Source organism: Thermobia domestica, chromosome 8, assembly GCF_964235325.1.
Source record: "Thermobia domestica chromosome 8, izTheDome1.hap1.1, whole genome shotgun sequence".
In the NCBI taxonomy this organism is placed as follows: domain Eukaryota; kingdom Metazoa; phylum Arthropoda; class Insecta; order Zygentoma; family Lepismatidae; genus Thermobia; species Thermobia domestica.
The window spans coordinates 76,734,868-76,806,956 of record NC_137461.1 but is presented as its reverse complement, the minus strand read 5'-3'; the positions used below and the strand labels follow the sequence as shown (position 1 = coordinate 76,806,956).

At 34.4% G+C, this 72,089-nt stretch overlaps 1 pseudogene; it reads right to left on the bottom strand.

Moving 5' to 3' along the window:
• Window positions 1–41,492: 41,492 nt before the first annotated feature.
• Window positions 41,493–52,857, bottom strand: LOC145692179 (farnesoate epoxidase pseudogene; annotated as a pseudogene).
• Between the last annotated feature and the right edge of the window lie 19,232 nt (window positions 52,858–72,089).

Here is a 72,089-nt window from a genome sequence, read left to right as displayed (position 1 = left end):
TGAAAGGCCTATGCGGTAATTAGAATAGTACTGGAGTATTCTGTAGATGGTCGTAGAACAACCGCCCTTTTGTTCTTGGAGAAGATAATATCTTGTAAAGAGAGAGAGAGAGAGATTTATGTTAGTACCGAGAATCGAACCCGGACTCCATGGAATGTGTTCAGACCCTGGACACACTTTTTCACCACAGCAAAGTAAGAATAGGAATTGGCTTAAATTGAGCTTTGTTTTACTAATGACATGAACGAATGAATTACTATAGAAAACATATGCATGTTTTAGTTTATAATTTGAATAAATTTAAGTAGCTACGAAAACGAGATAAAACTCTTATTAAAAGGACTTACGAACATTATATAAGAAAATCAGAAAACGACTTAACGAGAAACCCTAAGTGCTTTTGGAATTACCTTAAAAGCAAGAAACTAATAATTTAGAAGTCAGTCATATGGTATATAAAAATCAAATATTTACTTCTGATTCTGCCATTGCCTATAATTTTGCTCAAATTTTCAAAAGCGTTTACTTTTCATGTCGTCCAAATTATAATGTTTCTTATTCTCCATTTTATATGTTTTTAACTGTCTAGTGATCAATTCCATTACTGAACAAGATATGTGTATGCCATTACAAACTTAAAATCGTCTATATCCTATGGTTCTGAATTAATTCCTTCGTTCATTGTTAAGGGATGTGAGGAAGAAGTGAAGATACCTCTATGTTATATCCATAATCTCATATTAAAAACTTCTCTCTATCCTGATGCTTGGAAAATTAGTAAAGTCCGCCCTATATTAAAGAAGGAAAATAAAACAACAATAGAAAATTATACAAAAATCTTATTAATTCCTACAATAGCAAAAGTTTTTGAACACATCCTTTATAACAAACTTTTTAACCATGTTAAACCATATATATCAATTTATCAACATGTTTTTATCCCAGGAGATGAACAGTTACAAATCGTGTTACTTTCGTTCAGTATATACCAGATTCCCTCAATAATAATTATTCAGTTGATACAATTAATACAGATTTGTCAAAAGCTTTCGCCGAATTAGATCACGATATATTAAATATGAAGTTGTCTAGTTTTGGATTTTCAGAAAAATTGCTTCTATTGATTTACTCTTACCTAAAGAGAAAACAATACGTTGTGCTCAGTAACCAAAGATCTACTTGATTTTATGTTTACTCAAGTGTGCCACAATGATATAACGTAGATCCTTTATTTCGTGTATTATTTATCAATGATTTACATCTGTTCTCAAAAATTCAAATTGTTTATTGCACACCGATGATATAAAATTGTATAGACAAATAAGATAACCTAATGGTGTTTGGAAGCTTCAAGATGATTTAAATAGCTGTTATAACTGGAGTCTTAAAAATAAAGTTCATTTCAATATCAATAAATGTATTGCAATAACCTTTTTCAAGAAAAAATAATCCCACTTATTTTCACTATAATATTAATAACTTAAATATCAAAAGATGCCAATAGGTAAATAATTTGAGAATTGTCACCAATAATAGGATGACTTTTAATGTGCATATTGAGAAAGTACGTAATGAGGTTTTTAAGCTATTAGGATTTGTAATGAGAAACACCAGAGAGTTCCACAATGTTCATGCTTTAATAACTGTATTTATTATCCTTTCTTAGAAGTAGACTTAATTATGTTTCCATAGACTGAGCTCCTTATTACACATCTATATTAACAAGGTTGAAGGTATACAAAATAATTTTTTGAGATATCTGTGTCATAAGGTTTTTAATATCAATTTTTATGAAGCAAAGCTATCGTACAAAACTCTTCTGAGTATATTTGGTTGTAGTTCATTGGAAACTAGACACGACCGCTCTCAGTTAATTTTCCTCTATAAATTAGTGAACAGAATTGTCGACAGTTCAGTAAATTTTAATATAAATTAAAAAAAATAAGAATTCGATTACCTTTTATCTACAACAGGTCACAAATTATGGCATATTTAAATTCACCTATTACGAGAGTTTGTCGATTATAAAACAAGCCGATACAGGAGAATGTCGACTTAGATTTTGCTATGCCTTAGTCAGTCTATGTAAAAACTCTTAAATATAATTTTTCATTTTAAGAGACTTTTAATTAGAACCTAATATTGATTATGGTATTTTTAAATTAAATGATTATTTCTATTAAATGAAAACATTTCTCCTTTTTGACAGAAATCTTATATCAACATTTATATTTTGGATATTTATATTCTTGTTATGTTCTATTTGTGCTTTTTTTTTACGAAAGACTGGGCTTATAGTTTTTACTAAATTCTATTTGTATATTTGCATTTCTTATTGGAGGAATTAATACAAATATATCTCCTACTTGTATTTTCTCATGTTTGTGATGTTAATTGCATGTTTATTTTATACTTCATTTTTGTTATGTGTTTCAATATTTATAAAGCTTGTAATTATGAAAGCCTATTGTGAGTGGGAACATTCGTTTCCTGTAAAATGTGTCCAATAAATAAATAAATAAATATCCTCCAAAGAAACTTCCATTATCATGCCCAACGTGATAAGAAAATACATTTTGTATAACGAGACAGCCTTAAATGTGTAGGGTCTCGGGCACAATCCCAGCTCTCATCAAGTGAATTTACTGGTGTACAAACACCGTGTATGCGTTAGTTTCCTTGGGATTTTTTCCGTTTCCACCCACTTTCTTCAGTCAACGATTTCATTCATTTATAATCATAACCGTCTCCTTTATCTTAGCCGGCATAACGTAGGACGTAAGACTGAAATATTTCATTTCGTTCCAAATGCTGTGAATACCGATATAAGCATATACTTTAGTTCTTTCCACCAAGGCTGTGATCTGCACGGCCAAATGTTTTAGCCAAAGCAGAAGCCTAACCCTGGTAGTGATGTTAATATGTTTTGCTTAACTTTTGGATCGAGCTCAAATACTGGCTCCTGGGAAAACTCAATCCCAGAATATCGTGAATGCTGTCCTTGCCTCCTGAAGACTTCTTGACGACCGAGATCCACAGCCAACTAGTTTTTAGTATTCAGATGCAAATAGCCTATCTTTCATGGTTATACACGGTGTTGTACGGATACGATATTGTTCACCACAAATTTACTCGCTCGGAGAGCGAACCGGGGACTCTAAACACCATAGATAAGCACACTTTATTCTTGAGACACAGTGCCCCCGTAAGAGAGAGAGAGAGAGAGAGAGAGAAAGGAAATCTTTCATTTTAAAATTCCACAAATGTGTCGTCCCTTACGCTAAGGGAACACATGTGTAAGGTAAGTGAATGATGATAGAATAAAATGTAGAACGGGAGTACATCCAGAAATCTCATGGGTATGATGATATCCACCAGAAATTTACCCGTTCGAAGATAGAACCAGGGACCATAAACACAAGAGATACGCACACTTTATCACTGAGGCACCGTGCAATCCCTAAGAGAAAAATGAAATTTTTAAGTATAACGTTCAATAAATATGTCGCCCTTACGGTAAGGGAACACATGATTACGACAAGTGAATGATGATGTAATAAATTGTGGGATGAAAGAGTACCCTTGAGAAAACTCATGGACACGATGTTGTCGACCACAAATGTACTCGCTAATAGATAGAACACGGGACACTAAAGACCAGAGTTAAGCACATTCTATCATTGAGACACCATACCTACGCCTGTAAGAGAAAAATGAAATCTTGCAGTATAACCTTTAACAAATATTCACCTGACGCTAAGGGGACACATGATTAAGACAAGTGAAAGATGATGCTATACAATGTGGGATGAGAGAGTACCCTCGAGAAAAGTCACGGATACGTTGTTGTCCATCACAAACTTACTCGCTTGGAGATCGAGAAAGGGACCCTAAGCACCATAGATAAGCACATTTTATCATTCTGATACAGTGCCCCGTAAGAGAGAGATGGAATCTTTCAGTTTAACGTCCCACAAATATACCCTTTACGCTAAGGGGACACATACAGTGACGGCTTTCATGGGAAAGCCAATAATGTTATAAAATGTGTAACATATACTTGCGAATAGAATCATTTCGTTGAGTTTCACAGAAGAAAGCAGGGAACCGATGTAGGTCAAGTTTATTTCTTAGCTGAATGGCACCATGAGTCAATGATAGATCAAAGGGCCTACATGTATTGCATGCTGTCTTTATTTCCATCTCTCGCAATTAAGTTTATGCTGATGTAACGTCTTATGAGTATGTTATTTAGCTAAAGAAGACAATGATTCTAGAGGATTTAAATGATACAAATTAGATACACCCAGTGAGAATTGTACCACTAACAAATATGCGCGTTTGACATGAGAAACTCAGATGAATATATGTTAGGATCCATTCTGGCATTTGTCTGCTTGAAATGAAGAAAATTCGTTCCGGATTATAGCCTTGGTATTGAAGTAAAATAATAATGCGTAAGAAATATTGTAAGAGAGAGAAACAGTTGTTTGCTTAGATTGAAAATTAGAGTTTCTTTTTGCGTACTGTAACGGCATTAAACACAAAATTGTTATATTGTTGTAGCCCAGTGTCTTAACGATAAAGCGTGCTAATCTCTGGTCCTTATGGTCCCTGGTTCAATCTCCGTACGAGTAAATTTGTGTTGCACAATATCATATCTGTGAGTTTTCTCGATGTACTCTCGTTCCACATTTAATTCCAGCATTATAAACTTGCCTTAATCATGCGTCCCTTTTGCGTAAGGAGAAGATATATTTTTGGTATTTTAAACTGAAAGATTTCATATCTCTCTCTCTCTCTCTCTGTCTCTGTCTTACGGGGTCACTGTTTCTCAATAATGAAGTGTACTTATCTATGGTGTTTAGGGTCCCTGGTTCGATCTCCGGGCGAGTAAATTTTTGGTGATAACATCTTATTGGTCGCCAAGTGAACTTTGTGATGGACAAACACCGTGTGCGTGGGTTTTCTCGTTGTTCTCCCGTTTCCTCCCTCTATCTTCATTCCACCATTTCATTCATTACTCATCATCACTGTCTCCTTTAGCCTAACCGGCATAACCGTGGGACGTAAATCTCAAAGATTTCATTTCATTTCAACATCTTATTGGTACAACACCATGTATAATCATGAAATATTTGAATCTGAGTACTAACCATGGTTGACAGGAGATCTCGGTTGTCAAGAAGTCTTCAGAAGGCAAGGACAGCATTCACGATATTCTGGGTTTGGGTTTTCGCAGGAGCAAGTATTTGAACTCGATCCAAAAGTTAAGCAATACCGATTGACATCACTACCAGGGTAAGGCTTCTGCTTTGGCTCAAACATTTGAACGTGCTATCTCAGCCTTGGTAGAAAGAACTACAGTATATACTCATATCGGTATTCACTACATTTGAAACGAAATTAAATAAATCAGTTTTACGTCCTACGATTAAATGAATGAAATCTCTCTCTTGCAACCATCTACAGTATACTCTGATACTATTCTAATTACCGCATATGCCTTTCATACTTACATGGGGGTCAGGGTTCAATTGTCGATAAGAAAGAGAGCATTAAACGCTTAAAAACAGTATATTAATTCGAAACGAGGAGCTTTGATTAATAAATATCGCAACCACATTTTCACCTACCATATACTATGGTACATGCGATCCAAGGCCAAACAATATATAAGTATATAATAGTAAGGGAAGCTTCGACGTCCAATTGTTACGAGAAAAAAAAGAAACATCATGTTTCACCTTGTTTATACAGGCACGTAAGAGCATGACACTATTGAATACACGTCCACTCAGACGACTAGTAACAGCACAATTTTCACATCAAAATTTTCCTATGCAGCGACCAGTCATCCAAGAGCATGAATGTGTCCTAATATTTACTAACATAATTTACGAACTTTCTCAGGCCGGGTCTAAGGGTCAATGGTCAAATCCAGCTATCTGGAATGCCATCTACTCCCACACAGTAAAGGTCGTTACCACCACAATATCTCTCTTCTAATAGACCTGGAATAAGATTACACGCCACTGATTCCAGTTATTAGTTGCTAGACTTTACAAGCCATATGGTCCACGTAGAATGAATATATACACTATTTAATTGAAAATGGGGAGGTTATTCTTATCGTATTAATAGAAGATAGGTGAGTCCAATTTTCCGTTCACTTTAAGGTGAGGTAATTACGTACATTCCTTCGACAAGGTTTCAATATTCAGTGTAAAATCCTGCATTTGACAAATATTAAGCTAGCACTAGGTAGCTCAATATTTCTTGTATCTACAGTATATTCTATATATATTGCATATGGAAAAATACTTGTTATATAGAGCAAGAACGTACGTGTTTCAAACACGAAGAAAAGAAAACTATACTAGCATGTGGCAAAGTTACCACACAGAATATAGGACATTTCGTAAATTTGCTAGAACATTGTCTATCCGTAACAAGTAATAAACATAATTAACAAAAGACAAGAGGCTTGTTGCATAATTATACTATAGTTCACGCATTATCTATATAAAGATTTGACAGTTTTCACCCAACGTAGCAAATGGAATGGTAGAACTAATTACTCCAACTAATGTTTTGGTCAACATTAACGCATTGATTGTTTTCTTCACGCATTAAAACAAACCATAAACCAAAAGTGGCTTCTGAATGTAAAGGTTAAGAAAAACGTGATATAATACTGAAATCCAATGAAGGAATCAAAAAGTTCAGGAGACGAAACAAAATGATTGAAGCGAAAAATACTTGCATCAAGTTTGTAAGCCATATCGAAACATACACAATATGATCATTTGTTATGTGATTACCTAGAAATCATCTTAGATCTTGCAATTAATTGTTATTGCATAACACTGATTTAACCAATGAAAGGAAACATAGCTGAAAATTCACCCGGATGAAAGTTATTTCTTTTGCTGCAGATTGGCAACACTACGTTGACATTTGTTCTCCATGCCAGGTTTCTCCCTTGATAGTAGCTTAATGATCGTGATTCAAACCTGTTCAGACTGCTTTCTGTTAACGTTATATACGTAGTTGTTGTTTGAATTTTCACCCAAATTTCCTCTCACTTGACATTTTCCAGTGAGTTATCTGTGGAAAACATTCGGGATGTGATTTGCAAAAAACGTACCCCTTAATCAAGACTTGTATATGTTTCCTCACCAGTTTCAAAATGAACCGTAAAGAAAGTTTTCTGTTTATAAGCATTAGCAGTTTTCTACAAACTACCCTTTTTAACTTACATGTACAGCTGTAAAATTTAATACCTCAGATATATAAGTATTATACATTTTTTTTGATTTTTGTATTTAATTTTTCACCATTTTTACTGGTTCTATAAAGTGAAAATATATTCTTAATTATTTCATATTCTCATTGAAATACACCGAAATATACAGCAATAATGTAACATTTATGAGTCACGGATGAAAATTGAACTATATTTCATTTGGTGAATGTAAAAAAATATGTTTCCTTTTAAACGTTAATACCCTTCCAAAATGCGCAATAATCCTGTTAACTCAATTGTGTTACACTTTTGAAATTTGTAATAATGTCAGATAATTACCTCTAGATATACTCTATAATTAAAAAAAACATTGTATTCCAAAATCAAATACAGCATGATAGAAATCACTGCTTAAGTAGTATTACTAACCGTTATTTCCATTATGATTAAATTGCATAGAATGAATTATGTTACTAGAATGGAAGGAAGATATTACAAACACTTACAGCAGTTTTGTGTGGAAGACGGTTTAGAGTTTGACGCTACATTAGTTGCCAAAACTTACAAACAAATACCAAAATTACGCTCATTTCAAATTGCTAGTATTGGATCAGCGTCACTCACACACAGAAGAATAAAGTATATAGCTTCCTTTCATTCTACCTTAACTCTTTTTAGTTGTAAAATTTACCCATGTATGAAATATGCTACCCTTTGTGTCAATAGTGATAAGTGAAAAAATTGTGACATTTGCAAAGATCCACCTTGCTTGGAAATGAAGAAACTCCCAATATTTTTTTTAGCAGACAGTGTTATCGTGTACTTCTTTATGGGTTAGTCGTTGTTAAGGAAGTAAATAAATTAGGAGTGAGAATATAATTCTGTGGGTTCTTTAACATTATTATAGTATTATTTAATTTAGTAATGAATATTATTTGAAATAAATACATCATTTTATCTATTCAATTTCAAAACTAGTTCTTCGCTCAGGTAGATATTATTGTGATTGAGTTGCACTCTCGTGAAGGCACTTTCTTTAAGAAATAGTGTTTTAATGCAGCTCACTAACACTTTGATTTTCCAAGGGGCATTATTTTCTTGAAAGAAAACTGAATGAATCGCGCACTCCGATTTAATAAATATAAGTTTCATGTAAAATTCAAAATTTTGTAGAATGTGAGAAATCAAAATGAATATTCCGGCTATTTTTTAGCATTGGCGTGTATATACTATTCTCAAATAATAATCACGCTTCTCGACACGCATGTAAACTATGGCTGTTTACACAATGAGTAAATTACTCTTTACAAAACATGATTGAAAACAACTTCCTGAATGTCGTGCATTACTTTCCCATATAATTGTATATATTTAGTTGGAGTAATCAACAATACAGACTCCACTGCTGGTACTGAGTCCCTGACATTTAGAACAACTAATCTGTTCTTCAGTGAAAGTACAAATGTAGTAAATGTAATGTAATGAATTTTCAAATTTTGCTTTGTTTCATTGAAGTAAATTATATTATAATCAGCAAATACTCATAGCTTATCTTTATATAAGCCAGTAAAGAATAACTTCAGTACTAGCTTCGAGCAATCTACGAAACGTAGACCACCGTGTATTTTAGTTTACTCTAAACGTGGAAACACTATTCGGTGTATGATATTAACGCCCTGACTCTTGTATGTCTTCTACGTATTCTTTTTTGCAAATCATCGGCAGGAAACTCGTTAATGAACGTTTCATTTTAACTTAATTGTCCCGAAATATTAATATAGTATTTGTTCATGATATTCAATATTCCAAACAGGATTCTATGAATTCCAGAACCACCATTTTACTCTTACTTTTTACAAATTTAAATTCTAAACATCATAACCTCGTTCGTTCTCAGCAACAATGCGTACATAATATTTAGAAAATATTCACGGAAGATATTGTGTTCAAAATAAAGGACAGTGAAGCATTCACTCTACATTCACGGAGTCACTCCAACATCCTCTAGATGCAATTGAAAATCCTTTAACGAACGTTGTCCGAAAACATATGTCTTTTAGTCCATGCGTAGTAGAGAAGCTTGAGTAAGACCATATTTGTTACAGTCGTTAACTACAAGCCATAGAAATTGTGAGAAAAAATGTATCAAATTGTATGAAAATAGGAAAACTTTAGAAAACGTATCGTGGAACCTACTTTTCTAAAACAACAAAAAAAAAGCACTATACGGTTTGAAAGTATTGTTTCAACGCACTATACTTTCATAAATCCTAAGTAGGGCTAAATTCACTGCTCATTGTTGGTGCGTTTTCAATCAAGGTCTAATGTATGTGAAAAAGTCTGTACAAGTTATAGTATATTTTATAAAAAAAACAAATAGATTTTATGAATGTTATTGTATATGATCTAATCGGGAGGGGTTAGTCCACCACTTCATTCTTCCATAAGATTGTTTCTACGGAGAGAACTTTTGGTAAGTTTAATCAAAATATACGAGATCCTGAATTAAGATAGATATTTGTTTATATGCATTTTATGGACTATATATTTTGTAAACCTGGGATTGTGATCAATTTCGTCTTTGAAATCATGCAGGATTCTAATTCCAAGCAGTGGGGATTTAAGTAAGTAATACAAACAATATACACTATTTTATTAAATTTATTTGAAAATGGTTTGTGTGAATGTATACTAATTTATAATATGAGTGGATTTGGCCTTAATCAATTTATTTCGTGTGGCTAAGGGAAAGAAAAAATTAATTTCAGTTAAAATCGGATAGTTGTAAAGTTATAGCGAGGCAAACGGAAGGACAGACACACAAACGCCAATCACCTTGAACGGTAAAAGCTCGCTACGCTCTCTTCAATAGTCACAAATATATTTAGTTGGTTATTTATAGCTTATTCTTTGAATCATTTTCAGCATATAAATTATACATGATAGGGTCAAGCATATAAAACTAAACACTATCCATCAAACTTTCAGCAAGCACTACGTTTATTTGTATCTGAGGGAAATAATCCAACCTGGTATTGAGTCCGTGACCATATATACAGGAGCTCATTGCAATTATGTGGAAGTTTCTATAAGAATAATCTTTATGAATATGAAATTTTTAAATCTCTAAAAATATTTTTTGTTGTATAAAAGCATCAGTGACTGCATTGATTACATCATACATAAGAGAGATAATATTATATCATTGTCAATCGGATCTTTTAATAAGCATGTTATTTTTAAACATATAAAAACTAATAATATAACTTCATATATTCTGTTCTTGACATTTACGAGAACAGTCTCGTATAAAGTTGCTGTGATTTTTCCTGGTGGATTTAATAACTGGGAATATTCTCACCTTCGTTTCAATTTTTCTTTTGAAAAGTATATTTAAGTCTCCCTCAACATATGAACACGTTATAGAATAAACGGGAGGACTCACTTACGTTCAGGTATGATAAGATACCATATTGAAATTATTATATTATATATATAATTCTTGCTTGCTGTAAAATAGGTGCAGTGTTTTATAATTTTCAATCTTCTCTAAAAGTACATTATTATTTTGCACTATCTATTGTTTATGTAAATTTATTGAAATCTAGCAAATCTTCATAGAACAGTGGGTTATCAATTTGATGTTTTTTTTTTTTGTAAAAAAGGAAAGAAGTACGTACAAATTATAGCCAAACGAAAGCTTCTTTTGGAAATTTCAATTTTAGGGATTATTTACTACACTAGCATGACCTACTGTTTCCTTAAAATATATTAATATTGAAACAATTAACCGTTAACATTAAACAAAAGTACTTGCTCAATTCTCTTAGTTCTACGACATTATGAATATTGACCATTTCAATTACGTGAACAACTGTGTAGATCAGCATTGAAAGGCATATCACATTCCTTCAGATGACGGAAAATATTTCAATGAACACCACAGCAGATTTGTGATGGGGCACTTTACCTCTGGTGTGTGAGCTTCCTTGCTCGATCATTGTCCAAGTAACGTTGTGGTGGAAAACATTGTTTCCATGGGTTTTGTACAGTAATCAAGTTTTCCCACATATTCACATTTCAAATTTGTTTATCATCATTCACTTGCCTTAATGGTAAATCCCCCTCAGCATAAAGGGAATATTCGTTTGACGTTAAACGAAATATTTAATTACATTTTATCTCCCCACATACTTCAAGCAAATATCAACCATCCAAAGTTCCACACTAGCGAAGAGATTAAAATTTAAGAATAAGGCCAAAAGGGAAACAAAATATTTCGAAAAGGTCAACTGATTTTCCACAGCATAGTAGCTCGAAACAAAAGGGTTTCATGACGCATAGCTAGCAAAATCAATCTTCATAGACATAAAAGTAGCGATAGACAAGTGGGTCATGAACATAGTAAATTATTCCTTCGCGTATGCAAATTTTAGAATTAGTGTCCCGCCACCGCGAATGTGTAAAAAGGGGAAAATTCGACTGTGCAAGTAGTCGGAAGGCGAAACAGCTGATCGCTCTTGGTGACCATAATATTCGTCGACCTAATCTTAGAATGTACGAGCAATGCAAGCGAACAAACGCCAAACATATGTTAGACAGTGAGTTGAGAGTAAATGAAAAGTGCTCTAGTAAGTGTAAACCGAAACAAACGCAATCGCAGACAGACTAGATATCAATCAAAATCAAGCCGTAGGCGAGCTTATTTCGGACCAAACACGCAAATCGTGAGAACATTGACCCAGAGGAATTTTAAGAAACGCAAACGCGAAGAGCAATTTGTGCTAGAAATCATGATGTATCGTAAATCTAACAGTCGTAAACAAAGACGCGTCATTGTGTGGAAATTAAGTAAATGCGCTGTAAAAAGGAAAAAGGTTCCGCAAATAAGAAAAACTAACTGGAAAAGTACTCGTAAACGCCTCAAACTGCAGGCGTACAAGTGTAATCGGCATTGGCGAAAAATTAAAATTTTAGCGCAAACAAAACGTGAACTTTGCCCGAGCTTGGACTAAATTCCGGAAGAGACGAAAAACTAAAAATATCGAACATGACTTTTGGGTTTTTACAGTGAATTAAAATAAACATTATTGGTCATTTACTTCAACTATCGCCCCCGAATTTCGAAAGTTGGGAATTTGCTTTTCAGCTTCGAGTTTGTGTCAACTGCCACCGACGCGCCAGTCCAAGGAACCATCAATATTGATCTACAATCCGGTACATTCATTTAAATGCTATGTTTATTGTTTCTTTACTGTATTCTGGGATGAAGGATGAATGTGGAAAGCAGAGGAAGGACAGCATTGGAAATATTGAATAGGTAATTAACTTAGAACGCGAATTCGGACTTTGAAATGTTAATAATGTCCCACCATTTTTGAATAGTATGGTTATTCCGTTTTGGATACGGAACTTCTGTATCGAATTCGTGTTAGGATATTCATGTTTTGTATAATTTATTTCTTTTCAGGTGTCTCCAGTTTTGGAACTAGACTTCATTAATAAAACTCCATTATCCAATCTTCTTTGAGTTTCTATTCATTCACCTTTACGTTTATATCAATATTTATCTGTCCCCATACCATCATACATTTAAAGAAATGTTACAAAATTAGAGATATTTGAAAATCTAATTAGAGAAGTACTAATAATTATTACAATTAATTATAAAATTTGAACTTGGGGTAATTTAAAAACAGTGTACTTTTACACTTAATGAATCTTTTCATCTGTCTTTGTTAACGAGTAAGTGTTAAAGCATATTGAATTTGTAATATAAGATTGATTAGGCGTAGGAATATTGAAAATTAATTATTAAGAAGTATGGTTTTTAAAATAATTGTTAATAGTGTTGATTTTAGCAAATCTGTTTGCGAACTTGCTCACGTATGGTGTTTGTCTTCCAAAGTGAACATGTATTCGTCACGATGTTAATGAGATTTGGAACTTAGTTAAGTTGAGAGTCAGCTACATTATGAGATAAGAAGAGTTAAAAGTGAAAATATAATTTATCCCCTAGGAACATCACTACTTTCGTTACAAAATTAAATGATAACATACTTAGCTTTGATTTGGAGCTGGACATACTAAAATAAATGTTATTCGTTTGATTTTGAAAGTAACTCTTCTTTTCTTGTGCCGGAGATTATAAACTGTCCTTGAGAAAAGAAAAAAGAAGACAGCAATTTATTATTGCCCGGTACCCCCTATCACGATAAACACCGTATACAATAACGTATCGATAGTATTAAATGTTTATGTCAATTAGGCAGTATATTGTAAAGTTAAGGATTGTGTTATGAGAACATATTAAGATCGTTGTTTATAAGTAGGCCCTGAATACCATTAATGCTTAATGAACAAGTAAATGTCATTGTTAGTTTATAATTCACGAGTATGACAAATATTCCTGGATGTGACGTTATTCTCGATAATGATATGTGCATCTGCCAGTTGGTGGCACATTTGTATTGGCTAGCGTTCTTTAAAAGGTTATGTTTGTAAACCTAGTGATTTTGTAGGTATGAGTGGCTCTTTAATAATATTAATAGTTTAATGATTGTTGAAGTTGAGATGTAGGGCTGTAGCATTAAATCTCCTTCCTGGGTACACCCCTTTATCGTCCTCTTCATTGTACTCTATTTTCTTAAGATTTTCTTCCTCTTAAAAGCCTGAATGTTGACAGCCCAACTGGGGTTGGGAACATAACCGGGTTGTGTCTAGTGATGGACAGTGGGAATATTCCCGGAGGGAAGGAATTTAAAAATGGGAATATTCCCGGGTTTTTCCCTGGCCTATAAATTCCCGGGAAGGAATTTATTCCATTTCTTTATTTTATCTTCCAAATTATAAGAACCATATGACTAGTTACTTTATTTTAATATATTATGATTTACTTCTATGTTTTAAAGAATTTGGAGGTTAAAAATTTAAAATTATTTGACGGCACTTTATATAACTAATAATATGATTTTTTAAGTTCCATTTCCATTTGCACTAAAAAGTAAGGTATTTGTTTAGAATTGGGGAGCCAAAACTAGCAAAAAGTAGGATAATTTACGGAAGAAATGAGTTGATAGTGATGTTCAAGTAGTCAAGAAAGTATCGAACACTTTCTTTTTTAGGGCAGTAGGGGATTTATACAAAACGGAAAGGTAAGTGGAAGTGATTTATGTGAGAAAAGAAAGTGAATTGTTGGTAACGAAGACAGAAAACAACGTGCCATGCGGGGCTCTAACCCGCCTTCATTCGCTAACGCTCACTTCACGAACTTCACAATACGTAACCATTTGCTACACAGGAAGGTAGACGAAAAGATCCACTTGTAGTAGTGAGACTGTGGAAAATATAATGATATGAAAAGTTGCAGCAGTCTGAGAGACGGTCCATAGTACTTACGGGTTAAGTATTTTTATGTTAATGTTTGTTTGTATATCGATTTGGATTAATGTATTTCCTATGTTTCCAAATATGTTATAGTATATGTTTAGTGGAAAGTAAATTCAAACGCACGTAATCATGGTGAGAAACCAATAATTGAAAAATAATTAAATGAATAAAAGAAAGGAAAGGAACTATGAACTGCAAATATAAATAAATGAAATCATAATAAACATTTTATTAATGGTGGCATAAAAGTGGCTTATTCTGAACATAATCGTGGCTTGATGAACATAATCGGTGGTTTTAACAAAGGGTGGCTTATCATCATACAGTTTGAACAAACATATTTGACAAATGAAGTATGATATATATATATACAGTTCCAATATACCGATTCCCGTAGTGAAAGCCCAGTGACATTTGATTTATATACAGGGTGTTTCACATTATAGTGACTTATCCAGTGACACTTCAACACAGACCATTAACCGTTTGAGGGCCAGAAGCCTCTTCACAAACTGAATAAATTTGCTCGGTCGCTGTTTGGGTTCCATACGATATCACCGACTCGAAGCTCATTTCTCCGAATTTAAAAAGATATTGGGAAAGACAATTAATTTCGAACATTATTAACCATCCCTCGTATATAAAAGGAACAATCTTGAAGCTTCGTTGATCAGTTCGGTATTACGTGCAGTTGTGTTGGTGGGCTTTACTTCGATTTTTACGGCCATATATGGTCGAGAAGAGCACTTTTGTTCACGTGATAATAACATGTTTGAAGACGTCTTTGCTCCCTAACTTTCGGGATATTCGCATTACCACCTACGCACTGTGGCAAATGAGCGCTGATTGGACAATAACATTGCTCCTGAAGAAGAGCTAACAACATGTAAACCATGTTTCGGCTAGGGGAACTCCAGTCGTGTCAACGACGAGTGAGGTGTACGACCTTCTGAGCTTGCCACCCTTAAAGTCAACATTAGGTGTGCTATTTGAATTGCGCGCTTGCATTTCCGAAAGTTGGCTCCCCTCTCTCTTTTGGGGTGAGCTTAAAAAACGATTTCATAACCATATAACGGTGGATTATATTGAAACGTCTTATCACTAGTGAAGTGAAGTTCTTAGTTCTCTTATACAAGTGAGCATCATATTATCAAAATCATAAAATATTTATACCAGTGTGAATAATTATTGAGCATCGCCAAGAAGAAAATTAAGGCGAACCCTTTGGGCTTAATTGACGCTTCCCCAAGCTTATTCCGGCTCCAGTTCAAAAACGTTTGCGGATTTGCTGTTCAGTGGATTCAAACCCATGACCTGAGTGGTAGCAGGTGATCGGTCGAAGATAAACTGTGAGTAAGTGAAACCTTAATTAGTTAACAAGGCCACATAGCCACCTCTTCGCCGAAAGAAAACAAATAGGATAAAAATGAAAGGTTGAAACAACCAAAGAAAGTCAAACAGAAGTTACTTGTTTGCTTGTAGTCTTTAATGTTCTTTCAGTTTGTGTACATAATATTCAGTAAAATTATATTTTTACACAATTTAACTAATTTGTTTCTGATTTATATCCTAAGGTGATTCTTATTCGTTAATATTTGTGCTGAAATTAATCATTTACAACACGACTGTATCAACATCCCTCTTTGTCTGATGCACATATGACACACTCGACACACATTGAAAGAAACATCTTAATCCAAATTCTGATAGAACGTGAAGGTAACACATTTATATCATGTCACATGTCTTCTGGGAAACGACGTACTCGAAATGTAGGAAAATACTTCCAGAAATGTTTATCTCGCACAATGCACATGCCAAGACAAGGAGGAAAATGTAAAAATGAAACAATTTGACACTTGTAACGCTACAGCTAGAATACAATACAAATGGAGAATAAAACAATGTGAGAAACAGGAAAAAGCATCTTAACGCTCTGATTGTCTACCACCGTGCAGTAGGAATATGAACAAAATGAAACACACAAGCATGTCTGGAGGCTGTACAAGACTGCTTTCCAAAGAAAGTACGTACTCCTCAAAGAAACGAATATAAAGAAAGTGAGGCTCCCTCGTAGCCTCAGGGCTATAGCGCTCGATTTGGAGCGCTTAGGCGCAATTTCAAAACCTGCTGTGAGTCAACGGCCTCAGATTCAAGACCCGAGTAATGCTTTGGATCTCACTTTAAAGTGTAGTTTCCGTCTTTGCCTAGCACTGTCGCTGAAAGAGACGCTCAACGCCGTAACAAAAGCAAACAAAGAAAGTAAAGTAAACAAACACGCACGATGGCGGGGATATTTCTTGCTTGTAATCAAATGGTCTGGGGTAGGACACAAGTGGTTCGGATCGTATGTTAAGCTGCAGAAGGTCATGATCATTCCATGGAAAGGAATGGCAAACAATCAGCTTCACCTTGCCCAGAAATCTTCGAGTGAAACACTTACTTTCGTTAAGAACTCCATATCAGGTTCAGCACCATCTGTTGTGATTGCCAAGGATGTCATCCCACAAACAAGTGAAGGAATAAATGCTATTTTTTGATGGGCCCGTATGATTCAATGACAACTTGGTGTGAAATTGCTATTATGAAAAGAATCATCACAAGGGCAAATAATAATAATAATAATAATAATAATAATAATAATAATAATAATAATAATAATAATAATAAACATACTCATAATAATCATAATAGGATATTTAAAGAACTGTATCTGAAAATGACGCTATGTAGTCAGAGTACGTTTATAACGATTTCAGCTATGTAATACAGAAAGCGTAAGTAGAGGCGTGAGAAGTGTACCTATGTTTGCTGTGACTTATTAACGTTGGTAAATACACCTAGCAACTGTTTTTAGTTGACAGTTGATCGTCTTGTACGTCTTTCGTGCTGCTGTTCTGAATTTACTCTGTCTTGTGTGTGTGTCGTTGAATTGCGCTAGGGAGTATTCTACCTTCAGTGTGTATTCCAGAGTTCATTTTGGGCATGTGTGAACACCTATCTGACTTTATGTGGGTGAGAATCAAAATAGTCGACATCTGCCACTGGGATGTAAATCCTTCCACCTGTGTTCATGAACTCTGGGATAGGATAATTACGCAATACTCTACCCACGACCTTGCTGATGTGGATCTCGTCTACGGGAAGGCATAACAAAACAGAAGTCAAGAATGGCTTATGTATCACGAACGAATTTCCAAATAGGCAGCTACAAGCACATACACTCTTTTAACGATTTGATGCTCGACTGCGTGAAACTGGCCCGCTACAACCTCCTAAGTGGGATTGTGAAAGACCTCGCACTGTTCGCACTGTGAAGTTTGAAGACGAAGTGTTGGATGCGGTATAGGACGATCCTGGCACTAGCACACGTGCTATTGCTCAGCCGAGACAAACCAATCACACTAATGTGTTACGCCTTCTTCAGGAAGAGGGTTTGTGTTCATACAAATGTCAGAAGGTGCAGCGTATACTACCTACGGACTTTCACCGAACCCACTAACATGGATTTTTTTCAATGGTATGTGCTACAAACACATGCCATTACAGATTTTACAACAATAGTCATGTGGACGGATGTCATGTTTACTAGAGATGGCATCTTCAAGGGCCTCAACAATCATAAATGGATAATGGAGAATCCCCATGCAATACTTTGCGCCACCATCAACACGGATTCGCAGTGATTGTGTGATGTGGCATCGTAGGTGACAGTTTGATACACAGGTACATTTTGCCTTCTACCTTGAATGGTCGAAATTATCGTGTGTTTCTTCAGGATGTATTACCAGAACTTTTATTAAACGTCCTGCTCGCAGATAGATAAAATGTTTGGTTGTAGCACTTGGTGCCTCCGTGCATTTTGATCGGGAAACCAGGGTCGTACTCAACATAACTTTCGGCGATCACTGGATTAGCAGGGGTGGTCCTCGTTCGTGGCTACTTCGGTCACCCGACCTCACACCGGTGGATTTCTGTTTGTGGGGAGAAATGAAACGGCTTGTGTATGACACCCTCATGCAAGCGCTGAGGACCTCGTTGCTCACATCAGTGTCGCTACTGGGACCATTAGTGATCAACCAAATAGATTGCTGCCTACCAGACAAGCTGTGCTTCGCCGGTGTAATTTTTATATTGACGTCAATGGCGAACACTTCCAACAATATCTCTTAATATAACAGTGTTTGTGAGGCTTCCTCCTCACTGCATAGAGTCTTTATGTGCGCAGTACAAGGTACAAATAGTGCTGATCCTGAAGCTTATTGTTAATAGCTCCCTAATTGTTAAACATTATGTGTGTCCCCTTTCTTCAGATAATTTCCTTTTCTTTCGGATGCTGTTCGAGGTCTAGTGGGACATTTGCCGATTTGTTATATTTATTCTTCTTTGGGATGTGCACTGTACCAATTTCCGGCTTTATTTTCTAATTTTTGAGTGCGAAATATTGTCCCAGAAGAAGTGGAACGTGCTAATATGTCATTACGTTAAATCTGTATCAGAATTTGAGCCATGTCTACTAGAAGAAGTCAGAGAGTTATTTCTCATGTTTCGAGTATGTGACAATGTTCCAGACGAAGGAAGTCGTGGACCTAATTGTGTTACATTTACGTTGTACAAAGTGTGATCCATGTGTACTGAAACATATTACAGTTATTCTCCTATGTTTCGAGTGTGGGACAGTGTACCAGTAGAGGTGAAGCATGGATATAATTGTTCCTTTCACGTAGCACTACAATACGAAACAAGCGTAATAGCAGAATGTATACACGACCCCAAAAGTGCATTACCACATGCAATTTTCCCTTTCCTGCAATAGCAGGCAACGCAAAAAGCTCGACGGTTGGGTTGGTTGCGAATTCGAAAAACGTTGGACTAAACCTCAATTTTGTTACAAATATATCAGTGTGCAAACTGCAAATAAGAGAATAAAATAAATTGTTAAGTCTTACCATTTTATTATCGTGAGGGCAATGGATGACATAAAAGTTACAAAATCACCTTACTTAAGCAGTTCAAACAAGGTGAATGCTAACAGACATAACAGGAAAGGAATTTTTTCCTTTTTCCAAAAGAAAATCTCGTAAAAAACAAAGTTTACATAATGAAAAGGTTTAATATGAAAGCCTAACAGCCCAAAAACAAACATCCACACTACACAGAAAGAGAAACAAACACAGAATATGAAACACCAGTGGCTTAACTTACTAGCGGGCCTCACATGCAAGATGAAGAGATAGGACACTAGTTGCAAACCTAACTGTAATAAGAATAATCATATTATTATTAATAATATTGACAATTATTATTATTATTCATATTATTATTTTTAATATTATTTATTATTATTATTATTATTATTATTATTATTATTATTATTATTATTATTATTATTATTATTATTATTATTATTATTATTACATCGTTTCCTTTCCATATCTCTGACCTAAGAGCTTGTCCGCATATAGCGGTCATGTGTGCAAGTTTTGTCAATGAGTGGCCCTAAAGGTCAAAAAGAAAATTTTATCGGCTAAGAAGTTACAGTATATAATATTGCAAATTTGCAAATGCATTTACCGACAATTCACTTGAGGTAATAAAGAAATTGAAGACTTTGGGTAATAAACCTGTCAAATCCAAAATGTGAAAGTATAAAGGAGATAGCTTCACAAGGGTTTCTCTTCATCCGATTCTCTTCAAACTTGGCACATATATACTAGACCGAAAACAAATGTACACGTGTTTTCTTGTTTCTTTTAGAGAAAAGGTAGAGGGGGCAAAGGGTCGCTTTTCTAAAAAGGGTGCCTTGATTTAAAAGGATCACATAAAAGAAACGAAACTCTGCCGATGCAAAGTTGACTTCAAATTGCAAAATACGGGTTTTGTCGTTTTTGAGAGAAAGTTTTGCAGAGGCAATGCTCCTCCGAAATGGCAAAGGAGCACGCACAGTATTTAGGGAAATTAGATTTCGTTGGAATTGCTTGAAACCGTGATATGTTGTAGATATAATGATTCTGAGAAAAGGTCTTAATGGGCACAACCACTAATCACTAATCGTTTAGACACTACGAGGTCACAGTTTTGAAAGTAACCGAAAATGTTGATCGCCTGGATTTCGGTTAAAATGGCTGAAACTGTTATATGTTTTAGATATTGTGATTCTGAGAAAATATCATATTCGTCACAACTAATCATTGACCGTTTGGCCACTGCGGGGCCACATTTTTGAAAGAAAGCGAAAATTATGATATTCTGGATTTCGGTAAAAATAAAAGAAACTATGATATGTTGTAGATATTGTGACTGTCAGAAAAGATATCTATCAGCACAAGCAATAATCGTTGTCCGCGTGGCCACAACCCGGCCGCATTGTTGAAATTAACCGAAGATGGAGATGTTCTGAATTTCGCTAAAAATGACTGAAACGGTGATACGTTACAGATATTGTGATTCTGAGAAATGATGTTAATGGGCACAACTAGTGATGGGCAGTGGGAATATTCCCGGTGGGAAGGAATTTAAAAATGGGAATATTCCCGGGTTTTTTCCCTGGCCTATAAATTCCCGGGAAGGAATTTATTTCCATTTCTTTACTTTATCTTCCAAATTATAAGAACTATATAACTAATTATTTTATTTTAATATATTATGATTTACTTCTAGGTTTTAAAGAATTTGGAGGTTAAAATATTTAAAATTATTTGACGGTAATTTATATAACTAATAATATGACTTTTTAAGTTCAATTTCCATTTGCACTAAAAAGTAAGGTAATTGTTTAGTATTGGAGGGCCAAAACTAGCAAAAAGTAGGATAATTTACGGAAGAAATGAGTTGATAGTGATGTTCAAGTAGTCAAGAAAGTATTGAACACAATTTTTTTTAGAGCGGTAGGGGATTTATACAAAACGGAAAGGTAAGTGGAAGTGATTTATGTGAGAAAAGAAAGTGAATTGTTGGTAACGAATATAGAAAACAACATGCCATGTGAGGCTCTAACCCGCCTTCATTCGCTAACGCTCGCTCGGCAATGCTGTCTGAATATAATGTTGGTAACATAATTTAACGTATGAAACCATAAAACAACCGCATCAGAATAGAATGTCGCAAAAAAGTAGGTGCAAAAGCTGGCCCCCAATGCTAAAGAACAGCCAAAATTAGCAAAGTAATAATTTACAAATGATGAGAAGGACCCATTTTCTATTAAGTAATTTACAATTATGTATAAATAGAGATAAAGTACTATTAATAAACCCTGAATCACCACTAGTAATAGACGTCGGTCTGTCTCGCTGACTCGAATTTCTGAACAGGTACTCGGACTTCTTTTACATGTGAATTAACGTATGGAATTTCAAGAAATAGGTAGAATGAAAGGTCGTGTATGGCAATGTTACGTGCTAAAACATAAAGATAAGTAAGTGTCTTAAAAATTTTGTGAACATAAATATGTATGCGCTAATGTTGATAAATTGGTGAGAAATGTATCTTCTAGCATTTACCCAATCTAATTGGTTTATAACATTTAAAAATTTAATGTGTTCATAATATCAGTAATAGAGTCAAGTTGAGCAAATCCACTTACATATAAATTTAAACTGTTACTATATAATTTTTTCACACATATTTTATTGATAGAACACATTGTAAATAAATATAGGCCTACATTTATGCGTACTCTCTAAATATATTAAAGTGTTAATAAAGTAACATAGTACCGTTCAGAATATACATTTTATAGAATACTCTGTGGACAACAGTAATAATATGCTGTGATATAAGAATTAATTCAACTTTGAAATCATAATATAGTAATAGAATGCAATTATCTTTCTGATTGAACATAAATTCCCGGATAAATTCCCATTTTGGGAATCTTCCCGGGAATATTCCCAGGGAATATTCCCGAAAAATATCTTCCCGGGAATTTACCCCTCACTAGGCACAACCATAAATCACTGAACGCTTGGCCACTACAAGACCACTTTCTTTAAAATAACCGAAAATGTTGATGGCCTGTATTTTGGTAAAAATGACTGAAAATGCAATATGTTGTAGATATTGTGATTCTGAGAAAAGTTCTTTATGGACACAATCACTAATCACTGACTGTTTGGCCACTACCTGGCCACTTCTTTGAGAGTAACCGTATGTATTGATGGCTTGGATTTCGGTAAATATGACTGAAACTATGACATGTTGTAGATGGTCTGGTTCTAAGAAAAAGTCTCAACAGGCGAAATCACTAATATTTGACCGTTTGGCCACTACGAGGCCACATTTTTAAAATTAACCAAAAATGGTCATGTTCTGGATTTAGATAAAAATCACTGAAACTTTGATATGTTGTAGATATTGTGATTCTGAGAAAATGTCTTAATGGGCACAGTTAATAATTACTAACCGTTTGGCCACTACAGGGCCCCTTTTTTGAAAGTAACGGAAGATGGTGATGTTCTGGATTTCGGTGAAATTGACTGAAACTGTGACATGTTGTAGATCTTGAGATTCCGAGAAAAGCTCTTATTGGGCACAACCAATAATCACTGAACGTTTGGTCACAACGACATCACTTCCTTGTAAGTAACCGAAAATATTAATGGCCTGGATTTCGGTAAAAATGACTGAAACTGTGATATGTTGTACATACTGTGGCTCCGAGAAACGGTCTAAAATGGGCACAACAACTAATCACTGACCGCTTGACCACAACGAGACAACTTTCTTGAAAGTAACCGAAGATGGTGATGTTCTGGATTTCGGTAGAAGTGACTCAAACTGTGATACGTTGTACATATTGTGGTTCTGAGAAAATGTTTTAATGGTCACAACCATTAATTACTGTCCATTTGGCCACTACGAGCCCACTTTCTTGAAAGTACTCGAAAATGGTGATGTCCTGGTTTTCGGTAAAGATGACAGAAAATGTGATATGTTGTAGAACTTGTGATTCTGAGACAAGGACTTTATGCGCACAGCCACTAATCACAAACCGTTCTGCCACTACTGTGGCACTTGCTTGAAAGTAATAGAAAATGTTGATAGCTTTTATTTCAGTAAGAATAACTGAAAGTGTGATATGTTGTAGACATTGTGATTCTGAGGAAATGTCTTAATGGGCATAGCCAATAATCACTGGAAGTTTGGCCACTATGAGGACACTTTGTTGAAAGTAAGCGAAAATTGTGATATTCTGGATTTGGTAAAAAATGACTGAAATTGTGAAATGTTGTAGATCTTGTGATATTGAGAAAAGGTCTTTATGGTCACAATCACTAATCACTGACTGTTGGGCCACTATCTTGGCACTTGCTTGAAAGTAACCGAAAATGGTGGTGTGGGTTTCGGTAAAGATGACTGAAACTGTTATATGTTGTAGATATTGTGTTTCTGAGAAAAGCTCTTAACGGGCGCAACCACTAATTGCTGAGCTTTTGCCACTGCGAGGCAAACATTTTAAAAAGATACCGAAAATGATGATGTTCTGGATTTAGATAAAAATGACTGAAACTGTGATATGTTGGAGATATTGCGATTCTGAGAAAATGTCTTAATGTTCATAACCACTAATCACTGACCCTTTGGAAACTACGGGGCCACTTTTTTTGAAAGTAACCGACGATGGTGATGCTCTGTATTTCGGTAAAAAAATACTGAAAATGTGATATGTTGTAGATCTAGTGATTCCGAGAAAAGGTCTTAATGGGCATAAGCAGTAATCACTGATCGTTTGGCCACTACGATTCCTCTTTTGGAAAATAATAAAAAATAGTGATATTCTGGTTTTCGTTAAAAATGACTGAAACTGTGATATGTTGTACATATTGTGATTCTCAGAACAGGGTCCTAATGGGCACAACCAATAATCACATACCGTTTGGCCACTAGGAGGCCAGTTTTTGATACTAACTGAAAATGGTGATTTACTGGACTTCGGTAAAAATGATTGAAAGTGATATGTTGTGGATCTGGTGATTCTGAGAAAACTTCTTAATGGGCACATCCACTGACCGTTTGGTCACTACCAAACATCTTTTTCGAAGCAGCAGAGTCGAATATTCTAGTTTCGGTCAAAATGACAGAAACCGTGATGTATTGTAGATATTCTCATCCTGATCATAAGTATCAATGGGTACATCCACAAATGAGGGGCTTAGTGGAAAAGGGGCGTATCACACATTTTAATGTTTTCGAGAAACGGAAGGTTTTGCGTTGCAACTGACAAAAGTTTTATTATGAAAGAAAAGTATATAATTACGACCACATATATTAGAGGAAGGTCTGGTATGTTACAGAAAAAATCATCATGCATCTTTAAGAAGAAATAAACTTAAGATATACACATGATCATGGCTGCCAAAACAATACGATCTTTCTATAGTAACGGATCAAAATGAAAGTTCCAATACGCGAATATGTATGTATCGTACAGAATAACACAACAGAGTAGACCATGTTCGCCTCTGCAAGTAACGTTTACGTACTCAACTCAGTGAGAAAGAAATTCACACATGTTCGTGTAGCCACAAAAGTAACATGTTTTAGAGAAAAAAGTATTCCCTTTGTACGGCAGAATCCTAATATGCTAGAACCGTACGCACTATAAACACAACAGTGCAGACGAGTATCATACACATTATACTGCACAATAAACCATTATCCAGGGCACAGTACTCACGTCCCTGAAGAGACACTTCACACTAACACTCGAGATCGCTACTGTGAATATCCTCTACCCGTACATAGTTCCAGTCGCACCTATTGCATTTGAGAGATCTGTAACATTCGTGGTGGATTGGTGGAATGTAGTTTAACGTGCTCATTAGATTATCATACTTAGGGTTCTGAATAGGTCTTCCTTCAGGAAAACCATATCTTGCAGAGAGCGCGGTTTTCCTCTCCCTCACTGCAATGGTAGAGTACTCAAACGCTCACATGTGGAGTATGTATATTTCACCAGGACTAGTTGGCTGCCTTCATAAATTTCATACCAGTCGCTGCTCTCACATTTGAAGACTTTCCCATCTTCTGTTTTCTTGGTAAATATCAGAACATATCGCGACGCTGATACAACCTTCATGACTCCTGTTCACTTCTGGATGACTTGAAATGGCTACTTTTTAAACGCTGTCTTTATCAGAGTGACTTCTGAGGGGGTGTACACAGATTGTTTTCCTCTTAGATCTCTCAATGATACCGAAATCGGCATCGCAGGGGAGGAATATATATCCAAGATTCAAAACTATGTTCTATTGTCTGGAGGTCGGTGACATTTAACAAATACAGTCAGAGTCCCATAATGAGCGAATATTTATATTGTCCAACGCACGAATCACTGTACACTAGTACGTCTGTCGCAAATATCTCTGATAGGTGCATCATCACTCGAAGAATACAGCTTGCAATTTCATCACTATCACGAGAAGCAACAGCTTCTGACCAGACACACATAACAGCAGAATCATCATGACAGAAATGGAATCCGAAACAATATGTCCACAACTGCCTCAAATAGAAAACAGATCCCGTGCTTATCATCGGTGTTGGAAGTGCTTGATTCAGATCCATAGCAGCAACTATGATGCTGCTGTTAATGTATTTGCATTCCTACTTTGCATTTCTCAAAGATTGGTAGGCTGCTTCGCCTTTATGAATATGTATATGATATTCAGGTCGTCTAGGTGCTATGCGTAGCATGGAATCACAAGTTTTACAAGTGTCGGTGCTTGACATTTTAAATGTGATGTTAAATTCATTATTGAACACATATCGATATGTACGTAATTTCACTGGACCGACTTTCCTTTGTTCACATTGTTCTCCAAATAAATCGTACATTTGTTTTAAAGAATGCACCATGTATATATGAGCGTTCAGGGTTTGCAGCTCTGCTGTAGTGAGAACAGTACCTTGGAAACTACCTAAAGTGATTCCTGACAATATCTAGTTTTTATTCCAAAATAGCATGGCGGCGGTGTTGATGTTTACCTGTACGGTCCTCTTTGGGAGAAAGCAACGGTTTCCCAGGTATAATTTCCCTATACGTTCTCTGATCACCACGGGCGGTAAGCAATCTACGTTTAGTGATACAATGGGTATTGCAGAATGCTTGTTTGGCATACATTAACTTTCATTCCAGATGCCAGACGAAGAACATAATAAAAAGTATTGGCGCACCCGAAGACATTCACATTTTTCCTGTCTTTATTGTACACACGTTCACATTATGACCTCCTCATCAGTTCAAATAGGCATTTTGCATGCTGAAATCTTGCATGTTTTAAAACAAAATTAAAATATTATCTTTGGTTTCAGAATCGATATCCTTCAAACAGCCTATATACACCACTCAGTTTTACAATCCCTATCATCACTTCGTATTTTATCCGGTACTTCCTTACCTATGGGACCAATGTAAATCTTCCCTTTGTTGCTATTAAGTTTACATTCATTATCCTTCCATTTGTCTTCGTTTCGTTTTTAACAGGCAAATTTCCCAGACTGATATTACTTTCAACGTCCTGCTTAGCGGCCATTATTACTTTTAACAGCAATGTGTATCAGCGATCACGCTTGGCCGATTTCTAGACTGATAGCAAATGATAGATAATGTTATATCACCACAAACTCACAATATTATAGATGGAAGCGGGATACGTTATTTTTCCACTCAAGAGTTGCAGCTGAAAGGGGATACGTCATTTCACCACTAACATCTTTGATAAATAATTTTCTTACTTTTCGTCCTACGCTTATTGAATCAATACTATACGGAGTTGAATCGTAACATTTCTGCTCAATATACCGGAAAGTTACCTGTATCCAAATTTGTAGATATCTCGATTTTCCAAATTATGTGGGATACGACCTTTTTCTACTAAGCACCTCAAATCATTAATCGTTTGGTCACAACAAGGCTACTTTCCTGAAAACAGCCGAGTATAACGATTTCTGAATTTCGGTAAGGTTGAGTAGAACTAAGATATGTTGATGATTTCATCATGAGAAAAACTCTTAATGAGCACAATCATTGAATTATGAGCCTTTGGTCACTACAGATCCAGTTTTTTTTTAAAAAAAAACAGCTTGGTATAACGATATTTTGATTAAAGTGTAAATGAATGAAACTGTGATATGTTGTAGATGTCGTTATCCTAAGAAAAATTGTCTAGGGCTTTCCAGGGTTTCCTTTCTCCGCAAGAAAATATCTGAATGTTGTCCATTCTTAAATGATTTTGGTCGCAACTCTCCCCATTTCTTTCCGGGTTGTGGGATACTACTTTTCATTGTTTGATACAATTCCACCAAAATAACAGTGTCCTTACCTTCTCCTGCTTTAGAAAATGTGGCCCCGTAGGTGCCTAGTGATTGGTTGTTGTATCCATCGAGTTTCTCTCGGGATCACAATATCTACAACGTACCACAGTTTCAAACAATTGCACCGAAATCCAGAATACCGTTACCTTCAGCTCTTTTAAACAAGTGATCCTATAGTGGCCAAACGGTCAGTGATTAAAAGTTGTGCTAATTGAAGGGGAAGATGATGAACCTGAATAAGCATTTTAAGGCAAAAAAATTTGTTAAAATAAAACTAATTATACTTCCCACTTAATAGAAAGCTATTAATAGAAAACCATTACTGTTTGTCATCCCAAATCAGCGACAGTACAGGTACTTTACATAGTATAGCAGTATACTTTATATTTTTTGAGAACTAAGCAAACCGGAAAATGAAAATCCTGTGATATTAGAGTGGAATGTTCTACAAAATATTCATAATTCGTTGTCCTTATTTCTAAAAGTACTTTTGCCCCAGACTTAGAGCTACATTTCGTTCCTTCTTTTCTCTCAGACTAAAAGAATTCCGCATTTTTCTGAGAATTTCATTGTTTTAAATATAAGCTCACTATCTCGCTATAATTGTGACTACCTAATGTTTCAAGCTAATCGGTACCCGAGAGTGTAAAGTTTGTCGACTCTCAAATCAGAACAGTTTGTTATAAGAGTTTTCACATTTCATGTTTTGATTTCTTCATTACAAAAACACTTCTGGTTCTTTCTACTCATGGTGAATTATTGCACCAAAAAATAGTGTGACAGCTAACACACTGCAGCTAGACCATCCAATAAACCCGTTCTTATTCCATAATCGTGTCTGGTAAAAATACCACCCTTCTCTCTTCTCGTTTCCTTTCTCCAGTATTAAAATCAACAACAACATGAGCACAATTCTAATCTCAAAATATGCATGTATTACAATCAATAAAGTAAAAGAATAAAAATGAGACGAAAAGAGATTCATCAGTAATGTAGAAAGAAACTTAAACACTTCTCAATGAAAAATTAAAACGAATAGATATCTGTTAGAGGTACAGACGTGAGACACAGAGAGAGATGAAGACAGAAGAAGAGAAATAAAAGGGACCACAGATAAGAATATTCGACGTAGTAAAAGAACATAACAATATAAAGTTCCGTTTTCAGAAGTCCATCAGTAATATGGAAATAGCTTTTTTAAATATTTTTGAGAAATATTGCAATATATAGAGTATGCTTAATAGGTTCATTAAGTCACTTTCAAAATGAATAGTAAACTTGGTGATCGAATGAAATAATTTCCAGTGACAATGCAGAGTTCCGAGACACATCTAGGATCATGCCAAAACTTTAACACACTCCCTTTTATATGCGTGGTTCGGTTGCAAATTCGGTAGTGTTCATTAAACGTACTGATCCGAAATACATTATAATTAACCTTGTAGGACTGTTCCTTGGACAATCACTCTAGAGGAAACCAGTTCAAATCTTTAATAGGGGTGCAAAATGCCTTGATACCTTCTTCGCTTCACAGTCCACCAAGTTCTACCGCGAAGGAACCCATGGCCTTGTAGAACGTTGGCAGAGTTTTGTCGATGCTGATCGGGACTATTTCAGATCTTCCAGCTACAACTGTGTTATAAAGGAAAATTGCTCTTATACTGTAAAATATTTTTTTCCGCAATAACTTCGTTTCGTTACGTATATTTTTTCTTTGACTTTTTTTGGGAGAAAGAAGTTAGTATCTAATACTTCTTTAAAATTTTATGCAAAACTGATGGGAAATGGAGATGAAATAAGGAACAATAGAAATCAATAGCAATTATCATATCCTACCAACATAGTACTGCAAAGTCCTTATATGCTAATTAACTCAGGATTTTACATCCAAATTAAATGAAATGAAATCTTTAAGTTTTACGTACTACGTTATGCCGGCTAGACTAAAGGAGACAGTGATGATAAGAAATGAAGAAAATGGTAGAATTGGTGGAATGAAGAATGTGGAGGAAACGGGAGTACCCCCGAGAAAACCCATATACATGGTGTTTATCCACCACAAAGTTCACTTGGCCCGAGTTGTGATCGAACCAAGGACCCCATGCACCAGAAGTAAACGGTCTGCCACTGAGCTACCATGTCCCTCTTCATCCAAATTAAGTTGCAATATAACAATTCTTCTTAAAAAAAGCAAATCGGCAATGTGAATTGAAGATTAGTCTATACTTTAGATAGCATGAAAGTGTGTAAAGAGCATAACCTAACTATGTAGCCGAGTGGGTGTCCTCCTCGCTGGTCTTGTGGCTAGCTCGTGAGCCTTTAGTATACGGGGTGCCGGGTTTGATTCCGTGTGGAAGAGCTTTCGAAATTTTAACTGTCCTCGATGCTTTTGTGTGCGTGTCTCAGTCGTTCTAGGTTACTGGAAAATCAAGTTAACAAGTAAAATGCAAGTAAATTAAGTGGAATCGTACTAATAAGTATATAAGCAAGTTAATGAGGCACTTTCGGTGCAACAGTTAACTTATGAAAAAAGTGGATTGCGAGACATGTTAATAAATTACATGTCTTCCACGCGGCAGTTCGAGACAACCGTAATCCTTTCAATCTTTTTCTTTTTAAAGAAATCCATCTTTCTAAACATTATTACACACTACATGGGTAACAATTTATATTATGATAGCCTATACCATGAGCTTTAACTATTTAGTAATATTAACATATTTAATTTATATTAACATATTAGTGTATTTCTAATATATTAATTAATAATAAGTAACCTTAAATTCAGAACCTTCATAAAAAGTTTCATTCATTAAGAAGTAATTACCGTAATTTCAAACATACGCAAGAGCCAAGCAATATTTTGGATTTTAATTACAAACATTTCACATATTGTTCATCTTTACTGATCAATTCACAAAGAAGGTTCCTTCTGAGTTTCCGTTACCTTTAACAAAATATTTGTTATCGTAAAAGAATCGAAATAAAAATATTTCTTTGGTCCATACACACAATAAAATTACAGAAGTTTACAATTATTTTTGAAAATTAATGGTGTACCCATTTCGAACATTTTAAAAGACCATAGTTTCAAATATATTGAAATTTCATTTTTTATCGATAGTATGAAATCTTGTATATTGTTAAACAGCATGGAGAAAATTCCATTAAAATCCTCCTGCAGCAAATCACTGAAGAATTGACAACTACAAGAAATGAAAATGAAATCGATGAATTTTACGTCCCACAGTAATGCCGGTTAGGCTAAAGGAGACGGTGATGATGAGTAATGAATGTAAATGTTGGAATGAAGAAAGTGGTAGCAAACGGGAGAACCCCGAGAAAAGCCACGCACACGGTGTTTGACCACCATAAAGTTCACTTGTAGGAGGTTGGGATGGAACCCGGGATCCCAAGCACCAGAGGGAAACGCTCTACCATTGATTGGCAACTACAGGGTCACATTTTTGCAAACAGCAGAAGGTCACGTATTTTGAATTTCGGTGGAATTGCTTGGAACCTTATATGTTGTTGATATTGGGATCGTGAGAGAGATACACAATTTCCATAACCATTAATCATTGACCGTTTGGACACTACAGGATCATTTTTTTAAAAGAGCTGAAGGTAACGATATTCTGGATTTCGGTGGAATTGCTTGAAACCGTGATATGTTGTAGATATTGTAATCGTGGGAGGGAGACTCAATTTGCACAACCATTAATCACTGACCGTTTAGCTACTACAGGATCGCTTTTATAAAGAGCTAAAGGTAGCTCTATTCTGGAGTTCGGTGGAATTGCTTGAAACCGTGATATGTTTTAGATACTGTCATCCTGAAGAAAGTCTCAACAAACGCAGCCGCCAATGAATGACTGTTATGCCACTGTAGTCCCACTTGTTTATTTATTTTTAATTAGAACAGAAGGTAACGATACTCTGGATTTCGGTGCAATTGCTAGAAACTGTGATATGTTGTAGATATTGTGATCCTGAGAAAAAATATCAATGGATACAACCACAAATCAATTAGCACCTACGGGGCCACATTTTCTAAAACAGCAGAAGCTAACGACACTGTAATTTTGGTAGAATTGTATCAAACCCAGAAAAGTGGTATCCCAAAACCCGGAAAAGAGATGGGGAGAGTAGCGACCAACATCATTTAAGCATAGACAACATTCAGATATTTATCTTGCGGAGAAAGGAAACCCTGGAAAGCCCTAGACAGTCTTTCTCAGGATAACGACATTTACAACATATCACAGTTTCATTCATTTACACCGAAATCAAAATATCGTTATACCAAGCTGTTTTTATAATAAACAAAAGTGGATCTCTAGTGGCCAAACGCACATAAATCGATGATTTAGACTTTTTCTCAGATGAAATCATCAACATATCTTAGTTTTAATTAACCTTACCGAAATTCAGAAATCGTTATACTCGGCTGTTTTCAGGAACGTAGCCTTGTAGTAACAAACGATTAATTATTTGGGGATGTGTCCATTGATACTTTTTCTCAGAGTAACAATATCTAAAACACATCACGGTTTCTGTCATTTTGACCGAAAATAGAATATTGCTATCTTCTACTCTGCTGCTTTCAAAAAAGATGTTTCATAGTGACCAAACGGTCAGTGATTAGTGGATGTGCCCATTAAGACCTTTTCTCAGAATCACAATATCTACAACATATCATAGTTTTGAGCCATTTATACCGTAATCCAGAGCATCACTTTTCCGGTTACATTCAAAAAAGTTGCTTTGTATTGGCCAAACGGTCAGTGATTAGTGGTTATGCCCATTAAGATCTTTTCTCAGAATCACAATGGCTACAACTTATAACAGTTTCAGTCATTTTTAAAGAAATCCAAGCCATCACCATATTCGGTTACTTTCAAAAAGTGGCCTCGTAGTGGCCAAACGGTCAGTGATTAGTGGTTATACCAATTAAGAACTTTTCTCAGAATCACAATATCTACAATATATCACAATTTCAGTCATTTTTACCGAAATCCAGAACATCAACATTTTTGATTACTTTCCAAAAAGTGATTTCGTAGTGGCCAAACAGTCAGTGATTAGTGGTTGTGACCATAAAGGCTTTTTCTCGGAATCACAAGATCTACAACATATAACAGTTTCAGTCATTTTTACCGAAATCCAGAACTTCACAAACTTCCGTTACTTTCAGAAAAGTTGACCTGTAGTGGCCAAACGGTCAGTAATTATTTGCTGTGCACATTAAGACATTTTCTCAGAATCACAATATCTACAACATATCATAGTTTCAGTAATTTTTACCTAAATTCAGAACATGACCATTTTCGCTTACTTTAAAACGTGTGACCTCCTAGTGGCCAAACGGTCAGCGGTTAGTGGTTTTGTCTTTTGAGACTTTTCTCTGAATCAGAATATCTACAACATATCACATTTGCAGTCATTTTACGGAGATCCAGGCAATCAATATTTATTGTTATTTTCTAGAAAATGGGCTCGTAGTGGCCAAATGGATAGTGATTAGTGGTCGTGCCTATTAAGACCTTTTCTCAGAAACACAATATCTACAACATATCACAGTTTGTCATTATTGCTATTAGAGTGTCAACTTTCAAAATTTTGTGTTGGTCTTTGACCCTGAAAGTGTTTATCCGGAGAAAAAATCATCTATTCAATTATTTTTTGTGTATTATCTACTTGCCAAATTTCATGAAAATCGGAGTGTTACATTTCGAATGTGTTACTTGTAAGTTCATTCTCTTATAAACACTCCGAAAAAATACATAAAAAAATAAAGTTATTACGGTAAAATGTAAGTTACAGTTACTTACTCTACTTGAATTGGAGAATCTTTTTTGAGTCGAGTCAAGTTTCAAATAAAACTTGTTCCACTTTGCATCTGCCCATTACTAGAAAGCAGGATCAGCATCATCAGGAGCAGACACGAACTAAATGTCTTCAAAGTCAGCTACACAAGAGCAGGAGCGGAGCCAGGGGGCAATCGTGACGATTGCCCCCCAGAAGGAGAATCTTTCTTATTTTATATATAAATAAAATCCATTCCAGAGTTTGGAGCTAGTAAAAGTAGCTCTAAGTAGTAGTATTACAATTCACCGAGGCCCCAGAAGTTCATCGTAGAACCGCCTCTGGACAGGACTATGGTTGAATAAACACTCAGTTTGCACATTCTAACAAATAAACAATATTGTCATTCACTTCCATCTACTACTGAATTCTACAGCACTGTAACTACTTTTTATGTTTAAAGATAATTATTTATTTTTCAATAATTGTAAATGATTAAGGTCAGTAATTCACCATGAAGAGACTCAACTAGAAGTGTTTTTGTAACGAAGAAATAACAACATGATCTGTGAAATATCTTTTCACAAACTGTCGGATGTTGAGAGTCGACAAACTCTACTCTTTCGTTTACCAATTATCTCGAAACCGCGGTAGCCAGAATTAGCCCAGAATAAGAGACTTATATTAAGAAAAGGAAAATCTCAGGAAAATTCAGAAGTCTTTCAGTCTGAGAGAAAAAAGAAATGAAGTCTCTTATTTCTAGTTATGTTAGTATTGTAGCTCTTGTTCCGTTCCAAAATACTGATAGAAATATGGAAAATGAATTATGAATATTTTGTAGAACATTCCACTTTAATATCACAGGAAATTCGTCTTCTGCCTTGCTTGGTTGTGAAAAGTTATAGAGTGTATTGGTATACCATGTAATGTATGTGTACTCTCGCTGATTTGTGATGACAATCAGAAACAGAAGTGAAAGGTAAGTTACAGTAATAGTTTTTTGTTAATAGTTTTGTATTCAAGGGAAACGGAAGACCTACTTCTATCTTAACATTTTCTTCTTAAAATTTCTATTCGGATTCACACCCTTCCACCTCAACATTGGATACGGAAATTTAGAAGTTATTTACAATTTGATTGTTGATTCCAGTATATTTCAAGCATCAGTTCTCGGACCTGGGCCTGTGATTTGTCGATATATCGCTATCGTCGATATCTATAGTATCATATATATATACTCATTCGATTTCGCAAATATATGGACATGAATATATCATTCTAAATTTTCGATATCGATATTCGGTGAGGCGGCGAGGTACAAGTTTCCTCTAAGTACTGCGATGGATGAGCAATTAAACTTTCTTTTTACAATATTGTTTTCTAATCATAATATCTTTATTACCACAAATTGCAATGTAAATACATCCACTTGAGAATTTGCAATATTATATGATGTAACTTCTTAGGCGCCAAAACTTTACTGTTCCCTGAAAAAAGAAATAAAAAATAACGTGCAAAAGCAAGTGCCTCGAACTTTGAACTAGAATTTACCATAAGAAAGTTTTTGTTTCTCTCTCTTGGAGATTTCCACCCCTTTTACCTTTGGGACCGCTCATTGACAAAACGTGCACATATGATCGCTATATGCATGCATGTTCTTAGGCAGAGTGAGAGATTTTGAAAAGGAAATGATTTTTTAATAATAATAATACTTATTATTATTATTATTATTATTATTATTATTATTATTATTATTATTATTATTATTATTATTATTATTATTATTATTATTATTATTATAACAACGGGGTTTACATCTAGGGTCCCATCTCTTTATTTTGCATGGGAGGGCTGCAAGACTGATACTTGTGTCCCCTATTCTGTTTTTGTGTCTTTTTCGTTCCTTGTAGATATTTGTTTTTGTGCTGTTAGGCTTTTATATGAAATCTTTATATTATATAACTTTTCTTTTTATGAGTTCCTTTTTTCGGATGGGGTGGGATGAAACAGAGAAATGCTTTCTTCTTATATCTGTTTCTTGCCATTCACCTTTTCTGAAGTACTAAGTAAGTCATTTTGTAACTTTTGATGTCATCCAACTCCGTTACAATAATAAAAGCCACTCTTAACAATTTGTATTATGCTCTTATTTGCAGTTTGCCACACTGATATATTTGTGACAAAATTGAGGTTTAGTCAAACGCCTTTCGAATTTGCAACCAAACAATTGTTGGGCTTTTTGGGTTGCCTGCTATTACAGGAAAAGGAGAATTGAAGGTGGCAATGCACTTTTGGAGTCGTGCACACGTTATTTTTCTATTCTTCCCACGTGGGACGGTGTCCCAGCGGTAGATGTACATGTTGACAGTTGTCCATTATCTGGATGTATATATCAATACACACATTAACCACATTTCAATATCGATCATACGGTCCACTAGTGACATTCCTTTAGTTTCCCTAGTTTCTTTGTTAGTCCCCTTGCACAATTTCAACTTGGACTCAGTTGTTGCATCATTATTCGTATGCAACCGTGCACATCATATTGCATCGGTTTGACGGAATATTATTGGTGAATTGGCAATAGCTTTCATGTTTTTGATGCTATTCTATTATATTTCCCGCACTTTGAACTCACGTTTACTTAGTATGAGTGTATTTTTTGGCATTTTCATGACTTGTTTACACATTAGTGAATCACCCTGCTTCATCTGTTATGCTCTACCGACACTTCAGATGTCTTTTTCGAGTATTTGACTACAAATTCCCTACAGTTCGAATACATCCCCACCTGATGATTATGCAACCACACACAACGGAAATGAGGTTGTCCGTAATATCCTTTTTGTTCGAGATATCAAGTTAACACAAACGAATTGTTGTTACCTGGTAGAAACCATATCAATTCATATCCATTTAGACGAATTGTCATTTGGCACATTATGCGGGACTCCCTACTTTCCTTTGGGGAATTCCTTGCACGTGCATTGTAGGATAGTGAAACATGCATAATTCAATACAGCAGGTACAGATATCGACTTATTCAGTTATTTTTCACCCACCCTCTTTATGTTGGATAGTTTTCGAGATATTGGCATCTAATAGACATTTTCCCACCATTTTGACACCTTGTAGGTCCGAAACTATGACCGATACTAGAAAGTTCAAAAGGACTTATTTTCTAGTCTCAGTGGCAGAAGTCAGCTCCGAAGAGTTGTAACACTTATGTTAAAAGCACCCGATTTATATATATGTAGGGAATTCTGTACCACAGTTCTTCCTAAATATGCTACAGTTCCTTAAGGGATGCTGGTGGAAGATAATGTGATCGAACAGACCTTTCTAACTCAGACCACAATGGCTCAATTATGTTCAGATCTGGTGACTGTGGGACAAAGAGGAGGTGTGATAGCTCCCGATCATGCTCCTCAAACCATGATTTCACCGTTTTTGCAGGGTACCAAATCATCTTGATAGATATCATCACCATAAGGGAACAATATTTGGGCCATGGGCAGAACCTGGTCCCCCAAAATGGCCTCATACGCATTAGCATTCAACATTTCATGCAGGGATATGATTTGACCTGCAGTAAACCATGACATCACTGCCCATACTGTAACAGAACCATTAACATGCTTTGCAGTTGGTACAGACGGTATGTATCATAGGCATGCGACGGTGTTGTCCATACGTAAACACAACCGGTTGTTCGAAACAAAGTGAAGGTTGATTCATCGGACCACAGTACGTGTTTCCACTGCTCAAGAGTCCACACCCTGTGGTACTTGCACTACTGGATACGCCTCTTCGCATTTACTGCTGTGACCAGGGGTTTGGCGACAGCGCTCCTGCCATGAATTTTCATTTTATGAAGTTCTCGTCGTACCGTTCTCGAGGAGACTGAATTCTATTGGCCGGCATTGAGTTCCGACGTAATTTCCATTGTAGTCTTCTTCTTCTTTTTAGCTGCTACAACCCGGTTTATTGCCCTCCGGTGCCTATCTGACAGATCTGTCTTTCAACCACTGTTATGCTTTGCAGACGTCGTTTGCCGATGAATTGTGTATGCCCTCGTGACATTGGACAGAGTGACTTTCGATACCCTAACAATGTTTGCCACTGTTGCAACTGAAGTTCCAACCAGACGGGCACCAACGATCACGCCTCTTTGGAAGTCTGTCAGGTCACCCATTTTAATGCACCACTTTCGCACCACGACACTCACAGGTGAACGGGTTACTGCTGACGAAAGAGGTATGTCCACAAGACACATTGAATACAAACAATGATCGGCAACCGCAGCATGTGTTGTACAGTTGAGGTCCAAACTTAGATGTCCTTTATGAAGTGTTTTTAGATTTTTTGCAACCCATATATATATATATATATATATATATATATATATATATATATATATATATATATATATATATATATATATATGTGTGTGTGTGTGTGTGTGTGAGTGTGTGTGTGTGTATGTGTGACGCTGGGTCCAAAATATGGTTACCCTGCTCTTTATTAGAATTAATTGAAAAGTTTATTTGTATTAATAGACATTTTTCTTCTCTTGGCTGTTAGCAACAAGGAAAGGAAATACGCAAAACTTCTGAATGCAACTGACGTTGCTTTTAATGTGCAATTTTCGTTGGAAGTTTACTTCATAAAGGTTATACATAATCACCATACAGGATACACAATGTTTAATCACGATTTTGACAACGCATTAATGTGCGGAAATTGGGCAAATAGTTAAGGATCTTTGGAACATTCTAGAATTCATTACATTGAATTCATCCGGCTATGACTGTATACGCTGTCCACGTATGTACATGTGTGTCATGCTATGTATCCTGGGCGTGGAAGGTGGACCAATCAGAAGGCAAAAGATCAATAGGTTTGCATATTTAGGGATTTCAACGAAAAGGATGAGGTTACAGGCTTGGGTGTGTCCCTCTAAAAATATTTAAAAAAGGACGTCAAGGTCTCAAGAATTGATTCGAGACTCGGCTTTCATCAACGGAACGTCGGCTGCGAGTAATCAGAGAGTCGTTGAAGTTTCTCAGAGTTACGAGACTACAGCAAGGTATGTATGAGCAATTATTGCATCATTAATTTAATGATTACAGATGTAATGCAGTTCCTTAAAATGTTCTGTCTACCCACAGTAAAACTTTCAAGATTAAGATTTGTGGTGGCATACGGTCACTCTATCATTCATCTCCAGTAAAGTAGTTACCTGAATTATCTGTCATAACATTTACCTGAAGTATCTGTCAAACTATAAACTAAATTAAGAAGTAATTTGCATTACTTCTTATGTTGTTGTATGCTACCAGACTAACCATGTAATAAAACTTAAATATTTTAAGAAGTTTATTTTGTTATTCCCCTAGAGTAATCCACTTTTCCCATGAAAATCATGGTTAATTTAGTTAAAATTCTTTTGTGACAACCGCTAAGATTTAGCGTGAGCAGTTCTCTGAATGATGTGGAATTTAACGAGCAAAGTAATGAGAGAGAGACCTGTACTATCGTCATGTGTGTGTGTGTGTGTGTGTGTGTGTGTGTGTGTGTGAAATTCAATCTATGGTGTATGCATTTGGAATTAACAGTAACCTTATGTTGTTGAAACAATACTTTTAAAAAGCCAACTTTACGTTAGGGTGGTAATGCTGTTAATTTGGTGGTATGACATAGTATGTGGAACAATGACTCATGTTGATTGTTAAAATGATACAAGATTTTTAACGTTCTTTCATTTTTAGTTTAGAAATAACTAAATCATTTCAAGATACATGATCCAATTTATATATGTATCGGAATAAGATACATTTGCTTTAATGTTTGACTGTATATAGTGGAAGATTGTGAAGCCTTGAAATCACATGCAGTATTATGCATGATCACCGACTATTTTCTTTTATTAAAGTTATCGTGAGACATAATTTTCAATACTCATTACTACTTAGGGATCTATATTTACCTCTTATTTTCGACTAATTTTCATCCGTATGCCTGCGAATAGGTTAAGTTTGAAATAAGGATAAGTAGCGTTATATCGTAACTACAAACAATGATATTGTGAACTGCTTGTTACAGTCAAATGCTCATGAATTTCGGACGGTTCTGTTGAATCAATGCATCATGGGAATATTAGTACCGTGTTATATTTATGCACAATAATGCTCTCTCGAATACGCCCTATGAGGCAACCGAATCTCTGCAGCCATTCCCATTAGATAGTGTTTCCACAACCCTCAGTATAGCTCTCATGCTCACATTTACTTACCGAATAGTATTCTACTAATTCTCTTTACAAAAAGGAAATATATATAATGCCCATCTAAATAACATTTATTCATTTATGTATGCCTTCTTTTGCGTGGCGGAGTTAAGGATGTACTTAACCACGTCTGGACGTTAAGGAGTCCGGAACAAGGCTTCACGTTAAGGTGTTTCCGAGCACTTAACCACGTGCACACATTATTAACGAAAAATATCAATACATAGAAAATATTAAGATTTACAAAAGAAAACCGTTCAACCATTTGGGAAAGAATACGCTAGTCAAGTAAAGAAAAGTTAAATATTTTAAAACAGAAAATGAAAGTAATATACAAGAGAGGAAAAATCTAAGAGAGAATACAACCAGAAATAAAGAATAGCATGGAGAAACATAAATTAGATATTGTATATAGCGGTACTAGGAAAATGTATATATCTATATATAAGATGCACAAATTAAGATGGATTACTAATTGACTGTGTTCATACATGGGTAATTAATAACCTGGTAAGACGAAGATCCCATATGTTCTATTCGTATCTTTATCTTTGCTCAAGAGAAGGAAATTATCTTTGCTTGAGAGAAGGAATTAAAAATAAATTTCGCAACTGTTGAAACATTGTGTATTAATTGAGGTAACCTGTTCCAGGGACGTGTAGCACTTACTGTAAAGGATCTTGAGTATGAATCAGAATTGTGACTCGGCATGAAAAGCAAGAAATTATCTTTTGCATCTATTATGAAAATCAGATAAATAGACAAATGTACGTGCTAGGTATGATGGTTCTGACCTAATAAGTATTTTGTGCAATAGAGTAAGATTACGTAAAATTATTCTTTCTACTAACGTCACCCATGACATTTGTTAAGAGTTGTGTGAAATGTTCATTGTAAGTTAAATTTAAAATAATGCAAACATTTTGCACATTGTGCTTGGGGAACAAGTTAAACAACCTCACATATCCTCGCTGCTGAAAGGGAATCTAAACTAAAAAAATAGGTTAAAAAATAAATATAAACCCCGATTTACCGAAGGGTTTAGTGCGAAAATTGAAATTCCCTGAATGCACAATAAGTTACCGAGTTTAGCATGCCCAACAACTCAATCAATTGTTAAAAGTACCACCAATGAAGTATTTATAGTTTGGGATCCAATGTATAAACTTTCACAGAGAAAGTCTATGAGTAGTTGATCTTCATGTTATTATTATGTATTGTTCAGTATTTACCAATATATGTTTCTTAGGAAACCAGACAGAAATAAACAGAAAGTTTGACTTATAATGTAAATGTCGTAGATACCATATAATTTTTATTATTATTTCAAATGTGAAGTCATACAACATTGGAACCTTCCAGTCATCTATAGATCTAACACTAATGGTTAGTTTCACAGTATTCAATCAAATTTGTAGTATTTTCACAGTTTAGCTTTATGTTTCATTTATTTTTTTCAATAATTACGAGGAATGGCTTTGGTTTAAAAGTAGCTCCTTCTAAAGGCTCTGTTGATGGTGAAGGTTGGTTCGACGGAATAGAGAAGGTAAATTTCTGAAGCATCATTGTTGTAAATAAGAACAGAATTATTTTCGCTACGTTTTCCCCCAAGCACCGCCTTCGTCCTGAAAAGGAAATAGAAAAAGTTAATGAGAAACTTTTATTTTTGCCACAATACGTTAAATGCGATATAGTTATAAATAGAATACTTTTACAGCGGAAAGAAATAATGGTTATTTGTGCTTGAATAAAATATTATCTGCAATATATTATAATTCGTTCTGAGTCAAAATGGACAAAGTCTAATAGAAAGACAAAGCTATAGAACAAAGCTATAGAAAAAATGACATAAAGTTGGTACGGCACCCTTAATTACATCGAAAACATAATATTGTATTGAAATCATTCTTTTCAGTATGAGTTATTAGCAATAACAGGATGTTACTTTTCATGCTCTGAAATGTGCGTCACATAAAGATCTTAATGAAAAAATAAGTAAAAAATGACCAAAATTGGACTCAATTATCTTTAGTATTGGATAACGAGTGGAATTCAAACTTTTGTGAATGGCGAATGGTTAAGCATTTAAATCATAAATATACTTATAATTACACTGTTCTACATGTATTTTATTGCATAATTGAAAATACCCATTTTTAACTAATTTGGAAATACTGAATCCTAGAATGACATTAAAAAGTTCGATTGACTCTCCTTTCAGCGTATCAAAAAGTGATATCCAAGCACCCATGCACATTCCTAGTTATGTGTCAATGCTGTCGAAGGTCTGGCAACGTCACATTCGAATGTACTACGTCAGCATTGGTGGGTTACGCAATTTAGGCCCATAATTATAATGGTCTCGGAGGGGCTTGTTGTCTGACGTAGCCAGACATTTCTTTTCGATAATTACAAGTGTTTGAATACAATAATTTTGAATATTTTGGAAGCTACACCCAACCAGATTACTAAGATGTTTCGGCAAATAATAGCAATTTTATGTAGGACCATCAATAATTTAGGGAAACTAGCCTCCTGACAATTCTAGTTATGGAGCTGTGTTGTGGGTATAGCTATTTTGACATTAATCCTCACGTAATAGATTGCGTGTGACATTGCCAGACCTTCAAGAGTGTTGCCACATACATAAAAAGTGGATATACCCCCTCAGTTACGACGAAACGACAGCCAGTCGAAATATTTTAATTCATGTTCATATTCAGCACCTCCATATTAGTCAAAAGCGGTGTTTTCACTTAGAAAAAAATAAACAATGGTATAGGTAAAGACTCATTTTGAATACTCTGCTGTCAAAAATATATTAAACTGTAAAATAAGTATACTGAGCGAGGCCATTTTCGAATAACTTTTGAACTTTTATTACTAGTTTCACTTATTGTGTTGATTCTTGCTTCAACTATACACTTTAATGAGCAATGTTTTCTTAATTGATCTTGTGCTTGATTAATTATGTAACACTTGTCTATTAGTTCTTTCCTTATGCTTAGCCTGCTCTTTATTCAATGATACTATATGTTTTAATATTATCCGCTTAATTTTACCTCCTTATCAGAATAATAGAGAACCAAATTGTTTGAAACTGCGTATATTAATCGTGATCAAACATTTCAGAAAAGTTTTGTACAGAAGAGGAGTTGAGAATTAGATTAGAGAAACGTAATCGAAAACGGAAATAGTTATTATAAGGTATTGCTATTGTTTTCTCAAGACATACCTCAGGAATAATTCTGATAGATAAAAACACCAAGCACATGGCATTATTTTGATAAGCTTTAAATTAGATATTGTTTCATTTACATAGACAATATACTTTAATTTAGTATTGTATAGATTTAGAACATTATTGCTACAATGGTAAAAAGAATGTGCATTTTGATTTGTAAGTGTATTATTGAAATAATTATTAAGGAGCAAAGAAAACATTTCAATACAGATGGACTGAAATGTCGAGATATAGTCAAAAAAGATATTACCAGAATAAAGCATCCATAGTAAATATCACTAGGTACGTTCTTGTTTAAAATCCTCGTTATTATTATTCACTATCATTTCTAAATGTTTTAGAATTATTTCAGTTTTAGATTCTGTAGTTAAAAGAAGTGAGGAAAATGGAAAACATTATGTATATAGCGTTATGCTTAACTATGCCCAAGTATATACTAAATTTTTAACCTGACTTTTGATACATTTTACGTTTTCTAATCCATGTCTGTCAATCAATGTAAAATATTTGATATTAGAAGTTAAATTGTCACACAAGATTATAAATTCCTTCAGAATAGCAATCGCGGAATCATCAGGTTGTTAGCAAATTTTCAAACGTTTTAATTGAATACATAAATTACTCACTTACCTCCACCATATGGAAGAACTTCCTCGGAATTAATAACTTCACCATCACGAAGAAAACGTTCTGGCTTAAATTCATCTGCACCTGTCCATGTTTCTTCGTCTCTATTTACTACAAGCATATTCAGCCAGATAGTTGTTCCCTAAAACGTATAACGATCGTTCCATTTTTTTTTTTTGAAAAAAATAACAATTTATTAAGTCCTTGTGGTATTTGTAAGTGTGCTAGCAGTGTTGTTATATTTTATCGTAGTTAAATTCTTGCAATAGGTGCACTATAAACGTATACTTTTAGGTTACCGTGAGACGTTAAAGATATGAGATACTAACTGAAGTAAAATTCTGGTCTTCTTTACAACGCACAGAGGCCCAGACACCCTCCAAACCTAGCCAAAATCTCAAAATTCGAAATTATCTGAAATATGATCTTACTGATTTTATAAGGAAAGACGTAAGGAAATAGATAGGCTTTCGTGCAACTTGTAAGTGTTGAACCTACAGTAAGTACCAATGTGAAATATTAATGTCGTGGAAGAAGGCCATGCATTCACCCCTGTAGTGGACGCAAAGTTCATTATGTGAAAACGAAATAATTTTTAGTTGTTAGGCGTCAATAGTAATTGTGCAGAACATTGTTATACATTTGTCGTTCGTGACAAATATGTAGAACTCTAATCTGCGTTCATATACCAGTCAATATGTGGAAGTTAGACCGAAAAAACAATTGGTGGACTTGATATTGAATATCATGTAGAGTTTTTTTTCTTTTTATTCCAACCGAGTCCAATTCTATTATGTGGTGAATGTGATAGTATGGGATGTTATCTGTTAGAAAAAAACGATCAAGTTACCAGTTTGTGCCCGATCTGGTTTGAAGAGCATATTTGTAAGTGAGTAGGGTGATATTATTGCGAGTAGTATTTACGCTAATGACTGTTTTTCCTTTTCATTCCTGAAATAATATTCGAAAAACATTACTACGAATCCTGGAGGATGGAGAAGGAAACAAAGAGATCAAAAGGTAACACCTGATTATTATCCTTAAGAGAGAAACGTTCACCGAATTGGCTAGTACAATACAATACGTAATGTTGTCAATAAGGTCTTTCATATTTCTGATAATTTCTAATTTTGAGATTTTGGCCAGGTTTGGAGGCTGTGCGGACTAGTGTTGTGAAGACATGATAAAAAACGGAAATTTTGGGTAAGAAAAACAGTTTTTTATCATTTCCTCCCGAGCTTGGAGAGAACGGAAAATTCGGGAAAATTTGAAATTTTCGAATATTTAATTATATTATGAATTTAAAATGAAAACTATTTTATATTTACTAGTTTACAGTTAAGATTATTGAGTACTTATGTTTTCTGTATTAAAATAGGGAAAAGTTAGCGGCCACAAATATATGAGCACCTCTGCTTTAAAGTTATCAGCGTAAAAGAATGGAGTTATGCCTACAATAAGTACTAAATACTATAGACACATTTAAATTATCTTAAGCAATTTTATGAAGTTCTCGCTTTAGGGCAGGGAAGTGTTATGGTAACGGAGCCAAAATCACTTTAGTTAATATCGCCATATTAAAATCACACACACACACACACACACACACACATATATATATATATATATATATATATATATATATATATATATATATATATATATATATATATATATATTATGGAGTTACGTATCTTCCTTGTACTGTGTAAAAATTCCGGAAATTTTGAACCTATTAGAAAAAATCTTTTCTTCGGAAATATTGGCAAAAACCGGAAAATATAGTTTAGAAACTATTTCTTGTCCTGATATTAATCTTATTTGCTGTAACATACCTGCATCATATACGTATACAATGTATTTCGCTAGCAGGAAAAAATAGTTAAAGCAACAAGTTTTAATTTTAATTCTTAGTTTTCTGATTTCTGGTAAAAATCCCTCGTAATTATTTGCATATTTTTCTAACAACTCAAAAAGAGAGATTTCTTATTTACACATACACACACACACACACACACACCACATACACCCCACAAGTGCTTAAATTTCAGTAGCAAGAAATATATTAAAGAATTAACTTGTGAAACTTCCGTTCGTTATTATTAAAGACTAACAAATTACCCGTTCCTAGCACGGAGAGAATAGGACATACAGGACACCGAAACTGTCACCAATGAACTTAGGGACCACAAAAAATATGAATTCGACACTAGTGTCTACCATTTTTAGTTACTTTTACATATCACCCTTTCTCTTTCAGAGTACTAATGAGGGTTGAATTTTTGTTTAAACGGCATCAGAAGTGTTACTCTTCATATCAGCAATCCCCAAAATTATGTTTCAACATTAATATCGGTATTTTCAATATTTTTATATATCTCCCTTTCTCCCCGCCTTCGAGATGCAGAATGAATTTGGATTTAAACGATATTGAAAATGCCACTGTTCATCTCAGTGATCTCGAAAACTATGGATTTGATACTAATATTGGCTATTTTCAATCATTTTTTTATATATCTCCCCTTCATCGTTTCATAAATTGCGGGCCTGAAATTTTATTTACACGACATCCGAAGTGTCATTGTTCATCTCAGCCGGGATGTACTTGAACCTGAACCCATAAAGTGAGGGTGATGTAAATATTTCCTGAAAGCTTGGGTCAAGGTAAGACCAAAACCGGTTACCAAAAATGGGGAGATCTCATGCATTCCGCTTGGGGGCAGAACTTTACTCATTGTTATTAAAATCTTTAAGCGTGTCCATAAAGTCCGTTGCAACCCCGAAAAGTCTGAAACGGTCAGACAGATATGAAAACAGAAACACACGTCTTTCATCATTTGAAAAGTACAACGTATCAAAGTACAATGAACTGTCCCAGGATCCCCGCAGGGTCTCAGACGGGGACCAACTCAAAATGTTTAAATGGAAAGGGAGGTCAACTTGCTTATCGTATGAGAGTTGGTGTTAAATGAATGAAGATAAATCAAGTCTCGACTCTCCATGATAAACGTGTGCAAAACAGTGGTGGGTCAAAATCTCAACACAACCTTCATTACAATGTCTTTGGCCACTCGTATGAAACTGAAAGAGTAGGATAGGTGTAAAAACAAAAACACGAATATGTCATTATTTCAAAAGTATAACGATTCAAAAATGTTTCAGAGTCGCTCACAGGGTTTCAGACGGGGTCCAACTCAAAATGTTGAAATGGGAAAAGGATTCAAGTTGAGCTTTCACATGATGTGCTTGTTTGCCTCCTTTTCATTTGAACTTTTGAGTTGCACCACGTCTCGGATCATACGGTGACCCTGGGACATTTCTTTCTTACTTTGATATGTTCTTTCTTCAACACCTGTCTCAACGTTTCAGATTAATAGGACTGGCCATAGACTTTTCAATGACTCCTGTGTTGACATTTCGACCCACCGTCATTTTGCACAGACTTATCACCAAGAGTCGAGTTTTGTTTCATCTTTTTAAACTTAAAATCAACTCTCATACGATACTCAACTTGAACTCATTTCCGAATTCAACATTTCCAGTTGGACCAGGTCTGGGACAATACAAGGGACCCTGTAACATTTTTTGTAACACTTTGAATCATACTTTTTGTGACCCTGTAACTCTTTGAATCATACTTTTGAAATAATGACATATCAGTGTTTTGTTTTTACACCTATCCCACTGTTTCAGATTCATACGAGCAGTGACAAACGGTCCTAAGAGGCTCTGAGGCCCGGCCTACCCATTTACTTTCAGAAATTATCATTAATAATTAATTAATTTTCCTTGCACTGAATGTATGGTAGTTCTATGAGTTGAAAAAAGAAATATTGTTCTATAAAGAAGTCGTAGTCAGCACCACTGCTGGCAGGCTCACCGAGCAGTGTCTCAGGTGGTAGTAGAACTGCCGCCAAGCTACTCAGAAAATCCCGCGAGAGAACGTGTTTGTAATAATATGCGAAAGAGAGAGGCCTCAGTGCTTGTCGACTTTTGTTTCTAAATAAAGCGTTTCTCTCGAGACATTGGATTTCGATTTGATATGTCAAACAAATAAAGAACAAAACAACGTGGAGCGCCATTCCATATCAACTTTGTTTAATATTGCGGACACTAACGCAGTGCCAAAGATGGAACAAGCAATTCTAAAGGTGCTACGACTATTATCTCAAACCGAACTAATGCCCCTTTATTCCGTTACGCAAACCTGTACGAAATCAGACTCATTTGAGTTCATTAGAATTGAGTAGAGACTGAGTGCCTTAAGCAGAGACGTTCTGACGCGTTATTAGTGCCATACTAAAGAGTTCGACTAACATAAATTTCGTGCAGTTGTCATTCCTTTAATATGACGTTAATCATACGTCAAAACGACTCTGCATAAGGCCCTGGGTGTTTTTGAGATATTGGTTGTGACTTCGTTCTTACATTTGCAAATGAATGAGAGAAAGTGCCAGAAATTGGGGATTATGAACATAATACAATTCCTATTAAAGAATCCTCTATGTCAGTGGTATTTCGAAAATTAATGTGTTATTAAGGAACGAAGACCAACTCCTGTGTTCTAAATAGAACAAACAGAGGTGTTGACATAAAGAGCAGCACATGAAAAAATATTTTAGTATGATTCTATTTTTAAAGGGAAATCAAGTGACTTGATTGTGTTTTGATCAATATAATTAAAGACGAGTTTAAAACCAGAGTTTGTTTCAGAACAAGTAGTCGAAACAGGATATGTTTCTTCTGAAGCGCAGATAATGTGATCTCCATCTTTCCTACCCGAGCAAGCCTAATTAAAACAAATTGCATTACGGCGAATTAGATCAGCTAAGAGTCACATACGTGAATTTCATTATGAAAATTGAGATGCGGATTAAATAAGTGCTGTCGATGGTCTACAATCACGTTAAATGCCTGTGAATTTGTCTTCTTGCGTTTCTGTAATAAAATATTTATGTCTGTTGATAAATTGTTTCATATTATTATTATTATTATTATTACATTGGGCCTACCCTCTTAAAACTATCACCCTTCGCCACTTCATGCGAGTGGCCAAAGACTTTGCAATGAAGATTGTGTTGGCATTTTGACCCACCACTATTTTGCACAGGTTTATCGTGGAGAGTCGAGACTTGAATTATCTTCTTTGATTTAACATCAACTTTCATATGATATGAAAGTTGAAACCCCCTATTCCATTTAAAATTTTGAGTTGGATCCCGTCTGAGACCCTGGGACAATTCATTGTACTTTGGTACGTAGTGCCTTTGAAATGATGAAATACATGTTTTTCTGTTTTCATATCTGTCTACCCGTTTCAGATTTTTCGGGGTTGCAACGGACTTTATGGACACGCTTAAAGATTTTAATAAGAATGAGTAAAGTGCTGCCCCCAAGCGGAATGCATGAAACCTCCCCAATTTTGGTAACCGGTTTTTGTCTTACCTGGACCCAAGCTTTCAAGAAATAAGTACATCACCCTCACTTTGTGGGTTCAGGTTCAAGTACATCCCTAGTTAGAGACCCCGAAAACTATGGATTCGTCACTAATGTCGGTCATTTTCAATATATGTCCCCTTACTCCCTCCAATTTGCACCTTCAAAGAAGTGATGGGCAGTGGGAATATTCCCGGTGGGAAGGAATTTAAAAACGGGAATTTCCCGGTTTTTTTTCTGGCCTATAAATTCCCGGGAAGGAATTTATTTCCATTTCTTTACTTTACCTTCCAAATTATAAGAACTATATGACTAATTACTTTATTTTTATATATTATGACTTACTTCTAGGTTTCAAAGAATTTGGAGGTTAAAAACTTAAAAGCTTTATATAACTAATAATATGATTTTCTAAGTTCCATTTCCATTTGCACTAAAAAGTAGAGTAATTGTTTAGTATTGGGGTCCAAAACTAGCAAAAAGTAGGATGATGTACATCCACATCCGGGAGAAATGAGTTCAAGTAGTCAAGAAAGTTTCGAACACATTCTGTTTTGGGTTGTAGGAAATTTGTACACGCCGTAAAGGTAAGTCGAAGTGATTTTTGTGAGAAAAGAAAGTGACTTGTTGGTAACGAAGATAGAAAACAACTTGCCCTGCGAGGCTCTAACCCGCCTTCACTCGCTGACACTCGCTCGGCAATGCTGCTTAAATTTAATGTTGGTAACGTAATTTAACGTAATGAAACCATACAACAACCGCATCGGAATAGATTATCGCAATAAAAAGGTGCAATATCTGACAACCCGAAGCTAAACAATTGCCAAAAGTAGCAAAGTACTAATTTACAAATGATGGAAAGAAACCATTTTCTAAAGTAATGTAGAAATAGAAATGAAGTACTATTAATAAACCCTGAACCAACGTTAGTAATAGACCTCTGTCTGTCTCCTCTCTGTCTCGAATTTCTGAAGAGGTACTCGAACTTCTTTTACATGTGAGTTAACGCATGGAATTTCGAGAAGTGGGCGGGAAGAAAAATCGTGTGCGGCAATGTTACAAGCAAAATAAAGAGAAGACAGTATCTTGCAAATATTGTGAACATACATATTTATGCACAAATGTTGAAAAAATGGTGGGACATGTGTGTTCTGGCAGTTACCCAACATAATTTGTTTATAACATTTAAAAATTTAATATGTTTATAATATTAGTAGTAGTAGTTTAGAAAATCCACTAACATGTAAATTTAAACTGTTTAGCGGTTTAAAAGTATCTGGACTTACCATACAATTCTTGAAACATATTTACTTTCATAGAACATATTGTAAATAAATATCAATTTTGCGTACTCTCTAAATATAATAAAATAACATCGTTCAGAATATACATTCTAAAGACTCTCCAGGGGACAACAGTAATAATATAGTGTAATATAAAAACAAATTTAACTTCGAAATCATAATATAGTAATATAATGCAATTTTCTTTGCGATTGTCCATAAATTCCCGGAAAATTCCCATTTTAGGGAATCTTCCCGGGAATATTCCCAGGGAATATTCCTGAAAAATAACTTTCCGGGAATTTACCCATCAGTACTTCAAAGTGAAATGATAAAAAACATCCCAGGCCCGAAACCTCATCTATTTTATTGAGATCAGTCTGGTGATTCAAGAGTTCTTAAGTTACAAATATAGTCACTTTCATTTCTAACATAGACTTGTATATATATATATATATATATATATATAATTCGTCGCACTACTAGATAGCAGGTATTTGTTTACGTACAAAATTTTGTACATAAATTTATATAAAAGTATATATTAGAATATTAATTAATAGTAATTATATGTTTTATTGCATGAGTAGAGCTACTAGTGAAATTTGCCTACTGCTCCTTCATTTAAGACGAAATTTTTTTGAAATTATCAAAATTTCACCAAATCAAAGAGCACATTAAGAACTCAGTGTTATTCAAGAGCCCTATTTGTTGCAACAGAAACACTTCATGATGGTATATGTGTATACAGCTCTAAAGGACCAATAATTATTGCACATCCACGAATAAATGACTAAAAAGCACGTAAAGGAAATTGAGTGCAGACTATTTACTTTCAAGAATAATTACAACAGTTTTATTTTTGAATGCTTCTTTTTTTTTAATATTCGTAATATTGAAATTTCTCAACTTACATTTTTAACGTGCTCGAAAAAAAAACGGTTCCATTAATAGTAAAATTATACTAATACAAAGATTTTTGTTATTTTTCCATTTTTCCCGGAAATAAACCGGAAAAAAACGTTTCTTTTAACCAACAGGTTTAAAATGTTCGGACATTTTACACTAGCCAATAGAGCTTAAAATAAAGTTGTTGTTGTGTGTGTTTTACTACTGAATTATATGCAATTTTAGGTAGTAATCTATTCTGAAACCAGATAGAGGTGCAATAAAAATCACAAGATATAGATCCATTGGTGTTATGAGACTCATATGTAATGCCATTGAGTGAATGGTAAGTTAGGACAGAATGTAAAATTTAAAATCTGTTCATCTATATAAAATTATTAGGGTGGATTTAGTTGTTTCACGTTCAATGCTGATACTCTTGTGCATTTTCAATGCAGTATTCAAGAAGCCTTCATAGAAGACTTATGACACAACGTGATGCTACAGAATTTTCAACAGCTGGATAAGTATGGTATTCGTGGCCACATGCGCAATTCATAAAGGACATTTTGGCTAAACTTTCCTTTTCAGGGTCCGTTAAAACTCTAGTCTGAATGCAATTTCTGTAAGAATACGGTATTTCACAAACCAGTGTTCTAAGTGTCACAACCATGTTGATATCAATATTACTCTGCCTCTGATCTAGGATCTTTTGTGCAATATTCCTCTCATAAACTGTGTTTTTATTTATTGTTGATCCATATGCTTGACGATTTTATCCCACAGATTCGTCTGATACATAATAATCTTGCTTATTGATCTTACGAATTACGCTTTCGGTTCCCTGGTGAAAAAAATAAGTATACAGTATATATATCACGGTGACCAACAAACTTTCCTTGTTAATCTGAAAGTTTTATTAATAGTAATCGTGTGTTCCATGTGGACATGGTCCCAATTACTGAGTTCGACTATTGATCGTCGCTTTGGAATATTAAATATTAAATATTGTTTTCTCCGAGATTTGAATATGTTCTCTATATTATGACTAAAGTGCTGACCGAGTACTTCTCTTATAATCTTAATGTGCACTAGTATTTTATTATTCAATCACATTCTTTCCACTGAAACAACTTCATACAGTTTATATCCTCTGAATTCTGCCAGCTCTCACTATTTCTGTTCTATAGTGGGCTGTTCATTAAAAAGGTTCCGTTCGTTCCAGAATATTAATTTTTAAGATATTTTTGTAAGCTGTACATATATATGAAGTTAGATCCATCCTTACCTCTCCACATAATTTCCATTCAGCTTCAGGCATTTGCCTCATCGTTGCAAAAATTTGTCTAAATTCTTTGCAAGAAAAACAAGATTTTGCCTATTTAGAATTCTCCTCGCATTCAACTTCACTTCTTCATCAAATTTTGGTAGAATCATTTTGCAATGTAAACTTTAACAGTGGAAAAAATGAAAGTCACTCAGTGCTAAATTGAGGCTGTATGGAGGATGGGCCAGCTGTTCCCACCCTTATTCTTGAATATTGTTTCTTGTTCCCGTGCCGAATAGGTTTGGCGTTATCGTCATGAAGAGACCACCTCTCTTATGTCGAATTGCGTTTCCCTAATGAAGAGTTCAGGTTTGAAGTAAAGCGACTGTCAACTGGTGGTGAAGAAGTGAAGAGAAATATGAGGAGAGTGCTAAATAGACAGAACAACGATCTTTTGCAGAGGGTCTGACAAATTAGTGCAAAGGTGAGACAAATGACTGAACATCAATGGGGATTATTTGGAGAAGTAGAAAGGACCAATCCGCGCATGTATATAAATGTATCTTCAAAAATAAATCTTTTACAGATTAGGGAAAACTTATTATTGAACGACACGTATTATTTCAAGTCCTTTAATTGTAAAGCACTTAAAGCATTTTAAGCTTATCGTTAGGAGAGACTTCGGTAGACTTATGTAGCCCATATTGTTTTTACTACAGGCACGCCTGAGCTTTATTTTGATCAGAGCCAGATATATAACCGATATGCAACAATTCTTCGGCTGTCTATGGTATATTCGTGCGTACCAGAATACCACCACGTACGAACTTGAGGGTCCTTTCTTTATTTGCTAAATAAATATAGTCTTCTATAATGGTTATGAACTCCTCTACGTCTTTACACACCAAACAGAATGCAAGTAGTTACGGATACCAGCAACAAATTGGAACTTTCTTAGAACATTATTTTAATTTTAACGCTTTTTAACGTATTGGTGCCTATATGTGCATTTTACTAGCTGTAACGCTGACATGAAACAGGAGAGCTCAGTATATTTTTAAATCACGTGTGTTCAACAACACTGGCGAACTAATTCTATGGTGAGGCATCTTTCTTATGAGAAAACGAGCATGGCTAAAGAGGAGCCAAGAACAACGCGTTGGAATCCGTCGTGCTCAAGACTTTCGCCCGTGCTCCAAACGCAGTACCTTTCTCCGCTAAAAGATTCCCTCTCGTTGGCACGTAAATTGGAATCAGGTGCTCCTTCTTTCAAAGGTGTCTTTCGGTAATTGGAAAATGTCAACCCGAATTATTATTCATAGTGACCTTTTCATTAAACTTAGAAGTAGTATCACACTTTGTTTAAAGCTCAAAATTGAAATTAATTCCTGTTTTAATCTCAATATGTAACCAAACGCCACACGTAAAAATGATAGTAATTGTTAAGCTATTCTTTTTTCTTGTAATTTACAAAATAGCCAATTAATTAGAAAATCAACATTACATCAATGTTAAAATGGAGTATATTACCGTTTGTTTTCAGTTTATTTCTCTTTAATTTTCATAATGTTCAATATTTAAGATATGCGTTTTAAGCGACTGAGTTATTGTAGCTACCTATTTTATCTTGGTCACTAAACAGTCATAGAAAAAATAAAATCTTTGAGTTTTACGTCCCATGATTATGCCGGTTAGGCTAAAGGAGACGGAAATGATGAGTATGAATGAAATGGTGGAATGAAAAAAGTGAGAGGAAACGGGAGAACCCCTACGAAACCCACGCACACGGTGTTTGTTCACCAGAAAGTTGACTTGGCGGAGGCTGGGATCGAACCCGGGAACCCAAACACCAGAAGTGAACGCTCTAACACTGAGCCACAGCGGCCACAAACAGTCATAGAACTATTGCATACTTACTATTTATTCTAGTTTACGATTATTTAAGAATATATGAAATAGGTGCAAGCAGAGCTCTTGTCGTACGTAGGTGTGCGTATATTGCAAAATATACACTAAAGTCGAATGAAATCCTTAACAGAATTTGTTATAACTATACAGATCTGTAACCTCAATATCCATTTCGGTATGAAATGTTTAGCGGTGCTATCTGAATCATCCATAAGCTCTGGAATAGAGTCTAACAAGTATTAGATTTGTTGTAAACGAATCACTTGTCGCATTGTCTATGTGCAAGTAAACGCCAGATCAACACTAACTTCTATAAAACTCTTATGCATATAGTGTAGACAAATCGTATTTCACATTTTCGATAGGTGAGGTGTTATCAACCTCGAAAGCGAAGAACATGTTCCTTACGGGTAACCTATTATATTTCCTCTATCCCGATGGAAACAAAAATTGATCGGAATTGAGCCAAGTCGTTTGAAGAGTTTAATCACAAATGGTTAGTGTATACTAGTACAGAATACTAACGTAATACGTATAATTTTAGAAGACCTAATAGGTTGACCTGTTAGTCCTACAATGGAAATATAATTGATCGAAATTGAATTTGATCGTTTGATCACCAATAATCAGCATTTCATCACAAAGCACTGAGACAAAATAGACAATATTTTTAGTTTAACAACTTAAATAATTTACCCCGTGGAATAAACAGTGGTCGGCATTGGACCAGATCATTCAATCGTCGATTCGTCGTGTTCGTTTGTCTCAAATCATCATTTAATCGTCACACGTAGTGACGTAATATGTATAAATTGGCAGCAGGGCAAACGAGTTAACATGTTTGCCTCTGGAAGTAAAATTGTTCGAAATTATGAAGGATCGTTGATTGCCTTTGATCGCCACTCGTGGTAACGTAACAGGTATAATTTTGTAGAGAGGGTAGCAAGTTCACAGCCCAATAGCTCATAAAAGCAAAATTTATCGGAATTAAGTGAGATTACTTGATTTCCATGCTTAGTGACTTAATGCGCATAATACGAAAATATTGTGTAATGACGTCTAAATCTTTAAACTTTCATAAGTGCATTTAATTATGTTCGTACAATCACTACACCAATTTATAGTTTACATACTATTAATACTATGCATAATAGTTGCTTTACAACTTATAGTTTTTATTATCATGCAACATTGATTCGGATCTAAGAGTTACATGAAGTAGAGGTATACACGAAACTCAAGAGATTTCTTCTCTCATATGTAACATACAATACTCACAATATATAATATATTACGTCAGAATCAAGTATTTTTTAATGAGAATTATAGTACATTATATGTTTAAGCACCAGAGATCAGGTCAAGAATTACCATAGTCAAAAAAGCATTAAATAAGAAAAGATCACTCTTAACTTAATATTGGACTAAGAAGGAAATTGGTCAAATACTATTTGAAGCATTGGATTTCATGGCTTATAGGCTTAGACATTACGGAAGTTACAGAAGAAATATTTAGAGACCTTTGAAATGAGGTGTTTGAGAAAGATGAAGAAGATAAAATGAACAGAAATAGTAACAAACGAAGACATTTTAAAACGGATAGGAGAGAGGAGGACGCTTCTAGCCACTATCCTTCGTAGAAAAGCCAATTGGATTGGAGACATCTTGCAAATAAATTATCTTCTTAATACCACCATAGAAGGAAAGGTGGAAGGAAAGCGGGGAATAGAAGGAAGATAAACACAAGTGATCGACGATTTGAAAAATATAAGAAAACATTGTTAATAAAAAGTGGAAGCAAAAAATAAAAAAAAAACATGGAAGAAACATGGAAGAAACATTTCCAGGTCCAAACTGAGAAATAAGAAGAAAATAAGAAAAAAACTTCACTAGCCCCAGGACCTACGAAAAGCCAGAATACTTAATAATAATAGTAATAATAATAATAATAATAATTATTATTATTATTATTATTATTATTATTTATTTATTTATTTATTTATTTATTTTTTAAAATAAAAATGTTATAAATTGTGTATCCATTATTGTGTATTGTGTAAATTGTGTATTGTGTATTTCCATTATTGTGTATCCTTAAATCGAAAGAGTGGTAATAGTTATCAAGCCTCTTAAAATGTGCACTACACTGGAATGAAATCTTACATTTATTTTCTTTCTTTTCTTTTCTTTCTTTCTTTCTTTCTTTCTTTCTTTCTTTTTTCTCTTTCTTTTTTTTTTGAAAAAATGAAAGTTATGACAAGCATTTCTTTCAGGGTACTCCGCCCTATATAAATGTGGCTACATTCCCTATTCACTCATAACTGCTCTTAACAGCCTATTGTTGGGGCCTGAACGAGATCTAACGATCTTGCTCAATTCCGATGAGTTTTTCTCTCAATGAAATACTAGCAAAGCTTGTTAAAATCTCTACGAAATTGTACATATTATGTCACTACGTGCTGCGTTCAAACAATGTAAAACGACAATCAAACGAAGAAACTAACAGCTTAAGATGTTAGAAACACTAGAACATTACACCCATTACTTCACTATACCTGAACGGGGTAATGTAAAGGGAAGGAAAGGAGGACATCTAAATCTTACATGATGTACTGATCACTGCTAAAATATCAGTCAACATTTAGCAACAGAGATAGTATGTTACCTACAACATGCCAGATATCATCCTCACACCAGCCGTTCGGCTATTAAACACGCAGCAATACTTGAAGAAAAATTGCTTTTATTACAGTATGATTTAATGGTATATGCCATTATAACAGGACACGCTTATGCGAAACTAATCCGTCAACTATGTCTACAACTCAGCACACAAAACACAATATTTACGTGTCTATTGTAGCATGATTTTGTAGTTTCTTTGATTACAAGCAAATGCACGAACATCAATGAAAAAAATCTGGTTCCTTCGGATATCGTTGAACTGTCGAGAGCGCGTTGAAATAACACTGGACGATATTATGCAATCAATTATGTCTAAGCAATTTCTTCTATCTTCTTTGATCATATTGAATCGTACTGTGCACGGTTTACTACCTTATTGACACACAATCCGAATCTCCGAAAGAAATGTTTGGTATAACCTCCAGTTTTAGAGTCAAGAAATCGCCTTGCAGCAAGCCAGCCCAGAGTTCCCGATTCAACCCGGTTCTTTGTTTATATTTCATCGTTTGACATCAACGAGCAATATGGATAAGCTCAGTTTTCATTTGTCAACGCTCTTCTGATTCATAAGTTCATTTTTCTTTCAACCTGATGTCCCTGCGAGACTTATGCTTGCGCCTTGCAAATGAAATTCATTCCATTTTGAAATATATCTATACTTTGGGTCATTTCTACTTCGCATCTTGTCAAACAAATTATTCTCATTATTTCTATTTCTTTCATAATTGTTACAATTAGGTGGGTATATCATCCACTGAATCTTACCGTATAAGGTTCAGTGAACCTTTATGTATGAAACGCAGATTCATGTTAACCTGTCAATATCTGAATTATACACTTCTGTCTAAGTACTTGAAATATTTCGTTTAGTCACCTTAGGTATTTTGTAGTTTTCCATATCAAAATCTTCAAGTGCCGTTCTCGGAAAAAATGATAATACGGGCATTATCCTTTGTACTTCTAAAATACTGGCGGCTGTATAGGGCATCCTAAATTAAAGAGAGTAGCGTATTAATATAGATTCCAGTACACAATTCTATATAAAACAATTCGATATGAATAATTAGTAACTATTTTATACCATAAAATAATAAAAGAAAAAATGACATAAACGTGCTACTTACCTCTTGGCATGAAGTACAAAAGATGGTGTATTATTTATTCCAACGATATCAAATATTTCTTTCTGTATATTTTTCTGAACTTCAGGATGCAATACCAGATATAAGATAATAAAGCTTAAGGTATTACTAGCAGTGTCTAAGCCAGCCAACACCATATCTTTAATTATATCAATGGACACGTCAACTGTAAATGTGAAAATTCAAACGTAAGCGTTAAAAATGACCACTCAATTATTTTCTTTGGACTAGTTAAGTACAGTAATAATTAATGATTTTAACTGTAGATGATAAGGATATTTTAAAAAAATTAAAGTTTTTGGAGGAAATACAAATTTTAATCTGCATAAACATACAAGTATCTATAGTACAATTCTCAAAAAAAAGAAAAAAGAAAAAAAGAATTAGCCGACGTTGTTTAATAACAATACATGAAACTTCTTTCAAGAGAAAACTGAAAATATTGCAAAGAAAAGATTAATATATCCGTTAGTATATTATGCAAATTAATAAACTTATTACAAATTATTAATTAATTTATAGTTTATTGTATTTAATAGTTTGAAACATACCTAAATAGCTATTGGTATGAAAAGATGAATGAAATTCTGAGATCTACTAGATCGTAATTTAAGTACTGCAACTACAGTCTTCATTTTCAATTCTGTAGCTTATAGCTTCTGAAGTTACATTTTGTAATATAGAAGTGAAATCATTTGACTGTATTATCGATTCATTTATAGATTATTAGTTTAATGGAGATGTGAACACTAAAGTTATTTGTTCCTGTCATGAAGAATTACATGACTGATATATCATTGAATAATTAAAACAATTGGCAGGAACATCTCATATGAAACACAGAAAAGAAATAAAAACTAGATCATATGTTTAATCAATAACAACAAAATTAATTATCAAAATCCAAAATCAAATTACACAAAAAATTATCCTGGAAAGTTAAAGCAATGATACGCGCACCGAAGGGAAATCGAAAAAATGTTAGAACAGTAAAATTAGTAATAAGATGAGCAAGAACTAAAGTGACAAGTCTCATGTAATGTTAATTAATCGTATCTCATGTATAAGAGCAATAATTCGCTTATTTAAGACGTAGTTTCCAAAATCAACCTGCAAATAGAGTTATGTACAGTCTGTACATGTTCTCTGATTTCAATATATTTTGTATATTGTATGAAGACCTAGGAAATGATCAGTGCAATGATTCCGTCTTCAAAATATGAAACATTGAAGTCACTCATTAAATGAGGAACAGCTAGATGGATATTTGATACTCAAATACGCCTTTGTCTCGGCTAACTAGTAAGTAATGATGTTTGAAAATTTCCCAATATATATATATATATATATATATATACAATTTATTTTAATGGCATTACTTCAATCCGTTTGCCAGTCAGAGCACGTTCGTTGGGCGAGAAAGAATATAGTGAATGAGATTGATTGCTTGAATCGCAAATTCCACATGTATTTATGATTATTGCTAGGCTTACTACCTGGAACTGCATTGATTTCGATCAAGCTATCGTAATGACAGAACTAAACACCTAGTTAAAATACTACCATGGTTCCGTACTTCCTGCTGGATTATAATATATTTTAAATATTCACTATTAATGTTCAACATAGAATAATGATAATGAATTTCCATTAAGGCAATATTCTATCTCTGACGATGCTCTCTATGACGTATGTTTATACCTGTAAACTAATTTTGTAATTACTGAAAATTATGAAGTAAAAATCTTAATCAGCCTAAATTCTTCTTTACTAAGGATGCTGGTGTCGAGAACGTAAATGATGAAAGTTAATCTTTCCACTCGTTGAGTCATCCCTTTCTCAAACATTTATTTCTAGTAACCACTATTAATAGATTTAGAACATCGAGAGTAGAGTCACAGGTTGTAATTCTTTCCAGTGACAGACACTATCTATAGGTTATAGATTTGAATATTCCTGTTGATAAACAGTTGATTTTACTCGACATATTGCCTTTACATTAACAATTCCCCACTTCAATTTTCAAGGAAGCCTTGGTCAAAGATACTGTTTGTTTTACTAATACATGCAGAACCACCAAGTGATAAATACGTGTATTGCTGTGCACCTTCTTGTCGTCCTAACTACAGATACATCTCGAGCAAACTGTTTCGAGTCACTTTTAAAGGTGCGATTTTAATACTGGAAAGCTGACTTTTATTATAGGATTTTATAAGCAATAGCACCTACGTGAATTGACATAGCGCTAGGTTTTATATTTGATATTTCCACATACATGCCTAGTTCAACATGCGATTTCTCAAACTTTGATTAAATCTTTCTGCAATAATGGATTTAACGTCTAATGGGATCTTTTGAGACATTTTTGCACTCTCTCATTGGTAATTTCATTCCTTTATCTCTGCATAAAACAAATGGTTTTCCCTTCCCGAAAATTATTTCTAAAACAATTTATTCTTTACTATACCAACACTTTTACTTTCGTGATACAACGTACACATACATAGAAACGAAATACACCAAGCACGGTAAGTATACAGTTGTAGTAGGTACACGTAGTTTGCACGTAGTATAGCTATAAAGTAGTAGTAGGTAAACGGCGAAAGTTTAAACATCTTTGCAGAGCACCTTAGAATCACCTGTGTCAGTGAAACTCTACGTTACGTATTTCTAAGAGACAAAATCTATAGTTCCTCTAAAATTCGTTTTTGATGCTGGAAATTAATCAAAAATGCACTATTGGCTGCAATTCTTTATAAACTGTCATAAACCCTATCAGTGAAAGGCAGATAGTTGATCAATACCTTTATAACAGAAGTAGTTGTAGGTATAAGTGACGTCACAATTTTTTTGTTGTTAACGTATTATATCTGTCTGTTAGTAGTCTATCAATAAAGAACTCAAACTATTTTAGTTAAAAAATAACTAGAGTAATAGTGTATGTAACTTTTCATTAAATTAAACTTTGCAGAAACTTACCGGTTAGATGTGAATCCTTCTCCTCCATTTCCTGTAGGAGATAATCTATAAGGTCGCTTAAGTTATTCTTACTGTAATTCTTGCTGTGCTGTTCAAATAAAGTCTGAAATAAACCATAAAGTAGTTGCTTCGGTTTCATTGTATGTATCTGTAAATTTACACTGTTATTTATTATGTATTTCCTTAACTAACGTTATTAGTGGAAACAATAAACTATCTATTATCAATGGCGAAGCGTACTATGAGACTCTGAGACCGGGCCTATCCTGTTTTCTATCGTATATTTTCTTTGCTTTTGGTTTCTTATAAAATAAGGTCAATACTTCAACATTTCGGTTATTTTCGGTAACAAAATAGTAGGTTGAAAACACTTGGAAACACTTCCATCTGAACTTCACCAGTTCGCTGTACAGGACTATGGGATATGCTGCTTAGGAAGCGAAGCTATTGTCGTTGGGATTGCATGCATTGTTGTGAAGGTGCGGAGGCTTGCCTCTGGGAGTTTAGTTTTAGCGTTGAAGGCATCTTTCAGCGTTAATATGTTATAAAATGATTTCCTTAACACAGAATAAGAAATTTCTGTCTAAAATTATGTTTCTGTTACTGACAATTTGTTTAATTTAGGAATATAACCTCAGAAGTTATTCAGAATGACTGTTTTTTCATCCAATATGGTGCCTGACCATAATAGCTTATAGAATAAAAGTCGGTCTTATATATTAAGATTAGATGTGCACTTCACACACATCCTCTCACCTCAGTTTGCCCTCATAACATCCGCCACATGCTTCGCATCCTTTGGGAATCCCTTGCTCTCGCCTTGTACACATCTAATCTTAGTATCTTTGGATAGTCCATGTTGAGAGTCTGTGTGGGCAGCCTAACACCGCCCTTTTAAGTCTTGTCGTTTTGTCAGAATTAGCCTTCAAAGTTCACTTTCCCACCCTTGTGGACGTCCGTAACTCGGTTAGGAGGCCGAGATGGACATTGTGTTACATACAACTTTTTACTTGTTTTCATCTGTAGAATCACCTCTCAAGTGTTATAAACAACCTTCTTTTATATATATATATATATATATATATATATATATATATATATATATATATATATAAATTTACCTAACATTAACGTACAGGATAAAATAATAACATTTCTGTAATTTTAGTTGAGTTTTCCATTTCCTAGAATCAGTGGCGTATTTACGATTTTGTTTCGGGAGGCTTTGCTTGTTTCATGAAAGGCTTCACTAGATTCATTCCTGGAAATTTGAAAATTTCGCAATATATTTAAAGCAATAAAAAGTTGCGAAAAATTTCGGTCAGTGCTTAAGCCTAGAACTCACCTCCTTAAATATGTAATTGCATAGAATACGATATAAAATATCTTGCGTTGATTCAAATTAAGTGTTTTATTTAACATTAACATTTCTAGTGAAATCATTATCACGTGATGTATTAATTAAATGCAGTATTGTACTTACTTTAAAGCGGAAGATGCAACTAAAAAACGCTTATCCAAGAAATTTTCCAGTTAACTGTAAGAACGTACTTCCTTTTTCTCTCCTTGATTTTCAAACATACAGGATATATATTAGCAAGTTAGGACGAAATTCCCCTCAACCCCCCTGCATATCTCAGAGAGAAGAAAATTTGAACTGCAATTCAAAATATTTGTAGTGGTGCTAAATTGGGATTTTCCATTAATCCATATTGCGTGTTTTCCTCCATGTAAATATTGGCTGAATAATAATAATAATAATAATAATAATAATAATAATAATAGTCTATCTTATACAATGTTACACAGTTGTGCCTCGAAGTCCTAAGCCGGACTCAAATTATGGGGCGAGGCGCCCGCGCTTTTCAAATTGTGTGTGCAGTAAGGAAAAGAGAGAAAGGGAGAACGGAGTCAGTTGAGGTTCAGATTGAATTAGCAACCTGATGCCTCATTGACACCAACCCTCACGCACGTAATAGTGGTATGACCCTGGCTTTGATTTACTCAGATCACAGCGCCGGGTCCCGGATGCAATATTTAGGTAATACCACGCAAGCGATAAATACATGAAATCTATTATGTATTTCGAACTATGCGTGAAATAAAAACTGTAAAAATAAATGTAAAATAGGAATTCCAACCCAGGCGTGATAGGGAAAAATCATAGAGAAACTGGATGTCTTAGCCACTATTGAGCATGCGCGTGAAGAAGTTCTCCAAGCTCGCCGAGGCTCGTGACGTAGAGTTCGAGCGACGTCAGAACTGGCAGAAATGCGTGGGACGAAGCGCCTATATAAACGAGGCTTGTTCGCCGGTCCGGTTGATTCTGCAGACTACAGCCGACGAGAGTGTGTCTTCCCTGGATACGGCCGCTCTGTATAAAATCAGGTATGTGATTATTTTTTCTAAGTTCCCCCTTCAACTCGGGATGAGCACATTGAGAATGTTTAGTTAAAACTATGAAGTTAGTTCAACTCGAGACCAAATCCCCTCTTCGAGAATTAACACTTTTCCCTTCGGGCCAATGCAAGTTGCGATATACGATGTTTCAATTTCACTATTTTTAATAAATCGCGGCTTAGCATAAAAACCTTCTAGCATCCATTGAGTAACGTAGGGGTTGTGCTCCTATTTACGTGACTTAGTAATACTTTCAAGTTGTAATTCCAAGTAACCGAATTGTGAAATTCATCTGTATTCTCATTTTTATTTTTTTTATTCTTATAAACAAAATGTAAAATGGAATGGTCTCTTTAATTTAGTCAAGCTATCCCACCTATCTAGATTCAGCTCACAGTCTTCATATGTTACCTGGGTTTCGGTCTCCAGTACCAGCTCTACCACTGAAATACGAGTCTCCCCCCACTTTGAGACTTATAATGCACTTTCTCATCATCTTCGAACCAGTAGGCCAAAGACGTTTTCAATACCAAGGCTAAAAGGGAGTTGGACACCGAACCAACTTTGTAATACTGGGTGGAGAGTAGAGGAGTGATCTCAAATACGATTTCACAAAAGAAAGTGTACACAATTGCTACGCCAATCTCAGAACAAAACATCATAACAACAAATATTCATCCTTTCTTTTAAATTGAACAACAACGAGAAAAAAAACTTTATGTATATATACACATATATTTAACTCTAAACTGTGCTAGAAATACAGCTAAGAAAGTTCTTTAAAATAAACAGTTTTGGTTGTTTTTTTCTTTTGTTTAACTCAAACGAAAAATAGGAAAATAGCAATCTGAGTAATTTTAAACATTTTATGATTCATTAAATGTTATTTGTGTTATTAGTTTATCGGGACTACCATACTTTTGAGATTACGCTTCGCCACTGCATATGATGTTAATATTACTTAATATTAATGATAGGAGTAATAAAACTATTTTAAGTCGCGTGTCATATAAACGTTGTCAAATATATCTAGTTGAAATTGTCTCTAAAATTTGTAAATAATTTTTGTTATTTTTCAGGTAAAAATAAGACTTGTAAATGGGTTTATGTTGCTCGATAGCCCGATGGATTCGACAATAATCTCGATCATTTTGAGAATGTATTTTTCACCTTGTGTAATCACGTTATGATGGAGACTGAGGTTATATTTTAATGGTATCGGGAGTGAGTATTCTTTTCAACGACGTAGAAAACTATGAATTTGACAATAATATCGATCCGCTTCCAATTATTTTAAAACATCACCCCGATCCCACCTGTACAGATGATGAACATTGACTTAAATGTCATCAGGTATGTCATTATTGGGGCCGCGTTGGGTGTTCACCTTTGATGCGTGGGATCCCAAGTTTGATCCCAAATCGCGCCAACTGAACTTTACAGTGCTCAAATACCGTGTGCGTGGGTTTCCTCGGGGTTTCTTCCCACTTCCCCCATTCCACTATTTCATTTATTTCCCATCATGAACGTCTTCTTTAGCCAAATGGCATATATATATATATATATATATATATAATTTACTAGTTTACGATGCAGGAACTTTGGGTTTCTAATTACTAACAATCGTAGTCTTTAACAACAAAAATTATTGGAAATAAACCAAAGTCAGAACTAGAAATCTTACTTGAATATAAGAGTTAAGTAACTTTTTTAATCTTATTTGATGATTGTAAGATGTAAATTCTGGCGCAATGAAACGAAGACATGGAAATACATTCAAAATCAGTCCTGATTTTATCACTGCTGTTTCATATTCTTCAAGCAGATGTATCATCTTTAGTAACAATGGATCGTCATAACTGAAAGTATGTCCTGCAATAATTCTCCATAGGCAATTGATAACCGGTGCATGAAATGTGTGAACCATTTGTACTCCTTTAGATCCAGATTGCACCATCTTCTGCTCTAACATTGCTATTAAACGAAAACATTCTTCTGAAATCGTTGAGTCCATGGCATTCCTTCCGAAACCCAAATCTTTCAGTGCCCTCAAACATAATCTTCTGTGTTCCAAATATGACGATCCGTTTCCAAATATTATTGCTGAAATAATTAGATAAAATTTTGTGAAAATATGGTGAATTATGAAACGTTTTTTATGATAAATTAAACCTAAGTCCTAAGAAATTGTAAAAGGAAATAAATGATAAAATAAATGGCACAACATTTTATGATCTACCGATTCTTATCAATTAAATGAAAATAGCTTTGAAAAGTGAAATTTGTAAGATTTAAATGATATTGGACTACATTTCGATATAACAAAAATCTAATTTAAAATGAAATGGAGCAATAGAAATCATGGTAGCAAGTGATAGCCTATATTATATTAAAATACAATTTCGCTTGCAGTACATCTCTCAGTTGCCTCATAGAGAAGCCGGAAAAATCTGGTAATCTCTGCCGAATTTTTCTCCAAAACAAATCACATACATTCAATTACGTACAGATCATTGAATTGAAGAGCCAGGAAAGGCATTCTACTTCTGTTTCAGGTTCATAAAGTCACGCTTCGACAGCTTTGCCATAACAATAAGCTCCTTATTATCCTATAACATGTTGTCAAAGGCTGAAAGCATTTTAAATCATTGAATTAACATGGTTATTCCTATAACAATGCTGACATGATCACGGGTAGTGAAACGAATGGTAATCTCAGCACAAGATCTAATGAAAACCAGTTTCTAGAGGCCCACAGCATTACAGCGTCTCGACCATGTTTTACTATTGGGTAAAGATTGCGGGTCATAATCTTCTTTGGGCGTTTATTACACATAAACATGATCCTTAGTTTGAAATAAAGTAAACAATGACCCATACAACCATTTTGCGTGTTTCTAATTATTAACAATAAATGTTCTTGACACTATTGATGTCTTATAAAGTGTTTCAGTTCACTATTTTGGTTTACCCATGCAACCTGATCTCAATGTGCAATCTCATAATACTCGGGGTCGATTGTAATTGTCGACTCAGGTTGTAGGAGAAACTGCATAAATGTCTCTGCCACTTGCAGCGCAGTCATATGGGAGTTGTGAGTGAGAACTCCCTTTAATGTTCATCCGGACTGGTCACTCTTTGTTTTCTGCCGACCAGTGTTCCTCTGCTGCAAACTGGGTTTGCCATGAGCTGTCGCGTGTAACGCGCCTGCGCCCACTGTAATCCACACTCAACAGAAAATTCAGGAAATAAAAAGTTGGAAATTGTAAAGTGGAATATGAATTAACAGTAAGGTGATGTGATTGGAGGTGTTTGGAAACAAGATAAAGAAGGAAAGTATACTCTTTTTAACTAATATTCCAGAGGAAAAAAATATTAAGAAATTGAGTGCCATGAACAAGATCAAAAAAATTAATTATTTATTACTTAGGTACAATCTCCAGCTTTTTAATACTAACAATTAAACACCATAATTTTGAACTATAATCTATAAAATTGAACTCGATTTAAATTTACTAAAGCGACTAAGGACACGAAGCAATTTTGTCTTCTAATATTTCGATATAATTCCACGAAATTATAATTTCAAGATCATTAATTTACATTTTTTTTGAACATATTATTTCACAAATCAATATCTCAAATCGCATTTGTGCAATTTTCTAGTATTTTGATAGGCCAATTGAATAATTGTATCTAACGTTACAAATAATTTCTTCTCTTTTCTGCAGTATTAGCGAAAAAGTGTTACAGCGCAAACGGGTGGCGAATAATTGGTAAACCAACAAAACCCCCACAACGTAATTCCGTCATTATATTGTCAATATCCCAAGTAGAAAATAAGCTAGAAACAGGAAAGCTTAAATAACAAACTATTACTAATGCAAACAAACTATTACTAATACACATCTTTCCCTAGAATAGAGTCCCTCGGAAATTGCCTCAACACTTTCGTCAGTTCCGACTCTCGTCACGCCCACACCACATCAACATGCGTCCGAAAACACCACCGTTTGAATTCAAAAAATGCGTACACTTTACACTGTTACCGTTGTCTGCACACTGGCGTATTACTGCCCATCTTGAAGAACAGAGTTCGCCCTAACAAACGAAAACAAAGGCATAGCTTTGTATTTGCTGCCTGATTGTTCCTTGCTCAGAGATTTGAAGTCTTCCAAACTTCAGATGTTATATTTTATTGATAAGTATATGTTTATATATGTATTTACGTATCTCTCTTCATTAATGTATAGTCGCTTCACTTCTTTTATTTATTTTCTGTTAATGAAAGCATAAGGAGTATCACCATCTTCTGAAATAATGCATTATCAGTTTATAGGAATTAGAATTATCTAGGTCTTACTCCTTTATTAATTATTGTTGAAACTAACACACTTTTCTAAATATAAAACAAAGATAATAGTAGGGGAGCATATGTCATCCCTTGGCAGCTTTAGTGACGATTAAGACGAGAGGTTCATTTTTTTATTTAGAAGAGCCTTCTGATGAATAATTTCGATGGTGTCATTCGCTGGTGCGTGGCGTGTAGACATGGTGACGTCATCAAAATAGAGGAAAACTCGATTCAAGAATCAAGCATTTTCTCCTATGTTTATAGACGGATTTTCTCTTTTTATATCTCATTTTAAAGGAAGTTAAATTTCCTATAAAAAAAACTCTTATGTAAGTATTTTCTCTAAAACTAAAGGTATAGGAGTTATTTAACAATATAATAAATTGTTGAATAAATATTTATAAAATAAACAAAAATAACTCAAAGACCGTTAATTTTAGAGAAAATGCTTACATATCAGTTTTTATAGAGCATTTGCTTAAGCTATTAATGAATAAAATTAATCTATAAATAACGGAAATATGACATAATATATTAATTACGTGATCAAAATGGCGGTCACGAACAAAAGATTTTGTTTCTAAATATGTAAACCCGTGCCAGTTTTCGTGAAGATAAGATGATAGGATGATTTTGTTTTATTTAGAGACGCCTTCTTGTGAATAATTTGGGTGATGTCACTCACTGGTGCATGGTGTGTAGACATGATGACGTCATCACAATGACGGACAACTCGATTCAAGAAACAAGAATTACCTCCCTTGTTTTGTGGATAGATTTTCTTTAGCTCATTCTAAAAGAAATTACATTCTGAGTAATACGCTATGTAAGTACTTTCTCTAAAAATAAAGGTATAACAGCTACTTAATAATTTGGTGAATTACTGAACAATTGTTTATTAAATATGTTACAACAAAAAGAAGTCGGAGAAAAATACCTTAGATATTCAAATAAACATATCCAAATAAACTGATAGCCAAATAGACATTATCTTCATCGCTTATCAGCCTACTCTTTTTTCTCATAACCTTGTTTGCAAGCTAATAAATTCATATGAAAAGATCCATACTATATTTTTTTGAAAAATGGATAGTTATTTTACAACAGGGTTTCAATAATATTTGTGAAATGAATTACTGGAACAAATAGCACAAGTACACACACACACACACACACACACACATATATATATATATATATATATATATATATGTATAATTGTGTGTGTACATATGTGTATCATATAAATGGAAAATGAAGGATAGTAAAGTTTTGGAAAAAGCGAGTTCAACTATAGATTTTACATGACAATATGATAAAAAAAAATTAACATAATGTATTTACATTAAGGGGATCTTATACCTCTTCGCTTAGGTTTCTAACTCTCCATTTGATAACACGTAAATTTTAATATGGTACTTTCTAACAAAGTATTGGAGGTAATGGCTTGAAATATTTAATAGAAATACACAAGACTCATATAAATCCAACCACGGTCTCCAATTTACGTTACATGCGTTAGATTAATTGCAATATATTCTTCAGTAAGTTTGGCAACAGAGAATAAAAAGTATGCTGTATACAGTATATGGATAGATCTTTTTCCAGGAATTGAGAGCCCTCTGAACCTCTAGCTCCTACTAGTCTGCGCGACACGTGGTAGTGATTTATGAGCGCTCCTGGCTAAAAACCAATGTTGTCTCTGTTACTTTCCCTCTAATTTTCTTTGTTTATTTCTTTTTGAAAAACTTGTTTTGGGTAGCTTTGCCCTTTTGTCGGCTGTCTATATTGAAATAGCAGGCATAATCCCTGAAATTGTTGGTTCTCGGTGGGAACGATCCCTTCCTCTCCGTGAACCTCAGGGTTAGAATCGAGAAACAAAAATAAACTCGAAGACAGTAAATTAAAAAGACAACAGCAGCAGTAGTTTGTATTAAAAAATTGGAAGGAACAAAACTATTGTATCTAAATAACGTATTTGTGTTAAATGTACTTTATCATGATAAGAGGTTCTATATTGTTCTCGTATAAGATGCTATAAATGCTCTACTTTGTAATAAAACTAAAAATAATGTCTTTGAAAGATGGCATTAGACTTGGCAAAAAATTAGTTTTGTGTATTGATTCAATTTAATATTTCATATATACAATATTTTTATTCAATTTTCAGAAAGTAGTGTATTGGTAATATACAAAGTGTACAGTACATATAATTAGTGTACAATATTAAGATATTTTATTGATAATTGCCTTTTGGACGAGTTAACTTCAAGCATATAATCATTATATTCTTTTCTATAATGTAACTAATATAAATGTGTACACAGAGTATAAATGTTGTTTGACAATAGTAAGGTATTTTGTTGAAACAAAAATGCTTTTTGTAGGATTATTTTAATTTCATATATATATATATATATATATATATATATATATATATATATATATATATATAGCCATTCTACTCGTTTTCATAAAGTGATTAATATAAATGTATCAACAGTATAAATGTCATTAGTGTTAGAAATGTAGTGAAATATTTCGTTGATAATTGTTGTTTTAGAATCATTTGAATTTTAAGCTTATAGTCATTCAAAGGGGTTCCATAGTTTATTTGTTAGAGCGTTCGACTCCTGATCGTCTGGTTCTAGGTTCGATTCCCTGCTATAATACTCAAATTATTGGCGTCTGCCCATCGTCGTAAGGCAAGCTGGGTAGCCATGTGATTAAAAGACATCACAGTCTATATAATTAATATAAATATATACACAGTACAAATGTTGTTTGATACTAGTGAAGTATTTCGTTGATAATTTCTTGTCTTTCTCTGATAATTTCTTGTATTTCGCTGATAATTTCTTTTTGTAAGATGTATACTATTTTTATAATGGTACAATGTGTGTATACTATTTATAGGACCTATATACTTTTATAGACTTTTATAATGAATAATGTATTTTTATAATTAAGAGCGAAAGTTTAAAACCTTAGAATGGACGAATCTTGCCATAAAAGCGAGATGTACCCGTAGAAAGATTAATAGTAATAATAATAATAATAATAATAATAATAATAATAATAATAATAATAATAATAATAATAATAATACGTACTAAAGGAAACTAGTGAAGGACGACAGATCATGAAGATAATAGGAAAAAGAATAAACAGCATGCTTGGCTATCTTATCCAACACTCCGATTGGATCATCGTGTTGATAGAGGGAAAGGCAGAAGAAACACCAGGAAGTTGAAGACAAAGGATATAAAAATCTATGTTCCACGGTTATGCCTGGTAGGTTAAGGATCTGGTGATGTTGAGAAATGAAGGAAATGATGGAATGCAAAAAGTGGAAGGAAACGGGAGAACCCCAAGAAAAGCCCACACACAGTGTTTGTCCTCCAGAAAGTTCACTTGGTGCGAGCTGGGATAGAACCTAAGAACGACATGCATTAGAGGTGAACGCTCTACCACTCAGCCAACGCGGTCCGACCAAGGATAGAATATCAAGATGCAGTTACGAAGAAGAGGTCTTATCAAATTATAAAACAGATCTCTCAATGGAGAGAAAAGTTTTAAAATTTCCTTCTTGCCCACCAACCGATGATTGAAGAAGGAAGATTATTATTATTATTATTTTTATTATTATTATTATTATTATTATTATTATTATTATTATTATTATTATTATTATTATTATTATTATTATTATTATTATTATTATTATTATTATTATTATTACCAAGAATGTCACCCTAGGTTTCCTCCTATAAAAATATACGCATTATTTCCAACTATAGTTATCTTACTTTTTACAAATTGGTCTA